This window comes from Canis lupus, chromosome 1, assembly GCF_048164855.1.
Source record: "Canis lupus baileyi chromosome 1, mCanLup2.hap1, whole genome shotgun sequence".
Classification (NCBI taxonomy): Eukaryota; Metazoa; Chordata; class Mammalia; order Carnivora; family Canidae; genus Canis; species Canis lupus.
The window spans coordinates 2,114,819-2,186,675 of record NC_132838.1 but is presented as its reverse complement, the minus strand read 5'-3'; the positions used below and the strand labels follow the sequence as shown (position 1 = coordinate 2,186,675).

The 71,857-nt window shown below is 52.5% G+C and overlaps 1 long non-coding RNA gene across 3 annotated transcripts; it reads right to left on the bottom strand.

Annotated features, from left to right (window-relative positions):
• Positions 1-46,651: 46,651 nt before the first annotated feature.
• LOC140628664 (uncharacterized) lies at positions 46,652-51,683 on the bottom strand. Of its 3 annotated transcripts, none has more exons than XR_012026715.1 (5): positions 50,335-51,683; positions 49,034-49,214; positions 48,713-48,844; positions 47,860-48,324; positions 46,652-47,752 (listed from the first exon to the last, which is right to left on the bottom strand). It is a non-coding gene; the product is annotated as an uncharacterized lncRNA (long non-coding RNA). The 3 variants fall into 3 exon arrangements; XR_012026720.1 differs by having other exon boundaries at positions 50,842-51,683; XR_012026687.1 differs by having other exon boundaries at positions 46,654-47,752; positions 49,034-51,683.
• Positions 51,684-71,857: the final 20,174 nt, after the last annotated feature.

The window sequence follows — 71,857 nt, the reverse complement described above, 5'->3', positions numbered from 1 at the left end:
GGATTTCTGCGGACAAACGCTTCCTAAAGTGCGCCCTGGGTGCCCGCGGGATATTTGGAGGCGGCTTAAAACATTTTCCTCCAGACAAGTGCGGTTGGGGAACATTTAGTCCTACGAAGCTAAACAATTGCTTTCTCACTCAGACGCTTGTCCCTGAGATGTGTTCAGGTGATCATTTTCCAGATTGAATCGTTTCCTTGCAACAGCCGAGGAGCCAAAGTAAAATTTGACTACGTTTTAACAACTCAGATGCGGGAGCACCGGACGTTTCTGAAGACACCTGCAGGTCCCACCCGCTGCAGAGGGGAGCGCACAGGACCACAGGGCACCAGCGTGCACACCCACGATGCCCGCGACGGCGGGAGGGTCAGCAGGGGGCGGGTCTCTGGGTTTGGGAGGGACTCGTCCTGGTCCACGTGCCACTGCTGGCTGACTCTGTTAAGCCACGATGACAACTGTTTTTCCCTGAAATTCTTCCAAAATGCACAGTATGCCCCCTGACTGGCGCCGTGTGCTCTCTGGTTTGAACCTCAGTCGTCGAGTTTCTGCCACGACACCCACGCCCACCCATGGGCACCCCCGGCCTTCAGAGCCCCCTTGTCCTCCGCCAGGGGCAGCCTGCCCTCCCCCTGCTCCCCCACATCTGCCTCCCAAAGTCACGGACCTTCAGCCCCCTGGGAGGAGGGAGCTGGGCATCGTGTTCCCCACCCCCAGCCACTGGCCACTCATGACCACCCTGGAAATAAGCCCGACCATTGAGGCAAGCCCAAGCGCGTTCCCCGGGAGCGTGAACGCCCGTGTTTTTTCGGCTCTGCGTCCACAGAGGACGTGCCCCCCCACCTCCCCCAGAACCCAGTGCCGCCTCCCACGGGACAGCAATCACACTTTCGTCCTTCACTCGGAGCTGATGAAGGCCCCAGCCGGCGGCGCGCGGCGGGTGGCGCGGGGAGGCTCGGCCAGGCCACAGGCAGACAGGAGGAGGCCCTATCTGGATACAGGAAATGGTGTGGCTCGTCTGCAGCCGTTTCCTGTCCCAAATGCGTCTGCCCCCCCCCAATGCCACCCCCTCCGTGGAGGAATCGTGAACATGATCCTGGCAACACAGCTGCGCTCAGGGATGTGTCCTGACCCACTGCCCTACCAGGCAGGTCCTAACCACCCCTCCTGCTTAACCCTCCTCTACCACCAGCAGCGAGACCTGCAGCGCCCCAGTGGGGCCCCTGAAGGAGGGCAAGGGTGGGGTGATTGGGTCAAGATCCAGAGGTCCCCACTCCCTGCAGGGAGAACAGAGCACGATCGACATGCGAGAAGGACGCAGAGAAGATTGCCAGGCCCGAGGTGCTCCCTTCTGCTCAGCACCGGAAGCAGACACACCTGCTTGCACCCTCAGTTGTGATCTGAGCCATGTCTGCACAAACACAGCACATGCCAGGAGGAATGTCCCCGAGCTGGGCCTCCCCCACCTCTGCCTCTGTCACCAGGACACCGAAGAGCAAGGTGCCTGGACCACTAGCAGCCCCGAGAACGGACCCAGGCATGGAAACCATCCTTTGGGGCAGCTGCTATGGGAAAGGCTGGCAGGAGGGGAAAGTGCAGCTTGTGTGTGTTGCCCTGATGCAGGGGCTAGGGACCGGCCTGGCCATCCAGCACGGGGGTGGGGAGGGGAGTGGAGGGTTTTGAGAGACGTCAAGCTGGTGGAGCCAGGAACATAGGAGGCCCACGGGACCAGCAGGGGAGCAAGCCTGGCACCCCTGCCCTGACCCTCTTTCTTTGCCCCCACTCCTCACCTGTGACCATGACTCACTGACTGATTCACCCACCAGTGTGTCCAGCTCATGGCAGTGCCCTCGTCCCATGTGGATTGTCCTCAAACTCAGAAAAGATAAGTTATCTTCAAAGTTCTGCTTTCACACTTTTATCAATATATCAATTTTAAAATTAAGAGTTAAGGGGCACCTGGGTGGCTCAGAGGTTGTGCATGTGCCTTTGGCTCAGGTCGTGACCCTGGGGTCCTAGGATCGAGTCCCACATCAGGCTCCCCACAGGGAGTCTGCTTCTCCCTCTGCCTGTGTCTCTGCCTCTCTCTGTGTCTCATGAATAAATACATTAGCAAATCTTAAAAATAATTAATTAAATTAAGAAATAAAAATCAAGAGTTAAGATATTGGAAATCGGTATTTTTATGAGACCCAGCAGAGCGTGGTCTCCTTCTAAGGCATCCGTACTGCGGGTCCCAGAACATTCTTGGGGCTGGCACCAGCCTGTGTTGTCTGAGGAAGCAGGTGGACTCACTGGAAGCAGGTGCATGTATTTATTCCAGAAACATTTTTACCAAATAATCTGCCCTTGGTGAATCCTGAACCCACTAATGTAAATTCAAACACCACTTCTAGTTCAAAAAGGAGCCTGTGGAGAATTTGAAAAATGGACTATTAATTTCTGGTTTAATGTAACTGTTTTTAGTAAGACTGTAAAGTGCAGAGCAATGGGATCAGAAAACTCTGGATTAAAATGAAGAAACACAGATTATCCTTTCCTTGAGCCGGTGAGTTTCTGTATGGTCTTAATATTATTATCTCTCCATCTTGACATCTCCATGCCTCTATCGCCAGATAGAAGAAAAAACCCTCACATCTTCCTGTCACTAGCAGGACATATAAGGACAAATGAAGAGTCCATGGGGAAAGAAGCCCTGAGCTTATGGGAGTCCCTTGGTGTCCCAAGCACTTCCTCCCTAAAGTGGGAGTAACCACGGGAACCGCATAAGCACCCAGAGAACCAGGTGAGACACGGGAAAGCTTCGCAACCAGCACAACGCTGTTCAAAATTTATGTTACCATTAAAGATGAATATCGTCCACAAAGACCAGGGCTCGCTTGGCTTCCCCGCCAGGAGATGCATGTACGTGTGCATGTCGACGTCGGTGCACACGGGTGTACATCTGTGTCTGTGTGCATGTGTGTCTGTATGGTGTGTATGTGTGTGTGTGCACATGCAGGAGTTTACCCACTGATCTCCTGTGTGTACATATGTGTCTGTACGTCCATGCGTCTGTGTGTCTGCACGATCATCTGTGTCGTCCACATGCACATCCAGCAGGCAGAGGAGGCTCCGAGGGGTCAAACCCGCTCTGATGAATCCTTCCAGCCGAACAGCCTGGGCCCAGGTCATGCCCTCAGGATCTGCATGCTGACCTCTGTCCCGTATACCCACCACTTGGGGGCCCCTTCTGCCCGCAGCCTGAGCCCAGGAGTGCCCTGTGAGGAAAAAACGGTACTTTCAGTAAGGATACGTGGCATGTTACGTCACAGCGAGGTCCAGGTTCCAGTCCGAATACTCACTAGCACGTCTGGTAAAGCAGCACCACACAAGAGTCCCATCTGCACCGCACCATCGTGCACAGCAAAGCAGCTCAAAGAACACAGGACAGAATGGCTCTATTGGCGAGATCACCGATCTCCTCTGTTGTCTCCTACCTCTGAGGGCTCCCTGGTTCTTCCGCAGAGATCACCCAGAAGCACGATCTTGATGGGAAGGGAAAAGCCACTGCTGGCCCACGGGGCGGAAGGGGCATCAGAGCCGGGCTTGTGGGTGTGGGACGCCCGTGGGGTGGCGCAAGGACGGCCCTCCTCAAGAGCCGCACAGCCAGGCAGGTGGCAGGTCTGTGTCCCTGCTCCTCTCCGAGAACCTTCTCATGGTTAGCAGGCCTTCTGCTCTTGGTTCCTACAGCCTCAGCTATGCTGTGCACTCTGGCTTTGTGCAGAGACATGAAGCGGGGGTCCTCGCTTGCCCACGCCACCGTGGCCCCCAGGTCTGAGGGACACAGCCCACCAGCCTCGGCCACCCCTGGGGGCTACTACTCTCAGACCAGGGTGGCTGCCAGCGAGGGATGGCACGCTCGCGGTCAGGCAGCAGGTCTGTGGCCCCATGGGGTCCCCAATTAGTGGGGGGGGGTGCCTAGACTAGCAGACTTTCAGGTGCAAGCGGGACCCACGCATGTCTAGGGCGCCACCCCTCAGCACCCCACTGCACATCCTCACAGTGCTGGGGAGGGAGGTGCCAGCAGCCAGCACAGGACCTGGAATCCTGCGCCATCGGGGCAGCAGTCCCCACACCCCTGCCCTAGGCCTCGGGGCCTGCCCTGGACATGGGAGCACACTCACCGCCTGGGCCCCATCCCTCTTGGAAGCCAGGCCTCAGCTGAAGGAAGACGAGACCCCTGGTGTCCTTCCTGGGACCTAGAGCCTCTGCAGAGAGCTGGCAAGTCCCTGGCAGGGTCCCGCACCCTCACACAAGCTGAAGCCGCCCACCTGCCCCCATGGCGGCACCGAGTATATCCCCCCTGCCGCTCAGAAGAGTCCCTTACCTCAGGCACCAGTGTAAGGCAACACCCAGCAGTGACCAGATGTGCTAAACACATGAGCTGCCCGGAGAGCACAGCGACCGTCCTGGGAGTGGCACAGGAGGAAGCGCTCAGCTGGATTTGCCTTTGGTTCAACCGTGCATTTAGTGAGCACCTGCTGTGTGGCCTCTCTGTGCTGCAGATGCCAAACCGGAAGCCATGCCCACGCCCTCCAGAGGGTACAACTGGGAATACCTGCGCCTGCGACCCAGGGGCCCCAACACTGGAGGCATCTGCCCAGCATCCCACCACGTTCCCAACCTCTTTTGGGGCGGGACATCAGTACAGGAAATGTAAGACTGTTTTGAGGAAGATAATTGCCTTTTAGGTCACACGGTGTCAGGGGCCAGCCTTTCGCACCTCACGGGAATGCCGGGTGGGAGCCCAGGCGGGTGTGCTGGGCGTCCTAGAGAAGGGGGCTGCGGGGGGGGGGTGCCCGAGGGCATCCAGCTTTACCAGGCGCCCGCCCGCCCGGGGCCGCCCCCCCCGGAGGGCTGTGGGAGGGTAATGATCGCGCTGTTCGGTCCGGTCCCTGTGAATGTATAATATCATGCCCGTGCTGGTGGGGAGGCGCATTTAACACCTCGCTCTCTCTTGGTCCTACATCTGAAGGATTTCAGGAGACAATTAGAGAAAATAAAAACAGAATGGACGGTTAAGAAAAGCAAATTGGAGGGTATAGAAAAATTTAATTATTCTAATGAGATACCTCTTTGAGAGTTCTTTTCTTCATCAGGCCAAAACCTGACTATTAATTAAGTTATTGCACTAGAAAGGAGAAAAGAAATCACCTTTAACTTTTTTCTTAAGCACCACTTGGTAATCTTTGGTCGCTCACTGCTACTCCAGGTACAAGGGTACAAACCTGCAATTAGCAGACACTTTATTGCCTCCGCGGTAGTAATTGCCATGTACAGCCCGAAGGGAATGGGAATAAAAACCCCTTCTTCTCCCGCCTTCTCCCCGCTGGCTGCTGCTGGGGTCTGACCAGGGCTCCTGCTCTCGGAGGCCGGTGCTCAGAGCCCAACCCCGCGGCCACCGGCAGCCCAGCCCCAAAGCCGGGGAAAAAAGAACCTTCCAGGCCAGGCGGAGATTACGTTATCAATGATCATGAAAGCGTCTGCAACTTCAAAGGCCTCGGGACCGAAGAGGTCCATGTGTGGCCCGGGGAGAGTCCTGAGATTATCTGGGTGTCACCAGCTGCAGAGTACTTCCCAGGCAAGGGGACCCACGCAGCACCCGGCCCCACGCAGATATCTACTGACCTGGGTGGTACAGGCAGCCAGCACCTCCACCCAGGACACCCAGGACTCTGCAGAAGCGCCCCTTCCCTCCCAAAGCTCCAGTCCTCACCAGGCCTACAGCCAGCTGAGCGCATGGACTGGTGATGCCCACTTCCCACAGAGCCACGCACGCCATGGCGCAGCCACTCCCGAGAAACAAAACCACAGGCACAGAAAACACACAAGTTTGGAAGCAAAGCTTCAGTGACTGACATCACTTCCTGATTAGACTTCAGGGTTTTGTGTGTGGGATTGTTGGGGAGTTTTTTGTTGTTTTTACGGGGGGGGAGGGGTTACTTATTTGGGGATTTTTCCAGTGGGATTAAGGAGACTTTATTTGACCCACAGTATCTCAGAACTAAGCAGCACAATGGAAAATTAATGTAATGTTTATCTAAACAGAGAAAAGTCCTCTGGCTAAAAAGACACAAAACAAAGAACAATTAAATGCTCATGCGGTCACAGGACTGGTTAATGTACAACCGTGAGGTTGTGTGCCGTCCACCAGAATAGAATTCCCGTTGCCGGTGCCCATGAGCCTGCCACGGCCTCGTCCCACATGCCTTCTCTCTGCAGACCCACCTGCTCCCGCTTGCCCACCGTCCTGGCCTCTGCACACACAGCCTGGAGACCCCACGGAAAGCCAGTCTGGCTCCTGCGCATCCCGAGCACCGGCGTCTCTAGGAAGCCTTCCCCAGAAGAGAACAGCCAGCTCTCACTTGTCCTGACCCTCATTTTAATTTTCACGGACTTGAATTTCCAAATTATTGGTTTTTAATAGCATGGCCTCCAGGACACAGTGATCCAATTTTATTTCATCGTGTATGTATATCCAACTTTCAAATCCACACTGTGTTTTGATGTTGCTTCAATAAATGAAATATATAGAATTTTTCTTTCTCATTTTGTGTTTGAGGTTTGGGGAGGATCCTTTCTCTTGCTGTAAAAACAGCACACGATCATTTCAAACCATCAAGAAAGCATAAGTCAGTACAACCCCAACATCCAAAGGCAATCACACATCCATCCTCCTTTTATATATTTTTGCATTTCAACATCATATGGTTCTTACCAATTTAATCTACTTTTTTTGAGAAGCTTACCTAATTGCACGGCTGTCCGTGTCCTTGGAAACTCTGTAGGAAGTATAAAGAACATGGTCAGCGCACAGAAAGGGGTGGTGGTGACCACAGTGAGCCTTGCTCTGGGTCTCCGCAGGGACCCAATGGGTCAGGCACATGGTCCCCGTGTTACACGTAAAAAAAAAAAAAAAAAAAAAAGTGAAGCGAAGAGGTCGAGTACCTTGTGCATGGTCTCAGGCAAGTGGCAGCAGAGCCGGGGCCCCCTGGCGGCATTGAGGGACCCAAGCCAGCCAGCACTGCACCTGCCCCTCAGCACGGACCGACCCTTGTACCCTCGCCACACCATGTCCCGTTTCTTACTGGACAGACTGCACTCTGCACGTCCATCCCAAGGCACCATCCAACCTGACCCCAGCACCACGGACCCACAGCCAAATTTGTTTATTTAACTTCCTTTCTTGTGTCGTGTTGCAGCAGTTAGTGGCGGTGCAGGGGGGGAGCAGGGAGGAGCGAAGAACACAGGTGTTCTGAGGGACCAGGAAAGAACCACCCAAAACAGAGTCTGATGCGCCTCGAGCACCCCCAGGGGAGAGTGCTCTGCTAGCCAATGTGCCGCCAGCACAGCCCCGCAACGGGTGAGGTCACCTGTGACTCCATCAGGGGGCTGGCCTCCATCAGGAAGAGAGGGTGCCCGCTCAGCTGTCTGCATGGGGCCACAGGCTCTGTGCTGTGCAAATCGTGCTGGCAGACATTGCCTCCGAGCACGTCGTGCTTTCTCTCCTTAAAATATTTCTCACTCCAGTTTTCAGAAAGGCCGACGGGGTCGGAGAAAAATAATTCACGTGTACTCGGGGAAAGAACCCCGTGGCCCGTGTTCAGACACAGAAAGTGCCCCCCAGGTGGGTGTCAGCATTACAAATGCCAAATGTCATGGCTGCCAACTGGCATGTTAGTTGGCACTTTTAAAAAAAGATATTCAAATAAATGGATTTCCCTTCCCACTTTAAAAATAGCAAGGCCATGCCTTAAAAACGACATCTTCTGAATAGACACGACGAACATCCTGCCCTCACGGGCAGCCATCTGACCCCTCATGATCCAAAGTGCCTAAAAAACTCAACAAGAATGGACACGGGGAGGGGGGGATGCCTCGGTGGCTCAGTGGTTTAGTGCCTGCCTTTGGCCCAGGGCATGATCCTGGAGTCCCAGGATCGAGTCCCACATCGGGCTCCCTGCACGGAGTCTGCCTTTCCTTCTGCCTGTGTCTCTGCCTCCCTCTCTCTCTCTCATTAATAAATAAAATCTTTAAAAAAAAAAAACAAAAAACAAAGAATGGTCATGGGCCCTCTCTTCTGCCCTGGTGCTCTCCACGACCTACCCATGAGTCCAATTGCTAGTCCAGACGTGCAAGACACAGACTGAGTGCCAAGTTGGGAGATGTGCCGCTTTTATGTGTGTGCTTCTTGGGGATAAAATGAAATGATATGTAATCTTGAGTTATGTCATGATGCGTAGTGCTGTGATTTCCTGGAAAATGTGGTGCTCATTGGCCATTCATTCAGGAATTAACTAGAGCATCAATTGTCAGATTAAAAGTCCTTTAAAATGCTCGGGGTCCTTCCCTCGGTGTTGACACTCTGAGTACACTGAGTCCTTTGTGTGTGTTGAAGCCGGCAGGGCAAGAAGGCTTCTCATGGGCCAAACAGAAAAAGAAAACAGAAGTATCCTTAGCGGCCGCTGTTAGGCAGACACTTGGTGGCTTGCCACTGGGGTTCCGACACTCAGAGCACAGCGGCAAACCCGGACACATGTGAGTCCGGCAGGCAGAGACGCTGCCAGCACCCCCAGCTTCCAACCAGAGGTCAGTGTCCCCCTGGGGCCCACGCCCTGATCCCTCCAACACCCCAGCCAAGAGCTGTGTCTGCCTCAGCTCCCTCAGAGCCTCCAGTCTTAGCTCCAAACTTCCCAACCCACGTAGTCTAGGCAATAGATCACACTACCTGGCTCTGGCAAGACTATACCCCACGCTGCTGGGCACACGGGCACGTTGTAAGGCCTGGGGTGCACCCTGAGGCTCCAAAGCTTTCTCCTTTCCTGGCTATTTGGTTTGGCCGAGGGCATTGCGTGCCAGCCACATGCCAGGCCCAAACCCCATGCCGCACAACCACACGGCCCTGCATGGAGGACGGGGCATCCACTTCCATCCACAGTTCTGTATCACCTGGAAAAGTATAGCCAGAGTTGGCGACATACAAAAAGGCTCAACTTGGTGGAATGAGCACTGGGTGTTAGAGGCAACTGGCAAATCACTAAATTCTACCCTTGAAACTAATAATGCACACTGTACATTAACTAAATTGAATTTAAGTAAAAAGATGTTTAAGACAGCTGCAGACACTTCAGAGATTTCTGCACATTGACATCTTTCCACACGTATTTACTTCATTACATTTAAAACTCTCTAATATTTATCAAGTTTCACAGGGTTGTTTTCATGTCTCCTTCCCAGATTCCGTCAGAAGACGTTTTCTTCCAAGGCCTATAAGTCTTTCGAGGGGAACCTGCCTGTTTCTGCCATTTCTGTAGGTCCTGTGGTCCTGTAGGCCACAAAGGTTCCTTTTTTATTCAAATCTCCGCAGGATAACTCTAAGTTCTGGAGCTACCAGCACACGTGCAGGAGCAGATGTGAGGTACCCTGAGGAGGCAGCGCTAGAACCAGGAGCTCTCTCTAAGATTTTTTGGCATAAATAATAACTTGCACTCGCTGAGAGCCATGATGTGGGACCTACAAGGGCGATGGCAGGAAGTAAAGCCTCGTCTGCACATCACTCTAGACAAATTCTAACGTGGAGACCAGGACACGTTCGAAGTTTACCCATCTGGGCACACCGTGAGCCTCCGACGTCCTTCCCAGCACATCATCAATGACCAAACGTCGGTGCTTCTTTTTTTCAACCAGTGGTGGCCATCATCACGGGGGATACTTAGCACATCGAGAGAGGGTCTGGTCCTGACAAAATGATAAATGTTCTGTTTGTGTATATTATTTTCCTGCCTGAAGCTAATAATTAACATTGTTTTGATGTGCTAAGCATTCCTAATAATGAAAGTTAAATAAGAAACCACTGAGTTGAGAACCAGAATGTCAATAGACAGAAACCAATTTTCTTAATGTTAGAAGACATTAATTGCTTAATGTGTGTTATCTGAACATATTTCACATCCACAAAAGTGACCACACTGTGTGTTACATGAAAGGTGGAATCGTGAAGCTGTGAGGCCGACCGCCTGGAGCGGGTGACACTGACTCACCCAAGCACATGGGCACCAGCCAGTCAAGCAGCCCCTCCCCACCCCTGGAAGCTGCGCAGGCATCTCCACGGGTCTTTCGGCCACAGAAGCTCTTCTGGCTTCGTCTTCCCGAGCCGTCTTCAGAGCCAGATCCCCAAGCACAAGAGGAACCCGGCAGCTCCTCTGGGCCAGGTAGACCAGCCGGCCACATGCCCACGAGTACAAGGAGTGGCCACTGCTACGCAGTCAGCTTGACCTAGGCCGGGGAACCACCAGCTCCGGAGGATGAACATGCTGCCCTGGGCACTGCTCAGATCACACGTTCCCCAGGCCCACGAGGGACTCTCCAAGGAAGGGCTCCTTCGGATGCGTGACCTCTATACCTGTTCACAAGTCAATGTCTGATGCCTCAGACCTCACGTGCCTTCAGAAGGCCTGCGCGCCGGGGACAAATCCTTCCTCCCTTCTCCCTTCAGGATGTAGATTACCATTTGTATACATACACCATTCCCGCTGGCTTTATTCTTAATGACGAAAATAATGGTTAATATGATAACATGAGCGGGACGTTTCCCACACATCACGTCGTTGGTCCTCACTGCAATCCCACGAGACTAGAAGCATCAGGTTCCCATTTCTCGGGGGAGAGAGCTGGAGACAGAGGTTAACATTCCTGCCCAAGGCCAGGCTGCAGAGCTGGATGCCAGTCCTAGACTCAGGGGCGGCCACACATCTGCACACTGTGCACAGCCTGGGCCCCTGCCCTAGGCCCGCGGAGGGAGGGAACGCAGCCATGCTCAAGACGACGGCCGCCCAGCTGTGGGCTGACCCCACAGGAGGAAGAGCAGGAACAAGCGGGTCCAAGGTGAACATAGCACAGTGGTCAGTCGTGGCAGCCGTGGTGCAGGGCAAAGCAGGGTCAGGGCGGGGCACGGGGAGGGGCGGTTGGCACACACCTGCCACCACAGGCCGTACTCCAACCCTAGTCCCGCGGGGTCAGCCGCGGCCGGGTAGGACCTCAGATCCTTCTGTCCCGAGCGCCCTCAAGCCCAGAGGCCTATTGTCTGTGGCCCCTTCACCCTGAACCACGACCAAGAAGGATGGATGGGGAGAAAGGCGCTGTGTGCCTGGAGGCCAGCCCAGAGCAGAGGGGGTGAGGCACCACGGTGGGGGCCTGTGCTGTCCCTGTCGCCCCCATGCCCTGCAGCACCACACCCGCGTCCGGGCCACAGCCCCACAGTGAGCGGCATCCGGGCTTAATCTCTTGAACATCCGCCACCCTGGGGGCTGCCACTGGTCCCCACAGAGTGAGGGACTCTTGAGGCCAGCTGGGCCCAAAGCCACGTCTGCAGCCAAGCTCAGCTCAACCCAGTTGAGATGGACCAACTCCAGGGGCCTACAGATGGACCCGGAGAACTTGGTGCCACAGGGACTTTGTGCTGGGTTGTGACATGGTGTGACTTGTCGAAGTCACATGGTGTGACTTGTCGCTCCGTACAGCCTCAGCGCACCTCCTGCCCTTCTCTCTCCTGCCCATGCAGCGGGTGGGCAACAGGACACAGCACAGCACGCCCCCCAGTGCCTGGCGCTTAGAGAAAAGGCCTTTTCTAACCAAATCCCTTTAGCAGTTTCCAGCTTACCCTCTGCCGAGCTCCGGACTGTGTTAGTATTACAGGTAGGAGAGTGAGACTCTTACTCATTCAACAAACAATTAGAAAATGAGAGTGTGCTTGAAGTCAGAATAGCCCATCAGCTGGCACTCTCTTCTGAGAAGGCCAGACGCCAGCCTCGGGAGAAGCCCCCATGACTTTCTACAATCAACCACTTCCATTCAGTCTTCCTGAAATTCAGCCCCATCCCTTTATAACAAACCCTACCCAGAACACTCTGTATAACGAAAGGACACTCTGCCCCCAGCAGAGGGCGCATCGATTTCAAACAGCTTCTGGTGCCGCAAACCTCAGAGGTGCAAGGGGCCCCGAGCCCTGGGAGTTGGGGGCAGTCGGGCGGCTGGTTTGGATTTTGGAAGATCTCAACCATATAAGGGTTGGAAAATCAAGATGCAGGAGAGAAAGCAGGGGCTGCGGTGGCAGAGGCATCGCCTCCACAAACAGTTTCCAACAGGCTTGTTATTTGATGAACCTGCTGAGAAATCAGCTGAAGCAGTGGCGCAGCCCAAGAGCCTCCACCATCCCAGAGCCCGGTGCTTGGGCAAAGCTGGGGGCACCCTCCCGCTTAGCACCCAGCCCAGGGCTCTGAGCGGCCCTGCGGGGAAGGAACGAACTGGCTCCAGCTGGGCTTAGCCTCACATGAGCGCAGGAGGCCCCCCTTCTCACTCCCACAGGAAAGAGCTCCACGACCTGGGGTGCCTGGGTTCCAGGCTCTTCTTCCCAACGTCCATGCTGCACCACTGGCTACCCATAGGCTGACAGTCGTCCCCTTTGCAAAGTGCAAACACCTCCATGCAGCATGAAGCTGCAGGCAGACTGAGTCACTGCACCATCTCTGGGAGGACTCAGGACCCACAGGACCCGGTGGCCGTGGGGACACCCCTCCCGCCGCCCTACCCAGGACCCCCTGCCACAGCCTGGCTTTCTGTCGGTGGCAGTGAGTCAAGGGCACAGCGTCCTTCCTGCGGTAGGAGCTTGGTCTGCAGTTTTCACTATGCCTAAAAAGGTTCAAGTAAAGTAACGATACCTGAAGAGATAGCTCCAGGGCCGCATCCCACCTGACGTGGCATCTCCATGCACAGGCTGCAGAATGGTCTGAATGGGTCAGCAGGTGCCGAGACAGGGAGGATGGCAAGGCCTCCCCTCCCCAGGCCATGGTCCACAAGTAGGCAGTGAGGGAGACGACGCGCTCACACCAGACACTGAGGCAAGAGACAGGCCATAACAAGAGGAGGAACAAGATGCTCAGGGACCCAGGTGGAGGAGTCGCAGCCAGGGAGCTGAGCCTTCGAGGGTCCTCGAGGTGCCCCCATCCGTCCAACAGCAGAGCCAAGTGCACCACTGGCACTGGCGCAAGGATGCTTGGGAGCTAGAGCCGTGAGGTAGGAAAGCACAGCTGATGGGGGAGCAAGAAACCTCAGAAATTAAAGATGAATGAAAAGTGCAGAAAGCAAGATTCCATAATACACTCTCCTCATCAAAGGCCCCCCAAAGCGTTCATTTAGAAACAGATGTGCTTCCATATGACCAGTTTCCTCAAAGAATTTCAAAGGAAGCCCCTGACTTTGCTCAGATTTCTCAGTTATTTAATGCAGAAGGATAAATGCTCCAGAGTGTCATCACAGGACTCGTTATCTACAGTGGAATTCTCAGCTCTGTGTCTCATGTACACTGAACGTATCTTCCACCGGTGGCACTACATAAAAAGTTATGCACTTTGCACCTATTAACACTAAGTCATACACAATTTGCAAATTTCGGGGAATTGTGCAAATATTTGGCATCATTGCGAGCAATCTTTAAAGGTGCTCCGTTCATCTCCAGCTTCTAATTATGATGATCCCAGGAGCAATGTCATTGTTTGCAGCAGGAACCGTTGGAGCTCTGTCATAAGAGCTGTCTGGTTTAGGATTCAGGGTAAACTCACAAAACATGCATCTACATTTAGTAACAAAGGCAAGTGAAAAACTAATGCCAAGCATACAGAATTATAAAGGGAGCTTGTACTTGCAGAGTGGAAAATGTTCTAAAGTATTTCTGCTGCAATTTGCATTGTAGTTTGTAAGATTTATCAGTTCTTATTCAAGTCACCAAAAATACAATAGAGAATTTTATATTAATTGGAACATTAATAATGCATTTCTAAGCTAAATGATGTCCTTGGGATTTCCAAGGAAATTTCAGAAATGCATGGCCAAAGTAGTCTATGTAACCAGACATCCTGAGCCCTTCATCAGGTATTCATTTGAATGGATTTTTCCTTCAGAATGTCCATGGGCACTCAGTAAATTGGTGGATAAAGCAAATGTATTCATGTAAACTGGTTTGATTATCACCTCTTGCCCTTCCAAATGAGGGAATAGCATTCTGTGATTCTCTAACAGAATCTATTTTAATAGTTTCTGTTCACCAGGCACAGGTCCCTTAAAGATTACAGTTCTATTAAAAGCCAAACAATCATATAGCCCAGAACATCCCACAGACAAGGAGTAATTTTTAGAGTTTCCTCCTTCTCAAATGCGATGACTCCCTGAAAACTCATCCAAAGAACACAATGAAGTTTCACCAGCATCCAGGACAGGTCAGTGCCTCGTCCCGAGTGCGTGCGCAAGTCCTCAGGGCACTGAGCTCCATCTCCCTCTTCTTCACCTTCTGCCCCGTCACTTACCACCTTGTGCTTTCATGAGCTCCCTGAGAAAACTGACCACATTTGCAGCTTCCCTGGAGTGCCACAACACTGACCAAAGTGCTAACACCTGGGTGTGCAAGTGTAAGTGGCTATTGTGGTTTTCTTTGTACTTTTCTATACTTGAAATACAAAAATAAAAATTTTTAAGTTCTTGTGTGTTTCTGTTTCTGGTAATGCAGGTCCAGATAACTCTAATTCTCACGCTAGCAGATACAAAAACTGTTTTTTAAAAAACTAACTTTGCATGAAGGTCACAAAGAAAGAACACAGCAGTGAAGGATCCTGCCATCCTGCTGCAGTGGGTAAAAAACTGGAGACTGGCAAAGACCCCACACTTTGGGTCCAGACTCTGAAGGAGTGACCCTATCACCAAAGGCAAGTTTCACAGACTCTAGGCCCACAAAACTGGTTGGAGGGGCTCCCACAAGGTCCCCAACTGCCTCCCAGAAGCAAACATATTTAAAAATGATATCATAACCCTCACACTATTTCAGAGTTTTCCACATGCAATGTCCATCATCATCTCAATAACAGACTCAACAGAAAAATAGAAAATAAGACCAAAAGTAAGAGGACAGATGTGCAGCACAAACACACATAGGGAACCTGGATCTAGAATATGAATAGATTAAAATTACACTATCTATACGGTCAAAGAAATTTTTTTAATGGTTGAGAATTTTAACAGAGAAATATGTGACAAACCACCTCAAACATCAAGGCTTAACACAGGAACTAGTTTACCTAGCCCAGCAGGCAGGGCGACCTTGGAGGACAGCCCGTCTGGTCCATGTCGGACTCAGCCATCCTCAGCTGGGCCTTCATTCATGTCCAGAACCTTCTCCAGGAGGACCAGGCCAGTGGAAGTGTTGGCGTGCCCAGGCCTTTCTCCATGCAGCCTCTCTTCCCTCATCAGGCTGGCCAGATCCCTCATTTGCTGGCAAGACGGTTTCCAGCATGAGGATGGAACAAGCAAAACTGCAGGCTCAGAGTTTACACAGCATCACTTCCACCAAGTTCTACTGGTCAGAGCATTGAGGGTGGCCCTGACTCCCAGACAGAGGAGGGGAGAGTTGCAGAGAACTTCTGGGCATGTCCACAGTCCACTACTGCCAGAGGCTAAGAGACAGGAGGAGGGTGACAAGGGCCTGCTTAAAATTGTAGAAAAATAGAGAAAACAAATTCTAAAACTCAGATACAGATACAGGGAAGAAAAGTTGAAGATACCAGATTGGGTATTATCAGATATTGATACTATCATGTATGAGATCTGATATTATCACATGAGATATAGTTGAAGAGAGATTTAGTAAACTGGTAGATTTGGCCAGAAGGAAACCTCCAGGGTTTGGAGAGACATGGAAAGACATGGAGAGACATGGAGAGACAATGGAAAATAAAGAGGAAAGCCAGAAAACAGAGGGATTAGAGTGGGATATCCTATGTGTGTTTGGAATCTAAGAGATAAGAGTAAAAATGTTCCAGAGGCTATATTTGAGGAGATAATATCAGAAAAGGATGTTCAAAATATTGAAAGATATTAAGCCACAGATTCAAGAAGTCCTTTGAACACCAGTTAGAAGATAAAACTGCACATGAGCACATTATTTTTTTAAAGAGATCTTATTTATTTATTCATGATAGACAGAGAGAGAGAGAGAGAGAGAGAGAAAGAGAGAGTCAGAGACACAGGCAGAGGGAGGAGCAGGCTCCATACCGGTAACCCGACATGGGACTCGATCCCGGGACTCCAGGATCACGCCCTGGGCCGAAGGCAGGCGCTAAACTGATGAGCCACCCAGGGATCCCCCACATGAGCACATTATAATAAAATTCCCCCCCTTTTTTTTGAGAGAGAGAAATAGCAGGAGGAGGGGCAGAAAAGGAAGGAAAGGCTCTTCAGCAGACTCCCTCTGAGCTCCGAGCCTGACATAGGGCTCAATCCCTCAACCCTGAGATTGTGACCTGAAATCAATAGTCAGATGCTTAACCAACTGAGCCACCTAGGATGCCCCTAAAATTGCTTTTTAAAAAGAGATAAAAATTTTAAAAGCAGTAAGAAAAGCAAAACCATATTATATTCAAAGGAAAAAGCATTAGACTGAGGGCTGAGTCCTCAAAATAAACAATTAAAATCAGAAGATAATGAAATGATATTTTCAAATTGCCAGAAGACAGAATGGATCCCCTAGACATCTGCATCTGGCACAAATAATGGTCAGGAAAGATGGCATGATAAAGATGTTTCCAGGTAAACAAACACCAGAACTTGTTACCAGCAAACATACACATGGACAAACCCACAATTATAATCAACATGAGGCCCATGCTCCATAACTGAGAGGATAAATGGTTAAAACATGGGAAGAGGTAGATTCTTTTTAAACATTTAGTACAAGACAATGAACAACTTTCACGTGTACAACAAATCTGAACTATACTTACTTTTCCAGTAGACAGGGAACATGGATGAGATTCAGCATAGTAAAAAGGCACATTTATATCCATGTCAACTGTGCCAGATGCTCGGCTGCCACCTAGGATTAGAAATATATCTAGTAAATGCATGAAGTCTACCTCTGCACACGCACTCACACTTAACATTCACTGGAAAAGACACCAACAAGCCATTACTGGATGCAATTACTGAACTAAATAGAGGAGGAGATACACCCACTTAATAGGTGGGAAGTCTCACCCTATGAAGATGTCAATTCACAAATTCCTCAAGTCATTCCAAAAGTTCAATGCAACCCCAGCTGAAGTCAAAGTAGAGTTTCTGAAGAAATTTCAAAAACTCAATTCTAAAGCAGAAATGGACACTCAAGGCTAAGAACAAGATGGGAACACCTGGCCTGGAGAAGATGATCTTATCCAAAGACAATAATGAAGACAGTGACGTTAACTAACACAGGAGAGATAGAGACCAGGATCAGAAAAAAGACTCAGGGACAGGCCCATCAATAAACAGGTATTGAGTGTTGACATGTGTGATGCTGAGGAGTGGTAGACAAGGCCAATAGAGGGTCTGGCCAGTCATATCTCCAGGTGGAACAAAGAAATGGAGCCCTGCCTCGCGCCACATGATCTCAGAGGGTGGTGCCTAAACAAAAGCCTAAACAAGGTAAACCTCAAAGGTTGCACTAAAACAATGCTCTGTGAGCTTGGGAGAGGGAACGCATCCTAAACAGTACATCAGAACTCTGATTTCACAGAGGAATCCTGAAGAATTGGACTACATGCAAACCAAGAAACGTTCACCAGATAGAACCGTCAAGGTTGAGAACAGGTAAGCCACACCGTGAGATGTCTGCAACACCCTCGTGAACAGAAGAATAGTGCCCGCGATGTGCACAGAGCTCCTGAGTCTACCAGCAAAAGCCAGACGGGTCTCCAGGGCTGGTCACTCTGAGACTTGGGTCAGGCAACAGAGCTGGCTGTTGTGCTCTGCTGGGTCACCTAGTCGCCACGGCAGCAGCTGAACAGTCGCACCTCCAGCTCGACAGACCACATCTCTCATCCTCTGAGCGCTGGACAAAGGGTTCCACTTCTCCCAAGGGGACCTTCCTGGCAAAGTTGAAGACTGGAAACCAGTTGGGTCTGAGTCTCTACTCCTGCATCCCACACTGTACCTGAAAGTCCCCATCATCCTTGCTGTCCCTATGTCACACCGTCCAGCTGATGTCAGGCTTGGTATCAGGCACAGGAACTTAGGTTCCACAACTGCCTAAGGCCAAGGCTCTGTCACATGACCCCTACCGTCTGTCCGTCACCCCTGGAAGTTCCTTCTGTGCTTGGATCCTACCATACATATTGGCCAGAGGCAGACACTGGCAATGACCCAAATGCCTATGGACAGGATGGAAGAGGATGTCACACTCTCTCCATGTCAGGAATGCTTCATGGCACTGAAAGGGAATGACAGGTAGTGAGTCAAAGACAGAGGTAAATCTGGTCACTGTAGGGTTGAACAGAGAAGACACAAGACAGAATGAACGTCCTCTATGTCTTGCTGCGTGCATCCACTTTATAAGGGTCAAACCCCCTCAGAGCTAAAACAGATGGAGAGGTGGGATGGGGCTTGCCTGTGAGGCAAGAGAGAGGATGGTGCTCAGGCCACGAAGAGGGTCTCTGGGGTCCTGTTCCCTTTCGAAGTGGTTAAACAGACCTCAGCTCTAGGACGTTTACTGAAGCTGTGCTTTGATGTTTTGCTCACTCTTCTACGTGCATGTTATTCTTCAACTAGAAGAAAATCCAAATGGAAAAACAAGCAAACAAACAACTCTGTGCGGGGGCAACTCCATCTGGACCGGGAGCCTGTCCACCGGCTGGTATCTGTCCCGCTGGCACAGGACAGAGGGAAGGAGAGCTGCCCTCTGGAGACAGCGCCCTTCCCAGGCCCGAGTTCGGTGTCACCCCCCGCCCCCAGCACTAGACCACATTCTACAATCTTCCTTCCCCGTTTTCTTCTCTGTCTGATGCATCTGTGAATTTGTCAAAACAAGCACCTGTCTGACCACTATCTATGCAATCCCACGGCCCACTCACCTTCAGTACACGAGAAAGCAGCTAATTAATACAAATATTTCTCATACTTAGAACGATGGGCCCATTGAAGATTCACTGTGCCTGAATCACCAATGCTCGGAGTGCTGGGACGCCAAAGACACACCCAAGATCAAAAGCCTGGGTAAGTGTGTCCAAATGGGCTGGTGTGGACAGGGCGAGCTGCCCGCTCCCCACCTTCAGAGCTCCATTCCTTTTCCTCAATATTGGAGACTTATTCCATTACTGAGCCATATTAACACATCTAAGATCAGAAGTCGCATAAGCATCTCCAAAAATGTTGCAAAGGCATCTGAGAAAATTCAAGCGTTGTCACGGGAACAGTCCATGAACCTGCGCAGCTGGGCGCTTCCATACCTGGTGCGTCTACCCCAGCCCAAGGCCAGCACCGTCCATGGTACATACATGATGTGCTGAGACACATACACCCCGTGAGCAAGGACTGCAGCCCAGCTCCCAACACACTGTCACCCCACGTGGTTACCATTCCGTGCGTGTAGTGGAAACACCTAAGAGCTACTCCTTAGCGGTTTTCAAGTATACAGCAGGAATCATCAACTACGGTCACTCTAGAATTCAATCATCTCACAACAGGTGGTCGACCAGCCCTCACAACCCCAGCCCCAGCCCTGTGGCCACCCCTCTCTCTGCCGCTGGAAGTCAGACATTTTCGATTCTGATTCCGTGTGTGAGGGAGCGCAGGCGGCACGTCCTCTCCGCGCCCGCTGACTTCACTTGGCCTGTGCGAAAGAGCCCCGATGGCCACAGCCAAACAGCCAAAGTGTCATTGGTGGAGGAGCAGATGAAGAACTGGGGAGGTGAGGGGGAGAGAGAGAGAGAGAAGGGAGAGAAAGGGGGATGGAGAGACAGAGGGACAGAGAGGGAGGGACAAAGAGAGGGAGATGGAGAGAATTCTACTCCACCTTTAAGAAGAGGGACAGAGCAGGTGCCCCAGAGGAAGTCAGTGTGCTCAGAGCTGGGCCTCCCTTCCTACCCTGGGGTCAGTCGTGGGGGCAGCTGCACAACCCAGTGGGCCCTGCTGGACGAAGCGGGAAGGGGTGGGGAGACGGTGGCGCTGGCAAAGGCGCGTGGAGGGCGAGGTGATCTCACTCACGAGACGTTGCCACTGCCCCCTCACTGCCTCTCTGAACAGCACCACATACGTATCAAAATTAGCAAAGGAGAGTGAAACGTCCCAGGGCCCAGGACAGACAGGAACATTGAGGTGCGGTGGTGATGCTGCTCCCACTTGCCAGACTGCCTGACCCCAGAAGAGCTAAGCCCCACGTGGGCGGAGACCATCTGCTGCCCACCCAAGGACCGAGCCCACCTGCCCCATGGGCAGGACAGGGAGGGACCTCTGCTCATCTCTGATCCACAGCGGCTTCTGGCCGGGCCCGGCTCCTCCTGTGCGGCCTGTAGCTGCGAACCTGGCCCTTCTCAGAAGTTGTCACTACTCCAGGGAGATCAACACAGAGGAGAGACCCTCCAGCTGCCAGCACGGAGAGCTGGCAATCAGGTCCTATCACTATGGCCCTAATAACACAAAATAGTTTACCTAGCTTGAAGATTTTATGACGTCGTCTTAATTCATAGTCACTTTTTTTTAGTACAAAAAAACTGGATGAGAATCCAAGAGCAGCATTTTTCACAAGTGCCAAAATGTGGAAACAACCCGAATGTCCACCGGCTAGTAAGTGGATAAAAGCAGAGGTGCATCCATCCAAGGGAACTGTGTCAGCAAAAGATAGGAGAGAATGAAGTGTGCACGCCACAGCGTGGGGGACCTGGAAACATGAGACGCCACGCAGAGATGCCAGTCACAAAAGGGCCGCATGTTCCTTGACTCAGCTTCCTGGAACTGCACTCAGGCAGAGAGTAAATGGGGGCTATCAGGGCTGGGAGGTTGGGGAGCACCGGGGGCCATGCCGATGACATGGGGTCTCTTTCTGGGGCCAGGGAATGTCGTCGCATGAGTGCAGGCACAGCCACACACACCTGTGGAGGTGCCGAAACCCCCGAATCGCCACTCTGTGTGGGTGAACATACAGCATGTGAGTCACATCCCAATGAAGCTGTTAGGAGGATAAATAAAGACAAACCTTGGCTCTTTCTCACTCCAGCCTCATTGGGGTGACCGTTACCAACCGACCCAGGATGTGCATGGCCTGTCTGGAATATTTGCCAAACAGGTTCTTCTCATGCATTATACATGTAGCTTAAAACAACACTAATGGACACCTGGAAGGAGGGCAAGTATTTCCATCACCCAGGGGTGAGGCTGCGCAAATTAACAACAGGACGGTTCATTGAAGCAGGAAATGGATTGGTCTGAGAACACAGGAAATCTTTGTGGAGTGTGTGTGATTATCCATACACTTGTTTGCTAATGACGGCCACTACCAATGGTGTGGTCACTGCTTTTAAGGACCTGGAGTCAGGGCTTGGCCAAGGGCCCAGCCCATGGCCTGTGGACACGGGCACAGCATGGCCCGGCCACCCCCGGATGCAGGTCCCCAGCGCAAGTCCTGCAGCAGTGGGCCTGTGTCCTGACGGCTCGGACAGCCACTCCAGGTGTGCCCAGCTGTGTGCACACGTGTGTGCACTGTGTCTCCAATGGGTACGTTGGGGCGCCCAGATTCGGCCCGCTTCCCGTGTTGTTTCCGCCGGGGTCATGCAACCGTGTTCCCACAGCCTGCGAGGACCTGGAGGGATATGTGGTCTGAGTAACCCCCCCACGTGGGCCGCAGCGTGACCCCGCACACTGCCACAGACACATGCAGATACAGAGCAGGGCCTGACAGTTTGTGGGCTTGTTTTCTATGACCCCATCCTTGCGCTGAGCCCCAGAACATTAGAATAAAGTCCACCTCCGAAAAGCAAAAGGGACACGTAGCAAACGCGCCCCAGACCCCACACCCGTTGCTCCTCTTTAGGAAAAGTGGAGGCCGTCCTCTGGCGCCCCGTGTGCATGAAGGCTTTCAGCGGCTGTGGGCAGCTTCCCATCGTAGCCAGCTGTGAACGTTCTGTAGAATCAGGCGGTAAAGACTTCTGGAAGTTCCAGAAAGTGCATCTCAAAGCGTCTCTGTGGAACCGCGCTGCCACGGGCAAGCTACTCAGGCCTGCCACTGCCCACCATGTCTCCCCGGCCTCCAGCCCACAGAAAGGATACACTGAGGACGTGGGTTCACCAGACTTGCAGGAAAGTCTGCACAGTTTCACCTCAGTTTCTGGAAGATGTTTTTCTGGCCTCGCTGGGCGGCCTCCACCCCAAGACAAGCCCAGAGACGCCAAGCGGAGGTTCTCCAGGCTGTGTGCCCACTGGGATGCAATGTCCATGGTCACACACCCTCTGGACCCTCCATGGAACCTGCAGGCCCCACATGTGAGCTCAAGGATGTGGCCTGGGCTCCTCGCCACACGAGGGAGAGAGACAGATAACAGGCATCTTGTGCATCCTTGGATGTGGGTCCGGAGTCTAGCTTGGCCACTCCTCGTGGGCATGACCTTGGCTGCGGGTGAAACCCGCGAACTTGTTCAGGCACAGTAGGGATGAGGTGGGCCGTGCCTCTGCAGACGTGCAGAGTGGGATACAAGGAAGTTTTTGTGAAGGGTCTGCAGAAAGAATGGACATCCCAGGCGCTGTTAGTTTTCCCTCGACAAGGACTGTTCCAGGTCAGCCCTTGTCCAGCCCGAGGGACCACCAGGGAGGGTGGAAGGCCCACCCCGCCCCTGTCTCCCTAGGTCACCGCCGACTGTGCTCTCTTACCCAGCTGGTGACTGGCTCTGGCCCTGAGCTCTGGCCCGGTGCCCCCTGGATGCTTCTCCCCTGGCACCTTGGCTCCAGGCTTTGAGCAGCGGGCTGGCTGCACATAGTGGAGTTGATTCTGGGGACAGGAAAATCCAGGGGAACGTCTGCTTCCAGCAGCATCATCAGCTCCCGTGGTCTGACAGTCGGTGAGAGGAGATGGGGGTACCAAAGGGCAGCACTTTGAGAAGCAGGCCTCCCCAGTAAAACGTCAGTTCAAGGACACAAGAAACATCCTGGTGTTAAGGGACAAATCCAACAGGCATCTGGGATTTTAGAACTTAGCAGCAGAGTAAGACCTGCTGAAACTCACCCTCCATCCCACGCATCCAGCGAGCTCACCAGCTCCTCCAAACTCTCCAACCGGCCCAGCCAGACAGACACTCACTCTGCACAAGGCAACTTCACCATAACACTTGCTGCCTGACAGCCGGGGCTTGCTGACCACCAGGGCTCCCTGACCACTGGGGCTGGCTGGCCATCAGAGCTGGCTGACCACTGGAGCTGGCTGGCCATCAGGGCCGGCTGGCCATCAGGGCTCATGACCACCAGAACTCCCTGACCACTGGGGCTGGCTGGCCATGTGGACTGGCTGACCATCACGGCTCAATGAGTTCATGGCTCATTGACCATTGAGGCAGGTGCCTGCATGTGGGAAGCCTAAAGTGCTCAAACTTCTTAGGCACTTCTCCAAATCAGGCACCTTGTTCTGATGCCCCATTACCCTGAGTTTACAGGGATGCATGAGCACGTGAAGAGCCCAGCACCCCAGAATTTGATGACCGTCTACCCAGTTGCTCATATGGATTATCAAAAATGGTCATATCTAGGGCTTTAAAAAACCACATTGGAAAAAAAGTTAGTTTATTTCAAGATTTTAAACATTTCACCACAATCTTTTCTCCTGACTCTTCTGTACTCTAATATATCAGCAAGCATAGAAATAAAGTTACTACAAACAGCTGGCCCAAATTATTCTTCCAGTTTATCTCTGTAAACACCCTCTGTGGGTTGCAGAATATGCATATTTTCTATGCTCCACATTTGGCTCATAGATATTGTTGTGAGCACTGGATAGTATGGTTAAAAATGTTTCTCTTTCATTTCTGAGTCTTTAATTTTATGTTTGAGCTCTGCATAAAAATAGCTTGTAATTGCTTTTTGACAGTAATAAGCCTAAGATTGTGACTCAAAAATTTGAGATATTATGTTCTTTTGTAATTGTATTCAATGAAAACATAGTTCAATGTGGAGCTTAAAAAAATCCCAGCTTCTGCAGCCTCTGTTCCACTGACAGCATTAAAGTTACAGCTGAAGTTACGTGGAAGTTGGTGCACCAGGCAGACCGATCAGGCCCAGGCTCATTTTCTAATGAGCTCTTTCTACCAAGAGAAAAAGCTTTCTGTGCAGAAGTTACAACAGAAAAAAGGAGACAATTTAGAACCCTGCATCATTCTGGCCTAACCCCCAGCTTGTGGCACATCTTGTGGCAAATCTCTGGCTTCATCGAAGCTACAAACCGACCGGAGAGTTCGTGCATCACACAAAAGTGCCTATACAAACGAAATAAGGTCAGAAATTAAAAAGCCAGAAGTATGCAAAGCTTTCCAAGTGTGAATTGAGATTGATACGTCTCTAAGCCGCAAAGACATTACCCAGGGATGGTGTGAGGTATTGGAAATTGGCTAACATGTTTTCCAGTGTAGCAGAAATCAAATAAAATATTCCAGAAACATGAAAGATAAATCTATTAATGAAGTCCCATAAATGTCAAGTCTGCATAGACTTCTCATTTATTCCTTGGTTGTCAAACTTAAATTTCTTCCACGAAGCAGAGGTACACAGATATCCCGTCCTTCGCATTAAATTAGCAGCTCTTAACGGGCCACTGTGAGGGGCACGGGACCCAGGAGGCCCCCAGGGTCTAGTCTGACGCTCTCTTTTCCACTTAATTCACATCACTGCCGTTTTTCTCAGCAGCAAGAAATAGCACAGAATCATTTCCAGCCGCGACCGGCATCATCTGAAAGCCAGGAGAGGCGGGGTGGTCATGGCCACAGCCCCAGGGAACGAAGTACAGCAGAGCCATGGTTTCCTCCCAGGCCACCGTCTCCGGTGTGACAGGTCAGAGCCCCGGCAGGTGGACATCACCACATGTGGGGCGTGTGCTCCACACACAAGACCAGGCCAACAAGCGGGACGGCTCAATGGCCAGTCACTTCCACCAGAAATCGAGCAGAGCAAACAAAACCCTTCCTTCTAAGCTTCAAGACCAATGGAGTAAATGTGTCCACATTCAAAGTAGAATCGGGTTTGTGAGAGACAAACTCTCATCTAACCGTGAGCATACACAGCTGCAGCCTGGCCGGGGAAGAGCGTGCACGTGGCCCCACCCCGGGCAGCCACCAGGGCAACAGGGCGGCAGCAACCACGCCTGAGGTGCCTGCTCGCTGCGAAGCCCCACGTCCCCATCGGTGGACACCTGGAGTTGAGACGGCTCACCATGTCTTAGGCGGCCTGTCAGCCTCAATGGAATTACTCTCCTGGCTCCTTGGGAAGTCCTTTGCTTTTTACCCATGACATCAGGTAAAACTACTTGCTGTAAAAAAAACAAAACAAAACAAAAAAAAAAAACAATCCAACATTTTAATGATTCAACATCTTAGATTCTTCTCACTTGTACAACTGCCCAAAGCAGTGTTTCCTGCGCCAACCTCCACCTCTCCCACACGTCCCCATCCTAGAGCCGGGGACACTCCTCGTCGGCCAGCAGGGGCAGGTAGCTGCCAGCTGTGAGAGGACTGTGAGCTTTGGTGGGTCACCAGCCATTTGCCCCCATGCTGCCCATTTCTATTTTATTTTTGGTATTATTATTTTTTAAATCCTAATAAGATATGTCTCAAGATTTCTAACATTGACTGTTCGTGCTGTTCTAAGTATTTGAATCCAATGCTCCCAATGAATAATTTCCTCAGGGCCAACACCATCTTTGGGACCTGCACGCGGTTCCCTCCACCAAAGGTTCTGATCAGGATGAGAACCACGTCTTGGGATTAGCATGTGCTTGGCTTGCAAGTGCTGCTGGATGTCGGTCGTTCTGAGGCACCGTGGAGACCCCAGATCCCATCTGGAGCGGCAGCATCCACACTCAAGGGTTCCCAGTTCTGGAGCTGCAGCCATGTCACTGACCTCGCTAATTGACCCCATCCTTTCTCTGGGGATTGCCATCTGCAGAGCCAGAAACCCTCATCACTAGAATCAGAGGGAGACTCAACTCTTCAACGAGGCTTCTCCCGGGAGGGTCCCCCGGGCCTTAATAAACATCCTCTGTGTCCCCGGGATGCACAGCACAACCCAGTGCCCAATATAGAACCACCTGCTCACATGACAGAGAGGTGTCCCCTTGTGTGTGGCTTCCCAGCCCTGCAGACTGGCCATTTGCATAAGCATCATCTTCTCCAACTGCCGAATACCAACACCTCTTTCAGTCTTCAGAGTTTGCACAGGATTTTTTTGTATTAACAAAAAACACCTTTTCTACTAAAACAAACAATTTGGAATTATGAGGACTATATACCCCGAATGCCTTTGCCTATCTTGGTGGCGTGGGCCCTGGGGTCACATCACCCCTTGCTCTGCCTGGGGTGCAGCCAGACTGGACCTGCTCTGGGTGGCAAGGCTCAGCAGACACACACACCACGGAGTACTTAGGCTTGTTATGTAATAAAGGAGTCACTCTTAAAGTTTTATAAACGTTAATATAGACATTTAACGTAAATTTCTTTGGAAATTAACCAGGAGATGACAGTTCTGCAAGTACCGCCGCCAAATGCTCACTTTTTACAGAGGCTTTAAAATGTAAGGGATTGCAAATCTAATGCCATATTCATGCTGCAAATTATTCTCCTTGGCATTGAAATATCCCTGCAATTAATTATCCCTGCAGTGAAGTATTATAAAGAAGCCCTCGACTGTTTGAGACAAAATTGTGAGGCTTTTCAGGATGCCAGAAGTCGAAGGGCCAGCAATCAATTCTATAACTCATTTTTATTATCTGCTCAACATTCCTCCAGGAGACTTTGCTCTGTGCACCCTGCACTGTGGGGTTCTGCTTCTCCAGTGCTGGTGGCCATGACCCACAAAGGGGAGGTCCCTCTTCCAGTGGCAGAGCACCTGGCCAGGTGCACTTCCTCATGGCCCGCTGCTCACTAACTGACTTCAGGACTCGGAAACATTTCTCAGACCCACTCACCATGACATCAGTAAGCCAGTCAAGGAGCAGCACCAATGGAGTGCTGTATCCTGAGGATGAAGAGACAGTCACAGGCTCTGCCCTCGGGAGGCGGACGCTGGAGTCGGCCAATGACGTCAAACAGAACAGCGAGTAGCAGAGTAAGGACTCTGGGAGCTTGGGAAGAGCAGCAAACCCACCACGGCCTGGCCCCGTGGAGGCCGGAGGCCGTGGAGGCCGCACCGAGGAAAAATGCTGACTTCCCGAAGATGTGAGGTCACATGAGGCCTGCTCCCTCCAGCATCCCCTTCTGTGAATGAGGCCCTTTCAGCAGAGTGCTGGGCTCTGCCTGGCTCCCGCATAAGGGGCTCCTCCCAATGCGCCCAGGCGCCCGGCTCCTGCATAAGGGGTGCCCCCAGATGCACCCGGGCTCCTGGCTCCCACGTAATGGGCACCCCCAGATGCGCCCACGCAAAACCTGTCAAGCCCTGGACTCTGCCTTCCTCCAGTTTCTCCATCAAACCAGCTCTGAGGCCAATGCAATCTCTCTCCGCAGCAGCTCTCCAGCCTACCACCCCCCCTCATCCTCCGACCACCTTCTCCACTCCTGACTCACCTGTGCAGGTGTACCCCTCATCCCCACACGAAGGACCCTTCCTGGGGAGCCATGGTTGCCACTGCCCTCATCACACTGCTAGTAAAGTGCAAGAGCATTTGAGGCACGTCAGTCCAAAGGCAGGCTGCAAATGCAGGCCGCCTGTGCTACAAATCCACCCGCCACCTGGCCGGTGAGTGACCTCACACCAGCTCTGAAGCCTTCTGCGTGCCAGAGTGTCTCCACTGCAGTCAGGTTCGGCATCAGTCAACATGCGTGACAATCACTGACATGATTTCAGTGTGTGGCCATCAAATCCAACTGTGCAGTCCGGCTCCCCCTCCACGGGAGGGAATACCCGAAGCTGTTATTTCCTGAGTCACCCTGCCACGGGAGGGACAACCGCGCTGCCTCACAGGCTTCCAGACCCCTGGAGCCAAGCATATGCAAGAGACAGTGCCGCTTCAAATGCCAAGTCCCCGTTACCCCGGGGTCAGTCACCTGAACACAGCACCCTGGCCTCCCGCTAGCACCTGCCCGGCTTGGCCACCAGTGTCTTGGGGAAGGGGCCTGGGAGTGGGGCGTCGCCAGGCTGCCTGGAGCTCTGGAGGGAGGGCGTGCAGAGAGTGGTTTGGGGCAGTGCCTTGCATGGGTTTACCCATGTGCATGGAGCCTTTCTTCTTTTTCTTCCTTTACTTCTGCAGGTTTGTTCTGAGAGATGGGGTGAGGCTGCAAAGAAGAGAAATACCTGTAACACTGCAGAATTTTGCGGCCCTCCCATCTGCTGTCCTCAGTAAACGTGGGCCCCAGATTCCCACAGTAGCTCAGGAAATGTAGATCCTGGGTCCATAGGACAAGGAACCTCCAAGGCCTCAGCAGGTGTGCAGGAACCAGAGCAGAGGGATGGAGGGGAACTAGCCTGGCTGAAGTTCTCAACCTCCCTGATTCAGTCTTTGCATCCTGGGTATGTAGGTTTTGCTTTTGTTTCAGTTCTGTGAACATGCAGAGGTGTGTGTGTGTTGAGGGGTTGGGGAAGGGAGACAAGAATCCCCTCTTATAACATTAAAACACCATTTCTGGGGGGCACCCGGGTGGCTCAGATGGTAGAGCGTCTGCCTTTGGCTCAGGTTGTGATCCCGGGGTCCTGGGATCGAGTCCCACATCCGGCTCCCTGCTCTGTGGGGAGTCTGCTCCTCCCTCTGCCCTCCCCCTGCTCATTCTCTCTCTCTCTCTCTCTCTCTCTCTCAAATAAATAAAATCTTTAAAAATAAATAAATCATCATTTCCCTCTGGCACCCTCCAAGCCACAGCAGCCACAAGGTCCAGACGGAGTGTCCCTTCGGCCCCTAAGACTAAAGCTCAAGGGCAGACATGCAGAGCCCATCCCTGCATGAGTGACTGGGCCTGCGCGGGGTCATGTGGCGCAGTGGGGAGCACAAGAAACAGAAGTACCAGCTGAGATCTTTAGCAGCAAATTCAAACTCAAACCCGAAGCAGTGAGCTGGGCCACAGGCTGCATCCTGAGGAAACCTGCAGCACTGCCACCAGGTTGTCCCCTGTGAGGCCAGCTGGGTGGCTGTCCGACCAAGGGCGTCAGGGTCCTGAGGAACCTGCCCACAGTGACCACATGCAGGGCCACGAGGGCCCCAGGGGCTGAAATGCCCCATCACACAAGACCCAGGAAACTCAGCACCAAGCCTGCTGGCCCACCTGCACCAAGCCAGGGGCGCCGTGAGGTGGGCACCTGGGTGAGGGGAGCGTCTGCATGGGGGGGCAGGGGGCAGTGCGTGACCAGAACTCTGAGGATCACATGAATTAGGGAGACACAGAACAAACAGTGAAAGTCTGGCCAGAAATCAGAAAGGCATGTGTGAATTCAAACAGCTGAACAGAGTCTACACAAATATAAAAACTCTGTTTGAAGAAAACAGGATGAGAAAGGGCAAAGGGGCGTGTCAGGGTGTGCGAAGTCAGGGGCACCCGGCCCTGTCGGCCGCGGCCATGCCAGTCCCACCTGCTTCAGCGACATCCCGGCACCGTCGTTTCCTTTAAGAGCAGATCAGGAAGGAAAACTAAAATTCAGCTGATTCATACTGATTCTCAGTCAGAATAAGTAGTAACTAGGAAAGCTCTGCTCTCATAATAATCACAAGGGATCTTTAAAGGAGAATCCTGACCACACGGAAAGGCCTGGGTGCAGCACCAGAGCGTCCATAACACGACGGGATGGCCCTGGACGCCACGGTGGGCAGCAAACGTTGGGAACCCTTCCTCGGGAAAGGCGGGTTGTCTGTGTAATCCTCTTCCGAGGACAAAAGAAAGCAGCCCCACCGTCTCTTAGGGTTTTCCAAGTCAACTAAATAAAACACTAAAAATAGAGCCTGGCAATATCGGGCACGCAAAGCCCGAGGGATGGACCCAATTACCTACTGGTTCTTTTCCACTGTTAATGACTCTGTTCCTCGCCATTATTTTATGATGCTAACCTCGGCGCCCCCTCGCCCCCCGCAGCTCAGCACACCCCACACTTACATACCAAGTATTGCAAATTGTGCTTAATGACACAAAATAGTAGATCTCCTTATTTAAGAAAGACATTTCTTTTCCATCTGCTCTTTTTTTTTTTTTTTTTTTTTTTTCAGTATCTGATGTGTCCTTTCAAGATATCTATCTGGGATGGTAATAAAATATTTGATGACTCTATCTGTGGTTGGTCTACAGTTAGACGTTCATGTCATACAGAATTCAAAAAAAATGAATTCTAATGTTTTTTGAATGGGACATTTCCCTTTATTCCTGCCACATTATTGAATCTTGTTTACAGAACACTGGGCTTTCATGATATTCAACTGAGCTTAAAAGATCCTTTCCAGGGGCGCCGGGTGGCTCGGTTGGTTGAGCGTCTATCTGACTCTTGATTTCTGCTCAGGTCATGATCTCAGGGTCAGGAGATGAGCCCCAAGTCAGGCTCTGCACGGAGCATAGAGCCTGCTCGTGATTCTCCCTCCCTCCCCGTCTGCTCCTCATCCCCCTAAAACAAATACTTTCCACCCAAAAAGTAGAGGAAATACATTCTAGTAATATCCATGAGTGAATCTAGCCTTAACATTGCTCACCTACAGATTATAAAATTGAAACTTTGTGGATGGTTTCTGATACATCCACATGTGTCCAATGTAGCTCACATGAAAACAGACCTGGAATGCAGGTGACAAATCCAGATTTAAAGTGTTGAAATCAGGTGGAACTCTTCCTCCTCAGACTCGTCCAGCCGCCAGCCTCTGCTCAGCCCGACATGCGGGGGAGCCCCGAGCAGCACCCGTGGAAGGTATATCTGGGGCCTGCGACAGGTGTGCATATGTCCCGGTGGGGGGACAGACGAAACAGCCCCCTGCTGTTGGGAGACAGTGCAAGGGAGGCTACCCTGCATTTTGGGAGCTCAGGCCACCACTCAAGAGCCCCACACTGGACCTTTCGCAACCTCGGCCGCATGCCACCATCTGAGGACACTGCTGGAGTCCAAGAGCAGAACAGGGTCAGGCCCACCCAGGCAAGCTCACTGTCTCACCCCCTGGTGGCCACTGACCCTGTGCCCTCCCTGCCCCACACCCCTCGGCCTCTGGCTCCACTTAGCTCCCGACACCACTTGGGCCCAAACCTGGATGATTTCACCCAGAGTACCCAGCAAGGCTCACTCTCCTGAGGGCACGCTCTTCATTTCACCTGCTCATGTGGAGCTATCAGTGCCTCTTCGTTTTTGTTGTTATTGTTTTTTAAAGATTTTATTTATTTATGATAGAGAGAGAGAGAGAGAGAGGCAGAGTCACAGGCAGAGGGAGGGGCAGGCTCCATGCCGGGATCCCGATGCGGGGCTCGATCCCGGGACTACAGGATCGTGCCCTGGGCCAAAGGCAGGCGCTAAACCACTGAGCCACCCAGGGATCCCAATCAGTGCCTCTTCGTAATCTTGGGCTGGAGAAGTACTTTCTAGGCAAGACAAGTAGTGCCCCTCACAGCTGCAATCATCTGCCTTAAGAACAAAATGAAGGGTGCCTGGGGGGAATCCGTGGTTGAGCATCTGCTTCAGCTCAGGTTGTGATCCCGGGGTCCAGGGATCGAGTCTCACGTCAGGCTCCCTGCATGGGGCCTGCTTCTCCCTCTGCCTATGTCTCTGCCTCTCTCTGGGTCTCTCATGAATAAATAAATGAAATCTTAAAAAAAAAAAAAAAAAAAGAACAAAATGAAGCAAAACCAAAAAAGCACAATGAAAAGATAAACAATACTTGAGATAATTTTTACAGCATATATTTAAAAAAGGGCTACTGTCTTTGTATATTTTATATAGTAATATCCTTACATTCTACATCAAGAAGAAAAATATGAACAGATAACCATGCTCTGGAATTTAGTTTGGGGCCATATTGAAATTTTGCATATACTTTATTAAAAGGAGGTCTTCGATTTAAAAAAAATGCTTTTAAAGGAAACAAATAAAAGAGGATTATATGATACGACCCTATGTATTTCAGGCAGGAGTGCTGTGTGCACACAAGTCCAAAGAGAAGCACATACAGTGTTAGCACCAGCTGTCTCCAGACGCTGAAGTGGTTTCTTTTTTATTCTCCTCATTTTTCCTCTCTACTTACCTGTATCTTTATAGTTTTGCAATCAAAGCTCTGCCTTCCCATACTTTTCTCCCACGTGAACCTGATGCAAATGCCACCCTCTAGCTGGCCTCTCGCTTACCTTCCTGGGACACCAGGTATCCCTGCCCCTCCAAAATATCCAAAACCTCTATGCAAGTATATGCCCCCTATCCAGGAGACTGTGAGTCCCACAGAGGACAGCTTGCCCTCACATGGGGAATTGGGAGGCTGCACAGCTCAGCCACGTGCTGGTCACCCTCTGCTCTCACCTGTTTGCACCTGTGCATCCTCACCTTCCCCCACAGGACATTGCACACACATTGGGGTTGGATGAGTTTATGGAGTGACCAGCTACTGACCTCACCAGTTACTCTCACAAATGAACAGAGTACGGTCTGGTCTTGAAGTATTCTGAGGACTTGGGAGTATTCAGGAAGAGAGAACCCCCAGTAACCTCTGCGGGCTGCAGCTGGCCCTCAGCCACCCCACAATGCAGCACGGGAGGGCAAGCAGTTGGCAGGACTTGGCGTCGACCTCAAGAGTAGCAGCATCAGTGACGACACCCAGGGCCCATATGAGTGGGGTCTCGGGGAGGAGAGGGCAGAAGCCCAGGTCTCGGGCGGGTAATAGAGCACTTTTGACTGGACCTTTCTCCTCTGGACTCAGCCTGAGCAGTTGGGCAGGAGTGCGGGCAGGGGTGCAGGTAGAGCGAGGAGGGCAGGCGCCCTGAGCACCCCTCCCTGACCACGCGCTAGGGTCGCAGCTGACAGTGCCCATCCCCGGTAAGAGAGTGCAGCAGGCGTTCTAGGAAGATGCCCCCAGCCCAGCTCCCGGCCCCCCTGTCGCCTGCAGGAGGCTTGCTTACACTCCCATCCACCGTCCACAGCAGCTTCTACTCCCTAGACAATGAAAACAGAACCCCCGGGGGAAATCACAAGGTCTGAGAGGCTCCAGGGCTGGGAGGGAAGACGGGAAGATGGGGAAGATGCGGAAGCTGGAAGCCTCCATGAGATCCAGTAGTAGGAACATGAAACGAGCACACAGTTACCCTCAGAGCACACAGGGGAGGAGGCACTGGGAGGACAGAGGTGAGCTGTGCTGCTGGAGCAGAGAACTCAGGTGGGTGAGTGCACACTCCAGGCCCCGGGCTTGTGGGGCGACTCGGGGAGGAGCTCTCTGCCAAAGCCGCCAGCGTGGGGATGAGATCGAGGCTGTGGGGAAAGACCCCTCACAGCACCAAGGGAGAATGGCCATTGACAGGTCATGGAAGGCCAAGAGGAAAGTCCACACACAGCACAAGGCAGGGGACCACAGACCCCTCTGCTCATGCCCCCTGCAGGCCGGCAGGTGTGGCCTGGGGAACCACAGAGCCCGGAAAGCACTGTGACTTTGAGAAATGCAGGTGAGAAGTAGATGCAAACTGTGTCTGCTAAGTTGGAGCCGCTTCAGAAAGATGCTCACCGCTGCCGACCCATGTGTCTCCATCCGTCTGTGGTGTACGTTTCCAACACAAACACATTCCACTTTAACATTACCTTTGAAATTAAAGTTTCCAGAGCCTTACGATGAAATTTATGTCAAATTAATTTCTGGGGCTCAATGAAGCTTAAAATGAATTCATAATGAGGTGCACTTAAGAGGTGTATATAGGGGTTTGGGGGGGCAATCAAAGAGGTCCCCTTCCTGCCGTTAACTCTAATTCCATGATTATGACACATTCTTTCCCAGCACAGCACATAATGTAAGGAATGATGTGCTCCTACAATTACTGTATATGCAGAATGCGCGGCCAGATTAAAGCCGGATATTGCCGCACTATTATTACCATTATTATTATTAGTTAATTGGGTATCGACAATGTGCACACTTATATGAGACATAATGAAGAGAGAGTTCCTATGCTGCAGATTTATAATTTAATTTAGACATTCTTATAATTCCAATATAACACATGAAACCTGAGAAAATGATTGTCTCAAAAGGGCCAGATACCAAAAAATGTGTGCTCACGACTCCGAATGACCCCTGCGTGATTCCCATTGGGTACAGATGAAGAGTACACCATTTAAGAGGCTATGACTTCATAGAAAACAAGGTATTTTCCATTCTTCATATGCAAATATTAAAACTTTAAGGGCATGTATTAAATAAATTTAGTTTCTGCAGCTAGTGCAATGTGGAGTGCTGTGAAGATGCTGGAAAGTGTGCGTTGATTCCTTAATCCACTTATCATGTACTTCAACTCTCAATTTTGTGATTATTACATTTGGGCTGAGAACCAACACATTGTTTAATATAGCTTAAATCAGATTCCTGGGCAGCCTGGGTGGCTCAGTGATTTAGTGCCACCTTCAGCCCAGGGCCTGATCCTGGAGACCCGGGATCGAGTCCCACATCAGGCTCCCTGCATGGAGCCTGCTTCTCCCTCTGCCTGTGTCTCTGCCTCTCTCTCTCTCTCTCTCTGTCTCTCTCTGTCTCTGTGTGTGTGTGTGTGTGTGTGTGTGTATGTCTCATGAATAAATAAATAAAATCTTTTTCAAAAAAAATCAGATTCCTAATGATACATGTGTGTGTGTTTGTGCATGCTCTATGTTCCTGATGACACACATTCAATCACAGCATTTGCGTCTGGGGCAAAGTCATGAAGATGGTGAATTCCATAGTGATCTTGAGAAAAGGCCCAATGAGGACAACTACTCCAGGGCAAGGACAGCAGGAATCATTTGGACCCAAGCCACAAGCCACCCCGTGACATGAGCCATCCCTGCCCTGAACTGTCTGGGCAACACTGTGAGGCTGTCAACGTTGCAAGCCTCAGAGGTAAGGCTGTAGGAGACAGGTCACTGTCTAGGCTATTTCACGGTGCCGCCCGTAAAAGACAAACATTCAACAAAAAACACACAGTACCTTCTCTGTTTTTAAAGTAGGCTCCACGTCCAGTGCAGAGCCCAGCATGGGTTTGAACTCACAACCCCGAGATCAAGACCTGAGCTGAGATCAAGAGTCGGGGTCCCCACAGCCCCCTCTTGTCAAGGAATGAGATACTTCCCCCTGCAACACCCGCACTTCCACTAAGCATTGGAACCAGCCAACCACATGGTTAGTGGGACGTCATCATAGTTGCACAATTAGCTGTAAAGACCCAATGCCAGGCAGGTCAGCAATACAGAGATTGAGGGAGTGGCCTGAGCATACAGTAATTCACAAGCTAGACGTGAATCTTGAGAGTGATCACGAAGGACTTGTGCAGACTGCCAGGGGACTCAGGGCCAGCGTCCCAGAGGTGTCAGGGCCAACATCCCAGAGGACTCAGGGCCAGCATCTCAGGAGTCTCAAGCATCTGTGAGACTTGATGGCAGCTCTGTGGACAATCTGGCCTCCTTGTCACACCTTCCAATTTTGCCTCTATTTCCTTTTAGACTGATCTTTTCATTCTGTTTTTTAATGTTTGGTTCTTATAGATGAAACTTCAAACCTTTTTTTGGAACAACTCATGACATAAATGCATATTCAATTAGCTAAATAAAATTCTGAGTGCTCATTATTTCATCCGTGCCATGTACATAAAGCCTACTGAGCTGCTACACTTGTTATTTAACTAGATGAGCTAGATCTTCATTTCAATACGTCAAAATACCAATAATCTAAATTAATAAATATTTAATTAGATAGCTATAAAACGTAATATCAACTCACTTCATTAATTGTTCCAGTGGATATTCACAAAACTCCCGCTGTTTCTGAGTGCAACTTATACTTTGGTGAGATGTCCTCACACCCAAGTTCCTGAGCGCAGGCCAGCTTTGCCAAGACACCTGGTCAGCTGTAATTTAAGCCAGCTCCTACATTTTGAAAAATGGACCCTTATATATTTGCAAATTAAAACATTGTTATATATAGGAACCAGAACACAATACTGGAAAGAAAAAAAAAAAAAAAGCCATGGCTCTGTGAGATAACACCCACAAAATCAGCAAATCAGAGCATAAAATATTCACATGCCTACCAGTTACGATGAAAGATTATCTGGACAGCTCCTCAGGATCCTCTCCTGTCCTGCCTCACTGCCCCCTGTTCCGCCCCAGCCCCCCATCCTGCCCCAGGTTCCCCTATCCTGCCCCAGCCCCCACATCCTGCACTAGCCCCCCCAGTCCTGCCCAAGTCCCCATCCTGCCCCAGGTCCCCTGTCCTGCCTCACCGCCCCCTGTCCTGCTCCAGGTCCCCTGTCCTGCCTCACTCCCTCCTGTCTTGCCCCAGCCACCCCCTGTCCTGCCCCAGGCCCCCGTCCTGCCCCAGGTCCCCCATCCTGCCTTACCGCCCCCTGTGCTGCCTCACCATCCCCCCATTCTGTCCTCCCCAGGCCCTGTCGACACAGCTCCAAAGCCCTCTTGAAACAACTCCAGGCTACATGATGCAGAACCAGAGCTGGGAATTTGTGGCAAAGGAAAGCCTCATTTTTAATAATTATTTGCTGTAGCAAGAAGGATACTTGCCCAAAACATTCTTAAGACAGAAGCCAATGAAAATATGTTTCCAAACAACCCTGCAATCATAACAGATAACAGCAAACACCGGCCAGAAAAATGTTTTCTGCCACTTCCAAATCTTCAGCATTTGGGGTTTTTTCAAGCAGCTGCCTTCCATGTAGAGAAAGTGCCGGACAAAAGGAGACAGCTCGAGGTGGTGCGCTCCCTCCCTGCAGCCCAGGTCCCTGCCTCCCAGGATGGGCCAGAACAGTCGGCTCACCCCATCTCCCCCAGTCAGCTCACCCCATTCCCCCCAGTCGGCTCACGCCATCCCCCCAGTCACAGGCTCCGTGTCTGCTTCCCAAATAACCCAAATGGCCCTGGGTGGGGATGGGGATGGCCGTGAGTGGTGGGAGGAGGAAATCATGGGCCTGTCCAAGGCTGGATTTACAGCAGCGCCTCTACGCAGGTAACCAGAATGCTGTGGGTGCTCACTGCCACGCTAGGGCTGCTGGGTCTCCTTACAAAACCTTGATTACGATGTCTGATCAGTCAGTGAGCATCGGAGTCTTGATGTCAGGGTTGTAAGTTCAAGTCCCACTTTGCGTGTGGGGCCTACCACACACACACACACTATGCTTTTATTCCATATGTTACACATATCCACTTTTTTCCAGGATTTTGATGACTGTGCCTCCGTATAACTCCTTTCCTTGGATGCCTATGTATTTTATTTTGTGCATTTTAAAGCCAGAGCTCCAGCAGACCCCCGACGTCCCAGCACGTGGTGGGTTAGAGCTCCGCCCTAAACCACCAGGCTCCTAGTGCAGCCCCCACCCCCCCCACCCAAACCACCTGGCGAAGGGCGTACTGGCCTAAGGGTAAAGCTGCGTAAACCTGACTGCAGAGAATCTCCGCGGGAGCCAGTCAAGGGGTTCTTGTCCTTCCCCTAGAGCTGCCCGAGGGTGAGGCTGACCCAAGTCCAGACCAAGGCTGGTTCTCTGGGCTGCAGCAGGGGGTGCGAGCTCTCCCAGCTGCTCCTGCTGACATCCTGCTGGCACCCTGCTTCCCCACCAGGTGCACTTCACCGTTTCCAGAGCCCACTCGAGCCAGCCGTTCCCTCTCCGAGCAAACAGTACGGAGGGCAGGCTGCTCCTCGCCAGACTGCCGCAGCGGGCCGGGCCATGGTTTCTGCTTCCCAGCTTGTGCTTTCCCCCTCCAGGGGCAGGAGGACCACCGATCGCCCATGAGAGGTCCCACGGTTTCTCCTTGTCTTCCCCTTCCCCCGGCTGCGTGCAGTCTCCACCGGGTCAGGCACCCTCAGGCGTCCTGCACCCCTGCCAGGCACCCACGCTGGCACGTGCCCCTGATGGAGGTGGCATGCTCCAAAGTCATTCCAAGCAGAGCCCCCGCATTTTCCACATTCCTGCAGATGCTCTAGGCACACAACTGAGCTGCCTCCTCCTCCATCGCACCATTGTCTTCCTTCGCCTGAGGTCACTGCGGGCTGTGCTCTTCCCCACATCCGTGCCAGAGCCCCTGCTGCGCCTCTGGAACGCGTCTGCGCTTCGGGCAGCAGCTCCAGGTAAGCACCTGCATCCACTCCGTGGCTCAGCTGACTCCCAACACCCGATCCTGGGACCATTCCTGGATTCTCCCCCCCACATGGCCACCAACTGCCCGTCACAAACCCAGAAGGTCTCAAGTTCGAAAATCAGCACATGTCCTTGTTCGTGGAAATTTCTAAACTAATATCTGCAAACACGGGTTGTGTCTGTGGAGTCGCTGCAGAAGGCAACTTGTGTGGGGTGCACAAGCCCGGGCAAAGCCAGCGCGGGTAAAATCAGCTTGTGCCAGGACTCTGTGTCCTCACCTGAAGTGTGTTGTCAGCAATCACACGCTGGCCTGTCGCAGGTATGAACCCAAGAGGGGAGACATGCGAGTGCAGGCTGCCTGCCATGCGTCTGACCTGCACACGTCTGCTCGTTAGAATTAAGAGCTGTCGGCTGAGGATAACCTGCTCCAGCCGGGAAAGAAAGGGCGCATGAGAGGTGCTCACATCTGCGAGTCCCTGCTGAGGGGCCCTCGCATGTCCCCTCCCACCAGCTCTGTGGCGAGCTCTGGGCTACCTGTCCCAGGTCCCCGACTCCAGCACCACGCCCGCCTAGCCAGCCCCTACTGCACACACACTACTACCAGCTGTGATGTCCCCAGAGCACCAGAGGGCACCACCCCGGGTGGTGGCCATAGGCTCAGAGGCTGGCACCACAGGCCACACTACCACCATCCAGCACCCACCCCCAAGCACAGTGGTCATCCTGAGAATACCCAAGTATCCCACAGTCTCCATTTCAAGGGGTAGAGAAACATGAAACCCATCCGCGGTCACACTCCGTCAATAATGTACAATATATTTACTTTACAATTTTTGAAAAGTCCTTTAAAGATTTGCCCTCTAGGAACCTCAGCTTTGAGTCCGCAGAAACGTCAGCCTCTGTGGAGTCGCGTTCCCCCGTGGTTGACCGTGTGAGCAAGCTCTGCACTGTTCCTGAATGTGCTCTAGAAATAGGGGGAAGCCGGGACTATCATTCCAAGTGGGGAGACGTCCAACTGTTTGTCCAAGGATGAGTCTAAGAATGTCTGAGAGCGTCTGGGTTCATCTGCTTGGACGCAACTTCTTCATCTGCTACGACTCAAGATGAACAATGATGAAACCTGACGTTCTTCGTGTCTCCCAGCCGCTGATCCCCCACCCCATGCCGAGCGCACACACGCATCACTGCAGGCATAGTGGGTGCGATTTTAAAATAAAACAATGTCCAAATCCCAAAGAAATCACAATGTGTTGGTCAGATTGGGATCGATGTCATGCAATAAACACAATCATGCGAGACAGAGGCTCCATGTGATTCCCGCCTGGGCGTTTTCCGTCCTCAAGTGACGTGAAAGACTCGCAGAGTCGCAGCGGAGACGACCAAGCCTCAATTCTTCAGCCTCCTCTTACCTCCCCATGTCTGAGCAGTTTCTCCTCGACTCCCAGACCAGCCTCCGGACCTCGGCGGGGCCTGCGGGGAGGGGGGGAGGTCCCGCACCCGCCACCCCAGGGGGGCGGGGAAACCAGAGGGGAGGAAAGCAGAAGCCTGCTCTGCCCATGCCCGCGCCACCCTCAGTGTCACAGTGGCCGCCCACGCAGACGGTGGGAAACTCCACCACCAGGCCAGGCGTGTGTTCAGGAATTTCTGAAGTCAGGTGTGTCTCCTTCTGGTCAGTTGAGCCTCCACCCAGAGAGGAGAGCTCCGGCCTGCGCCTCCAGAAACCGCCGTCCCTTGGCGCCCGGCTGCGCGGTGCCCGCTCGGCGCAAACCGCGCCTGCTCTGCGCTCCTGATGCCGCCTGTGAAAGTCCGTTCTCCGTGTAAGATGTTGTGGCGTGAACCGTCCTCCAGCCTCGCGTGGACAGGAGGTCCCAGGAGCCAAACCACATTTAGGCAGAGGATTTCAGGTCAATCTGGTTTAATTATGAGCACTGAGGTCTACGGCAGGTTCTGCCATTAGTTCGCTGTCCTGGTCAATGAGCAATTCTGGCTCAATCTGGCTCCTCCACCAAACACCTGCTTTACTGCAAACTGCTCAAAAACTCTGGCTCAGCAGACCTGATGGAGAACACACGCATGAACCTGGGTCGTGAGAGGGCCACGCGCACCTGCCAACGGGGATGCCCACGGCAAGGCACCTGTGAGTGCAGATGGACTGGTTTTAGGATGTTTTCTTTCACAGTGGAATTTAAATGAATCCACCTACTCAGCTGCTCTCACCACATCAGACACCATGTGTGTCTACGCCCCAGGCACTCACTTGGCCTTCACATCCCTCCCTTGCTTCACCTCGCCTGGGACGCAGCTCTGGGTGCCACGCACACCCCCGAGTCACAACGCCCCCGACCCCCCCTCTGCATCCCGTCCTGGGACTCTGATCCAGCTCTGCTCCCATGCTGTCCCCTCCACCCCAGGCACCCTCACCTCACCTGCTCCCCATCCCATCCCCCTGCCCCGGGCACCCCCACCTCACCTGCTCCCCATCCCATCCCCCTGCCCCGGGCACCCCCACCTCACCCCTCCCTGTCCCAACCCCTGCCCTGGGCACCCCCGCTTCACCCGCTCCCCATCCCATCCCCCTGCCCCGGGCACCCCCACCTCACCCCTCCCGTCCCAACCCCTGCCCTGGGCACCCCCACCTCACCCGCTCCCCATCCCATCCCCCTGCCCCGGGCACCCCCACCTCACCCGCTCCCCATCCCATCCCCCTGCCCCGGGCACCCCCACCGTGTGGGTCCGGCCGGCTCCCCACCCAAGTCCTGACTGGCCCCCTGGCCCTCCTGCTCTCTCCAGACCCTCTGACTTGTCTCCATCCATCTCAACAGCAGACTCTGCATCTGAGCCTCTGCTCAGTCACTTTGCTTCATACCATCTCCTCCTGACCCCACGCACACACTCTGGGGCTTCCTCCCACCATCCCCTGGGGAATTCCTGCCATCGAACTGATTCCATGACTCTCGGTGTCACTGCACTGTGTGCATTGAAAGGTCGTTGTAGACCTCTGTACCTGCTCCTTCACTAGGACTTGGACGTTTGAGCCATGTTCACTATGTTTCTGGCTGTGGCCTTGCGCATGACACCCAGCGGTTGTTGGACGAATGTTCTCTAAACTCGTGAGGGGCTGGCCCAGGCACAGGGTGTGTGGGGTGGTGACTGCAGGCCCCACTCTCACCGGCAGGTCTTCACAGATTCCCTGTTCTCTGGATTTCCCAGAATCCACCCCCTGGGAGAAGCAAGGGGTACCTTCACCACCGAGATGACTGGCAGAACCTGAGGTGCTTAGCTGATGGCTCCGCTTCGAGGAGAGGCAAGTGCTCAGGGACCCGAGGGGCTCAGTAAGCACGGCCCCCAGCACAGGGTGTGCCGCAGAGGAGGCCATCAGCCTCCCAGCCCCAGCGCCCCTCCTCCCCACAGGGGATGTGCTGGGACAGTGCCTGCGACCCTTTGGCCACAAGGGTTCCCAGCTCACCTGTCAACTGCGAGGACACCTGGGAGTGAAAAAGCAAACATCTCAGCCGCCGATAGAGGCACCATTACAATATTGTCAGTGTCGGACTCTGAGCAGTGCCACTGTCTAGATGGCAAACCTTCTGCAAGTCTGGGGGTTTCCTTCAATGAAAGGAAGAGGACGGAGGATGCCTGGGGGCCCGGTGGTTGAGTGTCTGCCTCGGCTCAGGGCATGACACCAGGGTCCTGGGATCGAGTCCCACATGGGGCTCCCTGCAGGGAGCCTGCTACTCCCTCTGCCTGTGTCTCTGCCTCTCTCTGTGTGTCTTTCATGAATAAATAAATAAAATCTTAAAAAAAAAAAAAAAAAAAAAGCAAAGCCAAGCTGCTCTCCAGCGCCCACTCTTGGCGCTGGGCAGCTCCCCTCTGCTATCCCCGAGCGATCCACCCGCCCGGACAGCACAAGTCTCCAGCAACAGGCTTCTGTCACTCGGCTTGTTGAGAAGACTTGTCCGTGTGGTGAATAAGCATGCCAGTCCTTGTGCTTCCGGGTGACATGGGTCCATGGCACCTGCGACTCCATTCATCAGCATGGACGCAGGCTTGTTTCTGTTTCCGGCCACTGCGAATGCACGGCTGCAAATGTCCACGTCAGGGATTTCGCGTGGGCATGTGTTCATTTCCCTTGGCCTCACCGAGGATGGGAGCTGCTGCCGGGTCAGATGTGAGCCCTGTGTTCCATGCTTGGAGGACCTGCCAGCTGTTCCTTCCACGGTAGCTGTGACATTCCATGTTCCTGCCAACATGACAGACGGCTCCAGTCTCTCCGGATCCTCGCCCAGACCCAAGTCTTTCCCATGGGTTTGAGCACAGCCATCCTGGGGGTGAGGGGTCCAGGTTTGGATCCATGCCTCTTCAGGAGCTGGTAGGCCCCATCCGGCTTCCCTGAGCCGTGTCCGTACTAGGTCCTTCACGACTGAGCTGTTAGGGCTCTTTATACACTTGGGATACGAGTCCTCGCCAGATGTACGACATGCAAGTATTTTCCTCCACTCTGTGGACCGTCCTTTCATGTTCTTGGCGGTGTTGTGTGTAGCACAAAGTTGTTAACCCGGATGAAATAAATCCTGCTTATCTGTTTCTTCTTTTGCTGACTGAGCCCTCAATGCTGGACCCAAGAAGTCATTGGCTAACCCCAGATGATGACCATCTGCTCCTCTCTTTTCTGCTAAGAGTCTTCTGATTTTAGTGCTGACATCCGGATCTCTGACATGCTTTGAGGCAACGTCTGTGTGCACGCTGGAGGCCCACCCTCATTCTTCCACCCATGCACATGCCGTTGTCCTGGCAGCATTTGTGGAAACGGTCGATTGAGTGTTCTTGGCGCCTGTGTCTCAAACCCGTCGACCATGCACGCAAGGGTCTGTTTCTCTCGATTTCACCCCCTTGGTCTGTATATCCTGCTGCCAGGACCACAATCTCTTGATGACTGTACATTGTAGTAAGTCTTGAAATCAGAAAGTATGAATTCTCTGGTTTTGTTATTTTCTGGTATGTTTTGGTTCCCCTAGGCCTCTTGCATTTCTATACGAATCTGAGGATCCACTTGCCGATTCCTGCAAAGGCAGGGCTGAGACTTGGCCTCCTTGGTGTTCTCAGTCTTCTGTAATCAGGCAGCAGTAAAGCAGATGGTGCTCAGAGCACACTGAGTAACACAATGCTGATGATTCATGATGCAGAAGAAGGAAGGAAGGAGAAATCAGACGTACTGAGGTGAGTTAAATACGGGTGACCATCGCGTCAGTACCTATGGGGCAATGTGGGGCTTCAACTGGTTTTATTCTCCCCATCCCTTTGTTTATCCTGCAATCCTCTGTTCTTCAAACTATCACTCAGCCCTCAGCACCCCCCACCCCGGAAAAAAGGAGCCGAAGGAGAAATGGGAAGAGGATCAAAATTACCTGGCCCTAAAGGGAATAGGCACTGATGTACAAAACCACAAGGACGAGTCTCAGAAACAGGCTGCGTGTCGATGCCAGACGTGAGAGGACACATATGAGTACATGCAGCCCAGGGCAGGCCCAGCCAGGTCTCCTTGCCGACGTCAGGAGCTGTTTGGGACAGGAAAGCTGCTGATGGGAATCTTCTCAGGGGGTCGGAGTGAGGGTTTGGTTCTCATTCTGAGTGTTCTTGTGAAATCGTGAAAATTCTTCAGACCAACACTCAAGATCTGTGCACTTCTCTGTGTATAGATCTTACCCTTGAACCTATGTGGACACCAAGCAAACAAGCTAAGTCTTGACCTTGGGGTCTCCATGGCCCTGAACTCTAGGTCTGGGAGAACGACCTGTGGCGCAGGTGACAGCTGTGTCGGGGCTTGGGGGTCTGCACAGCAAGGGAGCCATGGCATTCCCCCAGTGGGTCTCCAAACATGGCAGGGCTGGGTGGGGGCCCATCTAGATAGACACCCCCTACCTGTGACGCCAGAGGTGCATTCTGAGGGTGCAGAGCTGAGGCCACACTCCACACCCCCTGCTGGCCCCAGGTCCTGCGTGCGAGGGGTGGCTGGCAGCTGGCTGCCGGCAGGTGGAGGACACATGCGTGGTCATGGACATGGTAGGCATGGGACAGCCCAGCAAGGTTCACCGGGAGCAGCAGTGTCCAGGCACCGTGGCCACAGAAAGGGGACACAGGGGAGGAGACCCAGACCAACCAAACTGGGTCTAAGCGGCTGGCTCTGTCAGAACTGACCGGGGCCATCATGCTCCCGGTGAGACTGAAGAGGCACACACCCAGCTGTGCATGGCGCCCGGCTTCCAAGGAGCGGACAGCTGACCCACTGTCCGTCCGAGCAGCATGAGTATGCGGGCCCCAGACGACCCCGGCACCAAGTGCAGTGGGTGTGGCTGCCTGTGTTCTCCTGGGCGGGTGAGACAGGTGGCAACAGCCCCACGCTACCCTGCAGCCCCTCTCCCAGGTGGGCAGCAGGAAGGGGGCTCCTGACCCGGGCACAGGCCCACCCACCCTCTGCCTGGTGTTCACACGAGGGAGGTGGGGAACCAGGAGGAAGAGGAGGTGGTGAGCCTCGCCCTCTCATGGTCTCCTCTCTGGGAGGACAGGGCATCTGCCCCGGGTCATCCCATGAGCACCCGCAGCTCCAACTAGCATGTGTTTACCCAGTGACACCCAGACAGGCTCCTGGGGTGACCACTGAAAGCAGCGTTGAGGTCGCCCTGGGATTGTGGCCACCAGAGGGGCAGTACCTGAGGGTGCCTCCTCCTGCAATGGCATCCACACCGGGTGGGCACTGAGCAGCTATTGAATGCTGGAGTTTAGCATTGCCCAAGGTTGGCCACGCTGCCCTTCCCCACAGTGCGTGAGAAAGGGCGAGCAAACTGCTCTGAACGTTCAACAGAGAGGATCCTGGCAAAATAGACCTCTGACCCCTGCAGAGTCACCGGACAAAGGGAAGCAGGGACCCGGAGTTGTCACAAGCGGCAGGTGCAGTGTCACTGACACACATGATCCAAAGACTGCAAAAAAGGTGACCTTTTAAAACACGATAACTTTGTCTCACTTTTCAGTAAAAAAAACCTACTTTCAATGAAGGAACACGATTAATACCCAGATTCCTAGTTTATTTTTTATGGCCACGAGCTGAAGTCTTAATGTGATGACCCGGCTCGTTGTTGTTAATCCCATGTCTGTGTTTCAGGAGACACAGTCCCTGTTCACATCCTCTGCTCCCAGGAGCGCAGCCCTGCCACTCCACGACCCAGAAGGCCGGCCCTGCACTTCTGGTAGGAACGCAGCCACTGGCGGTGAAGCCCTGGAGCCCGAGGGACGGCGGGATGGAGCAACGGCCGCAGCACGCAGACCCCGGCAGAGGGAACAAGGCCTCAAACACGACACCCTTGCCATGATTTGTTCACATCACAGAGGTGGGGACAGAGATGGGGGTTTGGTGCAGCCCCAGGTGTGCATGCCCTCGGCTGTCTGGTTGGCTGTGCGCCCACTGACTGTTTCCCCGTGAGGACATCTCCTCCCAACTCCCTCCAGCCGCACATGCCACCCACACACAGCCCCTTGCTCACCCAAGTCCTCCAGAATGATGTGGCGCGGCGGAAAGAACCGGGAAGAGCCGTTAGTGTCACACCTGCCATCCCCGTGAGTTATCGGCCCCCCAAACATCGTCGAGCCTCCCCATCAGTGATATCTCTTATTTACCCTTAAGGCACTCGGCAGCTGCTAAACGGCTGTCTGTGGCAGTTTGGTGGAGGCAATAATAATACATTATAAATCAATGAAAATGAAGTTTTCCTGTGATAATCCGATATAGATTTGCTAACATTTGTATGAAATTCAATTCTGTTTGATTGCATCAGCATATGCTTCATCTTTTGCAGCACTATTGATTTTGAAGGCTCTTATCCATATGTCTAAATTATTTCCATCACGTTTTTGTGTGGCTGCCTAGAAATAACCCGGGTGAACTGCAGCCGCTATCCCTGATCACTCTCCATTGTGTCTCCTCCCTGCGCGTCCCAGGGACACGCTTAGGTCTGCATTCTGAGGGAGAAGAGATGCCTTTTTAGGAAAGTCTGTCTTTCTGCCCCATCCCACGTCCCCCACTTACTATTGAGATGTCACTCCTGCCATTGTTACTGCTTCCCAGAGCATCCGTCCATCTGTCAGGAAGGGTCCGTGCATCCCACGGCACTTCCAGCGGTCCTGGAACCCACAGCCACACATGCACCTCCTTCTCGAGGGGACCTGCGTGCTGCGGGGGCAACCAAGGGCCCTGATGTGCCCTATCTGTGAGCAGCACGGCATCACCAAAGCTGCTCTGCAAACAACAGCTCACCTGCCGTGAGACCTTTTCCGACAGGCGGGGAGGCCTCAGGTACCGGTTATCCCTCGCATTGAAAGCATTGGAGAGCAAGGAAGCATCCAGGCCCACTAAGTGCCCATGAAAGCCTCCCTTACAGCGTTAGGTAGAATCGGGGTGAGGCAGACTTGGCCTGGTTTCATGGGAAGAGGCATCAATCTCTTTGCAAAATAGACACATTTAGCAAACCCCATGTTTAAAGTCACATATTAATTTTATTTCACTGAAACCTTATTCCAATCATGTTGGGCCTCTCTCGACATAGACGCCTCCTGCAAGTTACCACTAGGTCGTCCTCGGCCAATAATGGGTTCCCTTTGTTGATTTTAACGGAAGAAGAAGAGCCTTGAGGTTAAAGGTGTTTTTCTTTAAAGCATCAAGTTACATTATTAGATTTAAAGTTGCAGATGCTAAGGGGATATGATGCCTGGCATGAATGGCCATGTTTGGCCTCGAGGATATTAACATCAGGCCTAATTCTAAGTCTCGTTCATGCCTCTTCTGATTCAACTTCATACATTAGCAAAATCCTTTTTTTTTTAGGGAATTTTACATTCCAATCTTACATATCATTTACACACACACACACACACACACACACACCAGTTATTCAGCAGTAGATATTCCCCAGGCACCTGCTCTGGAACAGTCACAGGGGACGACTCATCTGCAAACAGCCGCCCCACCTACGAGTGCAGGTGAGGGTCAGAACGGAAAGAGGGGCCATCAGAAGTCGGAAGCTGCGGGGCCAGGAAATGAAAGATCTCTACGGATTCAGCTCCCAGATTACTGTGCACGCACCTGTGCTATCCAAGCACCACCCCGCTGTTGACCACACAATTCATGTTGTAAAAGTAAACCCAGTGCTTGGTTGGGTTGCATGTGTAAGTGAGCGACATCGTCCCTGAGCTGAGCGCACGAGGACCCGGCATCACGCACCAGCTCTGGATTTGTGTGAGGGGGGATTTGATCACCGTCGTGTAAACAAAGGATATTGACATGGAGAGAAGACATGGGTGTGCCCATGTTCACAAACACCCTCTTCGTCTGGTTTCTCAAGTTACTCCATGACCCAGCAGACTGAAGTGTCTCCCTCCTGTGACGACCAAACCACAGGGGAACCCACTCACAACGAGGTCACGGCTCCTCAGGTCAGACCCCCCCAAACCAGACCACCCTTGCCTACGCATGCTGTTGTCCTACCTGGTCATGCTGAACGGGGGTCTTTGAAGTGTCTGGAGGAGGCCGAGCACTGCCCCAGGGGCAGCAGGCTCCCACCTGCTCTGGATGGTGTGCCCGGCCCTCCGCCCGCCTGTAGTCCCCCAGCCCCTCTTTCCACATGGCTCTGCGGTGACTCCGAGGCTACTTTCACAGGACCCGCTGCCCCATCTTCCACATGTGTGCCTCGTTGTCTGTGCTAAGCCACATATCACTCCTCGACGGTACGGGAGCCAAGAGAGTGCACCTGCTGCCTCAGGGACGAGTATGGTCCTGGGGTTCACCGTGCCTCTGAAAGCGGGAGCAGGACGCCGTCAGGCCACACACACCAGGTCAGAGCCGTGCTGCTATCTGTCCTCACAGCACCCACGTCATCAGCACATCCCCAGCTCCAAAGAAGGAAGGCTCGAGCAAGCAACCGTCTCCATCGGGCGTATCAAGGGGGGGCCACTGTGAACGACAGAGCAGCAGACACCCGGCAGCTAGACTCCTGGAATCCTGTTCTTACGCCATGTCTCCGTCCCCTCCAACACACAGGGAGGTCACATGGTGAGCCTCTGCTTTGCATCACCTTCCATTATGCGCACCAGACTCTGGCGTGCTGAAACAAGGACTGGGGGCCCTGCGCTCGCTACAGGGTCTGAGGACAGAAAGACTCACTTCGTGCTGCCACCAGGGCCCTTGTGGGCCACCTCTGCCTCCCAGAGCTCTGCTGACAGGGATGCTGCCCACACCTGGGGTTGGTGCCCACACCCGGGTCAGGGTCCACACCTGGGGTTGGGGTTCACACCTGGACATGTCCCCGGGATCCTGTCACAAGAACAAACAGGAAGATTACCTAGGGACACAGGGGTTGTGTGCAGCCTGCGTGTTTTGTTGTCATTTTGTGTCTGTTCATTTCTTAATTTCAGGAAATAAATCTCCAGGCAGAAGTGGTGACTGTCCTGCTGCATAGTCACTATGTGCAGACCTGGGGCGAGCAGACTGTGAGGACGGTGCTGCTGGACCTGGGGCTCCAGGGCTCCCAACCTCCTCAGTCCCTCTGCCCGCCTCCTCATCTGTCCCCCTGCCTACTTATCTGTTCCCCCCTCCAGCCTCCTCATCTGTCACCACCCCCAGCCTCCTCGTCTGTCTGTCCCCTACCCCCGGGCCTCCTCACTCTGCCCCGTCCGCCTCAGGCCTTCCCGCTGCTGCTGTGCTGCAGCCTGTCTGTCCCCTCAGCAGCCTTGACGCCCAACTTCATCTGAAGCATAGACGACAGGATGGAATAAGGTGCAGAGCCACGGCCATCCAAGGAAAGTTCTTCATTCACTCCTGCCCTAACTCTCTGTCTTCTTATCCTACATAGAAAATAAAAAAATCAATACCACCTCACAGGGCTTGATAAAAGTGCCGCCGCGTGCAGCAGGCAGGCTGGATACGGTAAATTAAAGTGACCAAAATTTCCCAGCCGGCCCTGCTGCACCCCATAAATGAACAGCCCTGTCCACCGGGCGTCCGTCAGCCAGAGGCTCTGTTCTATCTGTACCTCTGATTACCTGGGGAAGGAACACCAACCTGCCCGGCTTGGGAGCCTCTAGCTCTCCATGGACAGTGCAGGGGGAGGGGGCTGCACACGGGCCATGTGTCCCCAACGGCCGGGCTGAGTGCTGGGAGACGGCACAGACGGGGCGGTGGGTGCTTCAGCCGCGGGTGTGCGAGAAGCAGCGGCACCAGCCCAGGCCACGGACATGGAGAGCAGGGCACAGGGGCTCGGGCTTGCCCCCTCAGCCCTCAGCAAGCCTATGCTCCTTGTCTGCACACCAGCCACGGAGAGGACGCGCTGTACCTGGGCGGTGAGCATCCCAACTGGACAAGTGCTCATGTGTTGTTGGTTTTCTGTCCCTTGTGTGCAAACACACGCACTTACACGCCATGCACACAGAGAGCTACGATATGCCCTTCATGTCACCGAAGGACAGCTTTCCATGGGGTCGATGGGTAAACATGCAGTGTATGTGCTCCTCATATGCCAAATTATGAGAAGAGGGGGATCCCTGGGTGGCTCAGTGGCTTAGCGCCTGCCTTTGGCCCAGGGCATGATCCTGGAGTCCCAGGATCAAGTCCCACGTCGGGCTCCCGGCATGGAGCCTGCTTCTCCCTCCTCCTGTGTCTCTGCCTCTCTCTCTCTCTCTCCTCTCTCTCTCTCTCTCTATCATAAATAAATAAATAAAATATTTTTTAACAAAAATTATGAGAAGAGGTGGCTTCCTTAGCAGCTGCCACACGTGATCCAGCAGCGTGGAAATGAGCGTTTCCTGTGACTCGAGTCAGAGTCACATGGACTGGACACAGGTCCGGGGCCAGTGGGGTGACAGATGGAGTGTGCACCACCTGCAAGGACAGCCCAGCTCCCGCGGCCTCTCCTGCCAAAACCCATGACCCCCGTTAATTGACACGCAGCCAACGTCAGACACGCACTGACAGTTCCCACGGGCCTTCAGAATCGCGAAGAAGGAATCAGAAGCACATCGGCTCCGCTGTGGGGAAACTGAGGGACACGGGTACAGGTCAGCGGGATGCGTTCCCCCAAACCACATGCCCGCTCCCGCGTCCACAAGGCAGTCCCCAAACTCCCTGGGGGAGACGAGCCTGGAACTCGGGTGTCCTTGCGGCTGCCCCCTCACAGGACTGCTTCAGGAGTGTGGGGCTGGGTGCGCGGGCCCTGGCACTGGTGGCTGCTCCCAGGAATGCCAGGGCCCGAGGAGGCCGGGCCAGGGAGTGCCTGGCTCTGCCCCTCTGAATCCCGCACCTCTGAACCCCCTGCCTGGCTGATGTGAGCCCTCCAGGCAGAGGGGAGCACAGTCAGGAATGCAGAGAACGAGGCCAGAGCAGGCACCTGCCCCAGCCCCGGGGTGTCTCCAGAGGGCTCCTCGGAGGTGGAGGCCAGTGATGAGCAAGCCTCCACACCCTCTGTCCCTGACTCACTTCAGATGGGTTCCCTAGGTGCCCCCCCAAAGCCTCCGTCTGTGGGACAGGTGTTTCCAGGCAGTCGAGCCTCAAGTCCCCCGGCTCCAGCCCTGGGTCACTATCTGAGCAGCACATGGCCTGCAGAGCACCAGCAGCTCCTCCCTGACATCTGCCGAGGGCGGACAAGGTGAGAGACACTCCTCCTGGGGTGCCGCTCCTCACACGGCGTGCCACCGCCTCGCTGGCCAGGCACCATCCCTCTTCTCACCTTCTGTGAAAAAGAAAAACATCCTGTCTCGGCAGGTTGGAGACCCAAGTCTCCAACTCGCCTCATTGCTCCCGTGCTGCATTTCAGGCCACCCCACCCCCAGGCCCTCCCGTCGGGTTCAAGTGCGGGTCACACGCTTGTCTGTGGAAATGTGCGTGAGCTGCGTACACGCACGTGAGGACCCAGTGGGGAGAGCCTCCCAGTCTGGAGCCTGGTGTCCGGGTGTCCACTAGACTTCCCACCGTTGCCACTGCACAGGCTGGGCTATTCCCCAGACAGAATCCCAGGCCCGGGCTCACGGCCGCCGCCCCCCACCCCGAAGCCCCTGGGCCACGGCTATGCTGGGTATCCCCAGCCTTGCAATCTGGCTGGGGAACCTTTCCTCAGGAAGATCCTTATGGCCAATGTATTCAAGTCCATTAATGATACTCCCAATGATTACAACCTCGTTGTCTAGTGTCTAAATCCAGGAAGCATTTCATTTTTTTTTTTTAAGTATGATTTTAAATGTACTTGTGGGAGATGCCTGGGCAGCTGAGTTGGTGAAGCTCTGCCGTCAAGTCGGGCCATGATCCCAGGGTCCTGGGATCAAGTCCCGGGTCTGCTTCTCCCTCTCCTCCTGCACCCCCGCCCCCCCCGCTGTGCTCTCTCTTGCACATGCACACGTGTGTTCTCTCAAATAAATAAATAAAATCTTAAAATAAGACAAAACAAAGCGTGCCCGTGGTATGCAGAGGTGAGCATGAGTGACGTAAGGATGCTGCTGCTGATGCATGTTACCACGGCCACGTCTCTGCTCTCGCAGACTTCGAGGCTCGTTGACCACGGGGGCCTCACAAGAGTGGACATTTCCACCCCCCTGCATGGCTCTTCTCCTGTGTCCTGGCATAAAAGGAATGAGAAGGGCAGCCAGGGTGGCTCAGCGGTTTAGTACCGCCTTCAGCCCAGGGCCTGATCCTGGAGACCCAGGATCGAGTCCCACATCGGGCTCCCTGCATGGAGCCTGCTGCTCCCTCTGCCTGTGTCTCTGCCTCTCTCTCTCTCCTTCTCTGTGTCTCTCATGAATAAATAAATAAAATCTTAAAAAAATAAAATAAAATAAAAGGAATGAGAAGAGGCAAACTCACCAGTTCTCCCAAATTCACGTTTCCCCCAAAGCTCTCTGGCATAACTGCTGGCCCCCCAGCCTCTATTGCGTCTGGAGGCAGCAGGGGCAGGGGGATGGGGCAGGGGGATGGGGCAGGGGCACGGGACAGGGGAATGGGGCAGGGGGACAGGGCAGGGGCACGGGGCAGGGGCATGGGGCAAGGGCACGGGGCAGAGGGATGGGGCGGGGGCACGGGGCAGAGGGATGGGGCGGGGGCACAGGGCAGGGACACGGGACGGGGGGACAGGGCAGGGGCACGGGGTAGGGGCACAGGGCAGGGGCAGGGGGCAGGGGCACGGGGCAGGGGCACGGGGCAGGGCGTGGCTCTCCCTGCCGATAGCCCCCCATTAGAGAACTGGATGTTAGTGAAATGACACAAAGGTTCTCTGTGTCCCCGGAGCAAGCGAGATGGAAAGCCCGGAGTCACCTGTATGTCCTCCGTCCCCAGCCGCTGTTGGGAATGGGGTGTGGCCACAGCCAAGACCAAACTTGAAGTCATTGGATCCATGGAGTGTTGGCTGCATCTCGTGGAAACCTTGCTGGGCAGCAGGAGTCAGGCCCTGGTACCCGGGAGCCAGAATCCCAGTGCACACGTGTCCAAAATAGTGATTTCAAAAAAAAGGGTGATTTTTGGGTCCCGGGAGAGGAAAGAGTTCCTGGTCAGAGTGGCCTGCCCCCCGTTGCCCCCTCCAGGAGGCAGACCCAGCCCTGCATGGCTTCGGCCCAGTGTCTACAGCCTGCAGAACTCCCACCTCCGCAAATATCAGTGAATTCTTTTAATCATGACATCATAAACCCCTCACAAATCAGATGTGCAAACGTGCACTACAGTGGCTGTCTTTATAAATCTCAGGGGTGGGATTGCTGGTTTTATTTCACAAATAAATATGCCTCCTTCCAGGGCTTTTCATCTGTAAAGATGTGCTCGTTCTATGCACATGAATTTGTTTTGATCTGATCATTGCGAAAGAAAGAAAAAGAAAGAAAGAAAGAAAGAAAGAAAGAAAGAAAGAAAGAAAGAAAGAAAGAAAGAAAAGAAAACAAAAGATGTCATTTCTTTTTTTTTTTTTTAATGTTATTTATTTATTCATAGAGACAGAGAGAGAGAAGCAGAGACACAGGCAGAGGGAGAAGCAGGCTCCATGCAGGGAGCCCGATGTGGGACTTGATCCGGTGACCCCAGGATCACACCCTAGACGCAGGCGGCGCTAAACCGCTGCGCCACCAGGGCTACCCCAAAAGATGTCATTTCTAATGCAAGTACATAGTCACTCTGTCCCCCTGTGATGTCCTGGGCGCCTACAGAGGCCTTTTCTGCAAACCACTCCCTCCTTCTTGCGTGTGAGTCGCTCAGGGAAGTAGAACCCCCATGAGCCGTAACAGAGTGCGGGTGATAACCCTTTAGGGACATAACTACAGCATTTTCTTCAGTTTACCCCCTAACAGAGCCTATGTGCTCACACCAACCTCCCTCCGGCAGGACGTGCCTAAGTCAGCCACATCTTCACATATTCGGTCTAATGAAGGTGGCAGGAAACGGGTCACCGGTGACCGTGTGACACCAGTAGGAGACGTGGTTCAGGCTGGATCAACGCAGAGATCATGGCGCTCTAGGTGTGAGGAGGGACAAGCCACGGAAAACACCATCGAGGGCTGGAGCCCCCAGACCATCCACTCTGAACCTGAACCACAGCACTCCAGGTCATCTTGCCCTTCCTGCTTCCGGGAAAATATCATGATGCATCCAAAATGTCTAGATGAGAAATTGTACATGCTTCAGGGTGTTCTCATTCTCTCATTTTTCACAGAATTAAGATCACCGTTTACAACGTCTAAATATTCTGAACGCAGGTGTCTGCGGGCCTGAACTTCGTGTGGTGGCGGGGAAACACCTTCATGCACTCACAGGTTCTACAGCAAATATCCTGACACACAAATATCTACATTTATCTGATCATTTTCTTAGGATAAAGTCCTAGAGATGGAATTATTAGGTCAAAATGTGGGAATAGGTCAGCCTTTGATACCATATGGTTCTAATAAGTGAAAACTCAATCATCCCCTAATTGCTCAGTGACCCAGCTTTTTCCTAGCGAGCCTAGAGCCTGGTCTCCAAGCCCCTGCCCCAGATACCCTGGTTTGGTTGTGTCTCCACTTCAGAAGATTCCACCAGGACTGGGATCCCAGGGTGGCTCAGTGGTTTAGTGCCTGCCTTCAGCCTGGGGCGTGATCCTAGAGTTCTGGGATCTAGTCCCATATCAGGCTCCCTGCGTGGAGCCTGCTTCTCCCTCTGCCTGTGTCTCTGCCTCTCTCTCTGTCTGTGTGTGTGTGTGTGTCTGTGTGTATCTCATGAATGAATAAATAAAATCTTTAAAAAAAAAAAAAAAAAGAAGAAGAAGAAGAAGATTCCACCAGGGCTTCGGTGGAAACCCAGGGATTAGAGCCACTGGCTGTCTCTGAACCCAGTTTCCCCCATGACTCCTTCCCAGATGACAATCCCATTAACTTTTAGTCTCAGAAAATTAAGTTTGTTGTCACTCCTCATGGTCATTGACCTCAACATAGAATAGGGCCTCTTAATTCCCAAAGCAAAGGCCATGTACCAGAAAAGACCTGGAAACTCAGAATTGTCCCATGTCTCCAGGGTCACAAGAGTCTTTGGACACTCTGTCTTGTATCTGTTTAATCTGAGCCTCACCATGAACCTGTGGCTTCAAGAAACTGCTCTCAGCTGATGAGACTAGACACATTCTCACTCATGAGCCTCCATGTTGGTAAAACCCTCAACATATAGCTGCGTGCGTGGAATCTGCTTGGGTGTCAGAGACTACGTCATTGTAACTGCCCCCACCCATGTCCTACCCAATGACCTGGTGCCTCCTCTGTCAGCACGGCACCCATGTAAGGCAGACACTGTAGACAACCTCCACACATCAACCATCAAGCCATGGAGGCTTGTCTGGTGCCAGCCTCCATGGGGAGCCACGTGTAGCTAGAAGAGAAGGGAGTCCAAGCCCAGGTGAGGATTGGGCCATCTTTAACGTATCTTCTCTCAAGACCCATCAACGTCACCCACATGGGCAAGATTTGCAAACTATGCATTTGCTGCATAGACAGGGCTGCCCTGACTCAACCAGTTACACATCACTCTCCATGGCAGGGGAAAAGTCACATCAAATGGGATAATAGGCAGAAGAAAACAGGGATAGGAGACCCTATGAGGGAGCTGATCGAAAAGAAAAATGTGGGGGCGCCTGGGTGGCCCCATTGGTTGAGCGTGTGACTCCTGGTTTCAGTTCAGGTCATGATCTCAGGGTCTTCAGATGGAGCCCCACATCAGGCTCTGTGCTGGATATGGAGTCTGCTTGGGATTCTCTCTCCCTCTTCCTCCCCCTCTGCCCATTCCCACCTTCTCTTCTCTCAAAATATCAAATAAATAAATAATAAATAAATAGATAGATAGATAAATAAATAAATAAATAAATAAATAAATAAATAAATAAATAAGAAAAATGTAAAAAGCCCCAAAGCTCAAGCCACCATCTTCTTAGGTTCTCTTCCTAAGAAACCCCAGGAACTCATGCTCCATCTCCCCTGCTTGTCTGTGTGTTTTGTATGAACTGCTAGACCTAGAAGCATTTTCCACCTTCTGGGAAGCCTGGCCATCTGGGCTTTGCGAGCTGGCGGTACAGAGTTCGCTGCAGGACCCGGGAAGGGAGGTGGTAGGCAGGTGGCCCATGGTGGAAGGGGGAAGCACAGGTTGTAAACAGAATTTGGGAAATGGGCTGTTCCCTTCAGAGCTCTGGAAAGGAGCATCTCTACGTGTCTAAGCAGGCTCTGTTTCAGCAGCCCATGTCATTCACGAAATGAAATGAAAAGAAAGTACTGCTGAAACGAACATGATCCCCTCACATCAGGTTATTTCAAATTCCTTATCATCAAAAGAACTTTCATCCAAAACTACAATTAGCAAGATGAGGAGAATGATGGCACGTGACATTGGGTCGCGTGATCCTGACGTGGCAGCGAGACCCCCAGAGCTGTGTGCACCTGTTCCAGGGGTCGCTGCCCGGCCGGCAGCTCAGATCTGTGCACTGCTTTTCTTGTGCCCTGCACGGCAGCCACCTGGACCCAGCTCCCACCATGCTCTCCCCTTGGTTCAATCTGTTTCACCCTCTTGTGTGATATTTTGCAGGCTTTTTAATCACGAGGCCAGCAGATTGATCAATGACAGATATGAGCAACAGCTTCTGCATGCTAACAGTGCCGGATTTTTTATCTGAGATAATATTTCTCTCTTAAAAAGCCTCTGCACGGCTATGTATTAATTAAAATCTAAATACTAAATATTGATTGATGCGTTATCAGGCCATAGCAGTTGGGCCCTGCCACATTGATTTTTTGCTGTGATTTATTATCATATTTAAGAAAAATCATTTTGTGTGATTATACGAGGAAATAGACTTTAGTGAGGGTGTAATTCTTTTGTATCACTTTTGTTGTGTGGAGGTCGGGCCAATTCCTCAATTGTGGCCAAGATTGCTAAGATTCTTCATCGCCTCTTCTCTGTGGTCTCCGCCAGCTAATGCTTTAAGCCTGCTTGGTCTTGTCATTAGAAATAATGGGCATTAGGATTTCCTCCTTAATCACAACCGAGATTAACAGATGGATGAACCCAAGTTCTTTAAATTATCTAGTTATTAACAAGTATTTCTTTTTATCACATTAATAACATTGTTGTAAAGGATTTTTTTCTTTAACTCGGAGAATTGAAGCAAAGCCCCTGAACAATGTTCAGGATGGCCCAATGGCTAACCATTAGTCAATTAATCTTTTAGTGCAAAAGCCAGGGGTGTGAGAACCCACACTAGCCATGAAGATAAACAGAGCAATGCCCATCTATCTGTCTGTAGAAGAGGGCTGTCTATTAGAGAATACACCTGCACATGTTTAAGCAATTTATACAGGAACAGTGCGTGTTATTACAGGACCGGGGGGGGGAGGGGGAGGCGGCTTTCTGATTGCTTCAGATGTCAGCGTTTACATTATTCTTCCAAACAGAAAGGCACAAAATTGACCATATGAAAATATTTGCACTTCAAATTACAGATTAACATATTGATGGGAATATAATCACTCTGAGTTGTTTGAATTATTGGGTCTAAATATTGTGTTTTATTTCCTTCGCATTTATTTGTATATTTATCTCGGGAGAATAAAATTACTTTTGTATTAATTGAAACCCAAAATCACTCATTATTTTCCCACTCACCATGTCTTTCCTAGGAATAAAAATTAAAGAAAGCAAATATATACTACCTTTAACTTCATATTTGTGATTTTTTTTATTATACTCAATGATCCCTAAATTGTATGGAATTTCAGCAATAAGAAGGGCAGTGAGGGGGAGTAAGAAGAAGGGAAGGGAAGGGAGGGGAGGGGAAGCAGGGGCTCACCATAAAGTTTCTTTTCAGGGATGTGCACAGGAAAGCTGGCTCTCATGACCCCTCCCCAGCCCAAGGTTGGACCCAGAAAAGAACAAAACACCCACCCTTGAGCTGCCCACAGTGCAGCAGAGGGTCATCCTGTGGACACCCTGAGGGTTGTCCTCACATGCTATGGGGACATGGACAGGCAGCATCCAACAGCCACAGCCTCTGGGTCTCCGAGATGAAAGGGCGCTTGAACGGTGTGTGGAAGAGCCGGTGCGGAAGGGAGGACGCCAGGAAGAGCCAACAGGCGTGGACAGTGAGCAGGGATCTTGCCAGGAGGTTTCTGTGGTCAAAAGGACTGTGCATTTTATGGATGTCCAAAAAAATGTATTCTGGGCCCAGTCTCCTATATCAGAGAAGAAAGCCTGAAGCTAAATTTCTGGACATTATATTATAGGAAAAGCAGTAAACTCAGTCCCACCTAAAAAGCCCTGTTTTCATCCCTTGGCACATGTGGTTGAATTATGAAACAGAAAATAATGCTCAGTGGCCCCTCCATCGTTCTTGTCAGCCACATGTCACCCAAGGATGAAAGGTACACAACGTAACGGGTGGACGAAGAGGACAATTCCATTTTCAGTGGGCTTGCAGTCCTTGTATTATGCTTGTGCATTTGACTGGACAGTTACCTGAAAAAACAGATTAATCTCACTACCGCAGAACCCTGAACCAGACACAGCCCCTTCCAAAATGAAATGCATTTGCCAAGGCCTCTCAGTGGGAATGCAGCATCATTGGCCTCGATCCTTGTATTTGGGAGGATACCATTATCCATGTGCTGTGGTGGGAAATGCACCCAGGTTTTGCCCTAAATTTCCTCACTTGGAGTAGGGCAAGTACCTTTGAGTCCCAGACAAATGTACTGAGCAGCCTCACCGGCCGGAGGTCAATAACATCCCTCACAGACACAGGAGTCACCTTGGAGGAGCCGCGGCACGTCTGCGGCCTGGGACTCAGAGGTGAAGCAGGGTGCAGATCCAGGGGATGGGGTAGGTTTCAACCCATGCTGGGTACTTGCTACCAGCCTGTCCACCACCCGGACTTGCCTCTGCTCCCACCCAGGGCTAGGCACTAGGGAGGGGGGCGCTTTCTGGGAAATCATGCTCATGTCATTCCCAGTGGAGGACCACCCCAGAGAAGCCACACGGGTGTGGGGGGTGGACAGAAACCCCGTCTGATTGCCTGAGTAATCGCCGCTGCTGTAGACCGCACAGAAGTCCCAGAGTGGAGGTGGATTTTCGCACATGGTGGTTCCATCATCCCATGCATAATGTTGGGGCAGCCCGGGTGGCTCAGTGGTTTAGCGCCCGTGCATAATGTTATTGGCTCATATTACCAGCCCCTCGTAAAATAGCTTGGGAAAAAGTCAGCTCCTGAATGTGGTGTCTGCCCCGCCACACCTCCCATTGTTCTGCTGACACCGCAGAAAGCAGCGTGGGCAGGACTTTGTGGATCGTGAACAAGCAGGAACTGAACCACTCTCTGAGGCCAGCCCAGAAACAGCAGCGTCCCTGTCCGACTGACAGATACCCTGCCGGAGCCCACTAGCTTCTCCCCTGCTTGGGCGCACCCGCATGGGCTCTGCACGGATGCTATTTCCTATGACTGGGTCTGTTTCTGCTCCCCATCCTCAATGTTGGCCCCGTTATTGTTTATTATTTTTTCCATCTTTGTGAGTAACTGTCACCACCCCTCAGTGATCTGGTTCTGCTTTCCAGGCACACGGAGCCCCGGCACTTTCTGCTCCCCAGCCACGTTGGCCGCTAGGTGACCACCAGGTGACCCATGTCACCCCAGCTAAATGGGACCGAGGACAGTCCTGGCAGGAACCACACCCCATAGCTGTGGGCTGCTCTGGGCACAGGACATGGCCACTTGTGACCACTGGTAGCTGCACACACAGTGCCCGCCATCCTATTATTGAGAAATTCTGCCCCCAGGTGAGAAATCCCTGAGTTCCTAAACAGCATCCTGGTTTCACACACAGAACCCTGCATCTGCAGGAGTCATCTGCTCACAAATGTCACTGTGTGTGTGATATTCCTAATTTTGGGGGATGGCAGCATTATCACAGTGTGTTGACCGTGTCTCCCAGAAAGATGGACTGAAGTACTAATTCCTGCTACCTGTGAACATGAAAGTGATTTCCTAACAAGATGTTAGGAAATCTTATCTGCGGGGGAGCAGGTCAGGAGAGGGTGATTGCGGCAGCCCATCCAGTACGGCCAGGACCCTCCGAAGCAGACTTTCAAGGACAGTTGTCACCACCGTCCACAGCAGCAAACACACGATGCTAATTGCTGGGTGACTGAGTAAACACTTGCCCTCCGACCTCCTGGTCTATAAAGGCAGGAGGCTGGCACGTTCTTCAGGATTCGTGGCCCAGAGAGATCTGCTGCATAAACGGTCCATTCAGAATTTGGTATGAGAGTCCACGTTATGTCCCACCTCCCACTAAGTCACAGCCTCAGTGACGACCGCATGGCATTGAGCTAACCCGCTGACGCACGGGATGGAAGCGGTAAGTAGGTGTACTTGACCTCACGCGGCCGCAACATCTGCAACTGGATTGCCTGTGCCGTCCACCCTTGTGTGTCTCAGGCAGACAAAAATCTGGTTCCTCTGAAGGCAGATTAGAATTGCAGTCTGAGAAGTTTCCCATGTTTGCTGTATTTAAAACATCAGCTGCAAAGGAAGGATAAAACTTCATGATTACCTTGACTTTCTGAGGAAACTGGACGAGGTCCTAAGTCAGACCAGCTCCCATCACCGTGTTGGCCCCTTGCACTCACCTGGTTACGCGGGTGTTCCCAACGCCAAAGCACCGCTGGGCTTGGCTGTCAGGCCGCCCAAGGTCAGTGGACATGGATTCCAAGAACAGGCCCGTGGGCATGGTTCCTGTCCCATCCCTTTGCTTCCCTGAGGTGGGGAAGTGGTGTGTGATTTATCTGAGCCATCCTCTCCATTTATGGCAATATCTGTAATATATCGATCTGTGGCCTGCAGCGCCTGGAGAGGCCTAGGCCCACACCTCCCACACTGTCCTCCTAAGCAATCTCCTCAGCTGTGCTGTGAATCATCCCCAGCGAAATGCAGAATTCATATACTACCTGAAATAAAAATAAAGATCATAAATCCTTATAGATGGTCTCAGTGTGCCTAAACCCCATTATGGATTTTCCATTACATCTGACTGATGTGACATCACTCCTACCCAGTGGATGCACCTGCTAAGAGCAAACCACTCCAATACAACACCACAAAACCGTCGTACACCTATGAATAGCCCCAACTGCACCACCTGCCAAATGTGCCCGGTTCTTGCCACCATCTCTGCACGTTCTAGCACGGGGCCACTAAGGAACATCCCCCCGATGCTAGTGTCATGTGCTTCTGTCCACACACTGGCTGCCCATCCCCCCACTCCACGTCGCTCAACACAGAATTCCATGGCACGTCTAAAGGGTCAGGTCATGAAACAGCGGCCCTGACCTCCCCCAGAAATGGCCCTTGCTCAGCGGCCCCCAATGCCTGCGTAGTCTCCTCCCCAGCAGCAGGCCATCCTCACCCACAAGAAGAAAGCTCCACTTGGGCAGTTCTCTGGTGATGCTGCCACAGCCCCCCTTGCTGGTACCGCTGCCTGGTGCCCACTGCCAATGGGCCTGGACAACAGGGCCAGCCTCATGGAGACCCTGGGAGGCTTCGGCCACATCAGCCTCCAGCTCGGGGCCCTTGGGGAGCACCTGCTGCAGATATGAACCTGTACCAAGGAAGGAAACCTGCAAGCTGACAGCAAGAAATACCAACACCCCGCTGCCCAAGGTCCCCCAAGATCTACTTGCTCTGGAGGAAGATGCCTTCTGTGGAATAGCGAACAAACTGACATAGAAAAAGACTTGAAAACTGCTAATAGGAGAAGTTACATGCTATAGTATTTTCAAACACCTTGACCCACAAATCCCCAGCTGTGACATGCTGGCCATTCAAAACACAGAGGAACTCTGCCAAATAGGAAAGTCACAGCCGAGCCCTTGTGACCGGGTGCTGACCACTAATATATACATAGTTCTCTTCTCTTAAATAAATAAATAAATAAATAAATAAATAAATAAATAAATAAGCCCTTGACCATTCCCAAATAAAGTATGGCCAAAAATGTCATGTCTAAGCCATGGTAGTAACTAATATCCCGGCTAGTTATTCCTCAGTGTTCCGGAATTATATCCAGTGAGGTAGTAAGACGTGTATGACCTTCTGAAGCTTACAAGGAAGAGACAAAATTTGAAATGAAAATATGTTTTTAAAAAAACATAATTTGCTCGCCCCTTCTGTGAATTTCCTGCTAAAATTGTGCAAGTGTGGCCCACAGCAGAGGGCTTCTGGGTGGTCAGGCTGTGCCGCCAGTGGGGAGCTCCTCACAGCCCTGCCAGGACCCCATCATGCACTGGTGGAGATGTGTGGCTCGCCAGGAGTCACTGTCACCACATGCTAAGGCAGACGTGCCCCCCCCACCCCTGCCCTCCACCTCCCACTCCAAAGCAAACAGGTACAGGTTCCCAGCCTCCCAGGACCTGACCAGTCATGACGCAGCCCACTTACCCAAACTAGTGATTAAAAATCCCAGAGGACAAGCCGTTTAATTAAAAGTCAAGTAGACATTTATGATGTGTGCAGTATGCCAATTCTGCAGTGACCTGAGAGCTCTGATTGCATTTTGTGATTATTCCATACATCACAGCTGCAAGATGATAACGCCAGAGAGACCCAAGAGCTCGTGCTCTTTCCAGATTATGAGGGCATCTTGCTTACAAGGACATGTAGCTAAAACATAAATATATAGAGCAGATAAGGCAAGATGCACACTCGATTTAGCTCCCTCGTTTGGCTGCACTTTAATTTGGTGAATTTGGAGGCTCCACCCTCCCCCTGCAGCTCCCAGCCTCCTGGTGACATGCTGCAGGGCTAAGGGGCTGCCCCAGGTCCCCTGGCAGTGGCGTAAAGGATTGGTGACTCATCAAATGCTGGGGCTGCTTGGCCTTTATGAGGCACAGGACATAGGCGCCCACCTGGCCACTCACCTCTGTGGTCAAGGTTTTGTTGTTATTCTCTGTGTTGGCCTCTGACGCCTCGAGCTGCCTGTGGGTGGTGAGGTGAGCCCCGTGCACCCTGTGTCTCTAATCCCCGAGACAGCAGCGTGGAGACATGGGGATGTGTGTGAGCCCTCGCTGAGTGGGGACGTGCAGGCCAGGGATGCCAGGATGACGAGAAGGCCATGCTTCTTCTGTTCACAGACGGCTTTAGTCCTCCTGGGGGGAGCCTCGTTCTGCAGCAAGAATGCACCAGGGTGCTCCACAGAGCAGAAGACAGAACACGACCTCCACCCACAGCCAAAGGTCTGCAAGTGTGCAGGGCAGGGGCTTGGGCCATGTGGAGGGGCCAGCGCGACAACGGCAGGATCCTCAGGGGTGCATGGCTGAGAGTGGGGAAGGTGCCCAGGAAGCAGGGCAGCGTCCGGAGCTAGTTCCAAGTTACTGCAAACGCCAGCTAGAGCCAGAGTCATGGTTCCCACGGGACTCCGCATCCGTCCGACCTACAGAAAGAGTTGATTCACTGAGGCGCCCACTGGCGGGGTTGACAGGATGGACGTGTGTGCCGAGCCACCGTGGAGACCATTCCCAGGGACTGTCCAGGCCTGGGTGACCTGCCTGGGCCCCTGCACCTCTGCCCCGCGAGCACAGCAGTCGCCCCGAGACAATACGGGACACAGCATCCTTGCTCCCACCCACTTGGTGAGTGGGCACCGCCAGCCTGGCCAGTAGTCCCTTGCTCACCACTCCCCACATGGCATCACAGTCCCTCCACTCCCATCTGGGAGACCCAGCCCTGCATGGGGGCATTGGGTCACCCCTGGCTGAGCCAGAAGCAGTGGAGATTCAGCAGCCCGTCCACATGCAGGCAGGCAGGTCCTAGCGACCCATGAAGGGGAAGCTTCAATTCAACTCCTACTGGTGAGATCAGCTCATCCCCCAGGGACGGGGCTGCCACGTGGAGCAGACTCAGCACCTGTTACCCGCATGTGGGAAGTCCTCGCCTGACAGGGTTGGATGAGCAGCCCCGGCTGGTGAGACCCCAACAGACCCTGGGAAGTGGTGTCATGTGACATATCTCTGTGTCCACTCAGCACCGCGGATGGCGGGAAACTCATTCAGGGTGACCAGTGGGTTCTCACAGAGTAGCATCCCCTGTCAAACGCCACAGCGCGCCGGTTAGCCTTTTCTGATCCTTCCGAAGATGATCCACTCTTACGATGAGCTCAGAACGACCACAAATAAATGTGCTTTTATTCTCCTGAGAAACCCATGTGGTACAAAATAAAACTGGTTTTGTCCAATTAGCTACAAATAAATCAATAATTTGTGTTCGGATCAATGCAGCTGCCACTTACTTGTCCCGTAACAGAGGACAGTTTGCTCCTCCATCGTGTGGCCCTCCCAAGGTGGTGACTCTGGGGCTGCTCTCACCCTCACAGGCACCGGGGGACCAGGGCCGCCTCCAACGGAGGCAAACACTGGAAACCTAATTACGTCTAACTGCGACGCACAGCAACAAGTTTCTGCCGATGCACAGCACAGAGAGTGAAGTCCCGGGCACAAACCTTTCTCTTGGGATTTTGGGGAGGTCCTCCCCACCACCACCACCACCAAAGAAAGCGTGCTGCGAGGTGTACAAGAAAGAAATCTGGCCTGGGACCATTCCACTCTGGGAGAGGGTTTGTGATTAAAAAAAAAAAAAAAAAAAAAACACGCGCTCCCCCAATGAGCCCCTTGGCAGGACTGCCCCGAGTGCAGGAAAAATGCCCCATTCGGCAAGAAGCCTCCAGACATCAGCTCCCCTTGGTTGTTTCACCTAAGACTCATCCCAGCTGCAAAGGTCCTGAGGCCTCTGCTGGAAGGCACCCGCGGCTCTGTGGGACACCCAAGGTGGGGACCATGAGTGCCCCGTGTGCAGGCCTGCAGGAGCCACCAGCCCAGCAGCTGCAGGGACCCTCACGCTCCCTTCCATAAACGCGGCAGCATCTTGCAAGATCATTCACAGCGGGTTAACACAACCTCCCTGGAAGCAACGCACGGAGGCTGCGAGGATACAGGCGAGAGAAGGTGGAGGCCACCCATGACACAAGCACAGAAGCATTGGTTCAAAAAATGCATTGGCTGATCCTTTAAGGATCACATTTAAGGTTTGGTGGTTTGGTTTTTTTTAAAAAATCACACTGCGATATTGCTTTAATTCTCTTCGAAATTGGTGCATTGTGACAAAATAATAGCAACTAAATGATCTCTCTCATTGATATGACTACAATGTGTGTTTAACGTGGACTAGGAAGGGTTGATATAGTTGTGTTTACAAAGTCTTTGTACGATTCTGGAGCCACGTGACTAGTGGGAAAACAATCCCAACTAATTCCAATATGAATTATAATGACAGTTCCCAGCAAGAAACTAGAATTTTGAAGCGTGTGTGCCAGAGCCTCACACACGTACAGTTAGTACAATTAGCAGGCGACAATCTGATCAAAAAGAAATAGTAAGAACAAACTGAAAGAATGAATGGCATCAATAATATGGAAAATTCAAATAAAATAAATTACACTTTTTAACTCTTCGAATAAATACGGGACACATGCCCCAGTCATAGAAATGAGGGCCTTCGATTTGCCTCTGCTCTGCACATGTGGGCACCGCTGAAGACCTACACACAGCATTTCAGTTGGAAGCAGGGCTGGGGCCAAGGTGTCTCGGGGTGCAAGTCCATCAACAATTAATTCTTCACATATCCACCTCATCAGCATTTTCCCTTGTGTAAAAGACTAATTACTTGCCTTTCAAAAGTTCAAAGACTAAAGAAATGGACCAAAATGTGAATTACAAGGGTCTCTGCTCTGTAGAAAATATTAGTATGTGAAATGAGCTTCACCTGAGAACATGCCAAATTGGCCTGATTTTTAAAAATAGATATATCAGCATCATAAAAAAACATGTGATTAAACCAACCAAAAAAAAAAAAATGTGGAAAGCTGAGCGACACATGTGGGGCGCAAAGGACTGTTGTGCACGCCAACCCACCTGCTGGCACCTCTGCCAGTCCTTTCCGCCACCCGGCCGAACCGACGCTGAGCGAGCATCGCGTGTGCTGTCGCGTGGGCTCTCACCCAATGACACCACCTGCCTCTGCTGCATGGTTTCCGTGTCCTGTATGTGGTTTCTTAACTGCTGACCTCGGGTCCTCGTCCCGGGCCAGGGGTTCACGCCTACACCGCACAACACTTTCCTTCACGATAGTAAATGAATACATCGTATAAAGTAAGGACACAGGGGCTCAGAACGAGCTTCAACGACACGAGCCTTATTCTCAAAGCAGAAAGCTAATTGGGGTTTCAATTCAGATGAGAAGATATTTAGTCTGAAAATAAAACATGAGGTGAGTCCAAGCTGTGGTCTTAATTTTAAGAAACCATAGTATTTGGCGCAGCCACTATGAGAACAGCACGGAGGATCCTCCAGAAATTAAAACTGAACAACCACGTGGTCCAGCAGTCCCGTGTCTGGGCGCGCACGTAACGGAAACAGGGCCGCGGTGGAGCACAAAGCCGCCGCACGGGGCCGTCGCGTGTCTGTCAACAGATGCAGGAGGCAGACGTGTGACCTGCGGGAGTCTTCAGGCGCGGGAAACAGACCACCACCTGCTCAGGCCGCGGGACTCTTGATCTCCGGGGCCGTAGGTTTGAGTCTCACGTCGGGGGTGGAGTTTACTTAAAGATAAAATCTTTAAGAGAAAAGGAAATCTTGACATTTGTGACATGTGTATAACTGACGGCATTCGCTATATTAAATATGTCAGAGAGAGAAAGACAAACACTGTGTAGTTATCACTTACATGGGGAATCTAAAAAAATAAAGTCAAACTCCGTGGAAACAGCAGAATGGTGGTTGCCAGGGGCTGGCGGCCACCAGGGGACCCAGCCAGGGGCTTCTGCTCCCCCATCCTGAGACCAGTAAGTTCTGGGTCTCCGTGAGGCACAGGGGGTAACACTCCATGACCGCATTTCCTAAAAACGGGAACCAAGCCACCTCTCTCATGAGGCGCTTATTGCACTCTGCCAACAGTCACCATGGCCGGCTGGGGGCCTCCCAGTCTAGGTCCAGGGCTCCCGGGTCAGCTCTCAGGCCTGGCACTGCAAAGAGAGCCCCCAGGAAGGGACGCCCCTCCTGCCAGGCCCTGCCCTGCGGGGCCCTGAGGTCAAGCCTGGTCCCTCCAGGCCATGCCCCCTCAGGTTCCTTCAGCCCAGCCCCTTCCCCCAGGCCACCTCCCTTCCCTACACAAGGTCAAGTCAGCCAGCTCCCCATGGCCTGGGTCACCTGCCTCTCCCTCCTGGGTGCGCCCCACCACCCCAGCTCCCCAACCTGCCCCTGCTTGCTCAGCCCACTGGCCTGGTGTCTACCCGGGTTTCCTCCCCGCATGCCGCCCTGTTGCTGCCCCCTACCGCCAGCACCTTCAGTCTTGGAGGGACACCTGCCCAGGGCTGCTCTGGGACGTGGCAGGCAGGGATCAGGGCGCCACCACCCCAGGGGGGATGCATGGGGGGCCCGTTGTCAGCAGAGCGAGTGGAGAGGCCCGCCAAAAATACTCACACAAGGGTAGACAACGAACTGAACCAAGTCATGTCTGGCATCATGGGTTGTGAGGAAAGCCAGTCAGTCCCTCTCAGGAATACAGCAACGACTCGCAGACAGAAACGGCTGGGTCTATTTGGGGTTGCAAGGCCCCCCACAAGCCCTTTCCTGCAAGAACAGAAGCGATGGGCCCAGGAGAGGCCCCCAAATGTGGAATGTGCCATGCAAGTCTTCTCTGTGGCCTGGTGCTTCCCACAGCACTCTGGCACCAGCAGGTGGCCCGGGGGGCACCCCCCTCTCCTGTGAGCCCGTTGCTTATGCACAAAATCCACCCACCAGGATTCTTAATTGTGTTTTAAATACGTATTTATGTCATGGAAGTTTTCATCTTACACAAAGTAATTCCTGTTTTTAGGAAACGTGACCATGAATGGTCACTCCACCTCACCTGTCCCTCAACCTTTACGAGGTTGTAAAGCCACAAACTGACATTGCAGCACCACCACAGCCCTGTGACCGTGTAGGGCTGCTTGTGGCTATCAGTGCATGTGCGTCATGGTGTGTTTAACACGCAGAGCTCTGTGCACAGAGAGACGGTGCCTCCCCAACACACGGGAGCAGAGCACATCGCATAAAATCGCACATAGTCCCGCACCAACAACACGTGAGTCCAGCTGAGCCAGTGCTCGGGAGCAGGCCTGCATCTGCGGGGAGGTGACCGTCCTCCTACGACTGTATCCTTGCTCCAAAACCAGAGGCAACGTGGTCAGCCCATTCACAGACCGCAGTCACTGTGTGGCCAAGATGTGGGCAGAGCAGCAAACCCCACAACTTGGCCCCATTTGAGTTCACGCTGACAATCAAAGGCTGACACGTGTCCATGCTGTCCAAGGAAAACCACTCTATATTCATTTCTCCAGCAGAAAAACAAAAGGTCATCACGAGGGCTGCCGTCTTGTTTTCCTCTGAGTGAAAGGGCTGTCGGGAGGCGTTAGAGGAGAGCGGGAGCATGAGTGTGCACTCACATCTACATCGTGGAATTCGCTGACTTTCTGGAGAGCAAAATGCCACTTTGTGCTACTGCCTCCCTGGAAGTTCTCACACCCAAACATACGTGACGGCGTTGGATGGCCATTTCCGTGCTTGCATGAGCTCCCTGCAGCATACAAAGATTTTCCTCAACGGATGGGGAAAACTTCAGGGCAGTGTGGTCACAACAGAGCTCCCCAAAGCTGTGGCCTGTGCCCAGATGGTCCCCACTCCCCACGCACCCAGGCAGTCAGGGGTCCTTAGCTGGAGTTGCCTCAGCGTCAAGCCTGGGACAGAATCCCACGATTGCAACTGTGGTCCTTCATTCAGATGTCTACTGAGCACCTGTTCCATCCCCGCCTCACCCCTCCTACCATGTCCCATAACCACCCACTCAGGCCAGACCAGGCTGCACTCTATTTCCATATGTCTCTGCTACCACCTTCTCCACCTCCACACATGTGGTCTCTGCACTAACCCGTACCTTGAAATTTTTATCTCCTCTGATTTAGCACAAAGAATAGAAGGTTCTAATGACCAGTCAAGGGTTCTTACATATTGGAGGCAATTTTCTTAATTCTCAACCCTGCAAAGGTTTGGAGACTATGGATGGAGCTCTGTCTTCAGAGACACCAGGGTGTAGCCAGTGTTAATTCAAAGAAGGGGCTAAGCTCATGGGCACAGGTGTCTTGGCCCATGGCTACCCCTCCATCCACGGAGCTCTAGCGGTGTGGCCCTGTACCAGGTTCCAAATCTCTAGCGGTCTCTAGCTCCTTCCCATAGCATGGGCTACCAATAAGCTCCTTGTATGGTGTTGGGGGATCTGAGGATACAACAAAACCCTCAGCACGGAACTGGTGGATAAATAGTATGTGATCGTATTTAAGGACACAGGTGGACAAATTATGTAGTATCTATGATTGCAAAAAGAAAGAGGAGGAGGAGGAGGAGGAGGAAGAGGAGGAGGAGAAGGAAAGCAGGACCAGAGAGTTAAGTACATATAATCTTGAAAGACTTCCTCAAAAAAAAAAAAAAAAGTCAAATTGGATCTGAAAATCAGCCAAGAAAATGAAAGGAAAGGTTATTTCAGATGAGTTAGATGTTCCAACAGGACATTGGCTCAGGTGGGACAGAAGGGGAAGGCGGAAGACCATCTGAACAAATCCATCTGCAAAAGAAAATTATGTACTTTGCCCCCAAAACCCAACCAAACAACAGCAACCATAACAGGAAGGACGAGAGCAAGATGCCCCTGAGGAGGCTGACGTGGCACTTACGAAGACTGGCACAGTGCTGCGGAGGCAAAAGGAAAAATACAGTGTGCAGAAAATCCTGAACGTCAGAATTGTCAGAGCATGCATTAACAGGATGGAACTTTGCATGGTGGTAAGGACAGGCAATGCTCACTTGTGAAGGTCTCTGAGGAAGACCTAAGTGAGCGCAGGTTCCTTTACTAGCTTACATGTGACCTTGGGCACGTCCTTAATATCATCAAATGGATATCAGTGCATCTGTAAAATAGGTTAATAAGCAGAGCAGTTGGAGAAACCAAGCAAACTAGGGCTCACGGCAGGATGCCCGGCCCCGAAGATGTTCAGCAAAGATGCCTTGGGGTTGAGGCACTTTGAGAAGGCAGCGTGAACACTTCTCCCCCTGAATTAGCTCAGGACACCTAAGGGGACAGACTGAGGACTCTACCCTGAGAGCTCAGAGCTCGTGGATGTGTGCGCACATCTTGGATGACCACTCTCAGGCCTGCTGGGCCAGGGCCCCACATTAACAGAGTACCCACGGTGGCCCCAAGTCCTGGAGGAGACGCATGCAGGGACTTCTGACCGGAGCGCACAAAACCTGGCTCTGAAATGGATTTGAGAACAATGTAAGATGAAACCTAACCAGAGTGAGATTACATGGGAAGGACCATAATCTTCCAGAGTTGCAAAAGACGCCCACTCAGAGAAGATGGGATGATACCTGTGCCTCGAATAGGGAAGCAAACACCACTTCTTGTTCCCAAATTCTCCACCTAGACCAGTAAGCAGTTTACCAAATGGAGCTGCACTGTTTCTCAACCCTGGAGAGCCCCATAGCAGAGTGGGAGGGGGGCCCAGCAAAGACAGGTGTGCAGAGTGAGCCCACAGTGGAGGTGCAGACAGCTGCTCGGGCATCTCTCTGGTGCAGATGCCATGAGGACAGGGACCAGTGAGGCCTGTCACACCACATGGGACTCAGCAAGCTGACAGGCCACTTGCAAACCTCAGCTTCTCCTTCAGCCCCTCCAAGTCAGCCAGCTACACAGAGCCCTAGAAGCCATCCCCACCCTCGCTGCTGGCTCCTTCTGAGACCACCTCCTTCTGAGCTTGCACCCGACAGCCCCTTGTGGTCTCACGATCACATCCATCCCCCTCCTCTTGCTCTCCGGGGCCTCTGATTTCTCCTGAGCCCCACTTTCCCCGGAAATGGTTCCATCACGTAGGTAAACATGCCCTCTTTATGAGCGTTTGATTTTCCCTCCTGCCTGGGTCCCTTCTTCCAGCCACACATGTTATCTCTCAGCGTCTGAGCCCACCCTTCCTTCCAATGCTTTCATGAGGCCTACTGCCACTGCTGCCCCAGAGGCCGAGGTGGGGCTGACGCGGAAAAGCAGAGCTGTTCTTCCCTGGAGCTGAGCAACGAAACACCCACCATGCTGGCCGCACTAGCTGAAGGACATCGCTGAAGCCCCCCACTCCTGAGGAGCCACCAGCATGCCACCTTCAGGGACATGGGGAGCCTGGCTTTGTGAAATTGGTAGAGATTGGCTGATTTACAGTATACTGCAGCACTGCCTCCTCAAGACAAATCTGCAGTGAATTCTCCTGAAAAGTGAGGAACTCTTTGTAAAGCAAATAATGACCCCTTCCACTTTCAATCCTATGAAATCCGGTTCAATAGGTTTTCTTAAAGCAGAGTATGCATGTGCAGAAACAACATTTCTAGACTTTAGGCAAATCCACTTTCCACCCAGTGATCAAAATTTCTATACAGGATTTTTTTTTTAACTTTCCAATTCCAAGAAAATCCGTGTCTTTGGGGAACAGCGTGCCCCCTTCACTGCAGGGCAAGGAGCGCCCTCTTTCATGCAGGAGCTCTACTTCACTTCCTCCAACCTGATTTCAAACAGAAAAGTCTGGATGAATCAAGCGTATACAGTTCAAGGCACGGAATACATTATTAAGCAAAACAGTGGCTCCCAGTGCAGAAGAGAGAAGCAGATCTGATGACATTGGGAAGCTCTGGAATCCTGAGAGCTGTCCTTTTCCCCAATGGGGCCTCACTAAGGCACAAAGAGGCACCTCCTGGGAGCCCAGCAGTCTTGCTAGGGAGGCCCGGCAGGAGGCAGCCCACATGTCTGGACCTACCAGGTCATTTATTTAGTTAATGAAAT